The 71,743-nt window shown below is 46.6% G+C and overlaps 2 protein-coding genes across 3 annotated transcripts; both read right to left on the reverse strand.

Moving 5' to 3' along the window:
* Window positions 1-2,300: 2,300 nt before the first annotated feature.
* Window positions 2,301-29,858, reverse strand: LOC133639503 (mucin-2-like). 2 transcript variants are annotated; one of them, XM_062032849.1, is made up of 3 exons: window positions 17,950-29,858; window positions 17,118-17,228; window positions 2,301-3,574 (listed from the first exon to the last, which is right to left on the reverse strand). In XM_062032849.1, exons 1-3 carry the CDS (start codon window positions 29,756-29,758, stop codon window positions 3,546-3,548), a joined length of 11,949 nt encoding a protein of 3,982 aa, XP_061888833.1. In that variant the 5' UTR covers window positions 29,759-29,858; the 3' UTR covers window positions 2,301-3,545. The 2 variants fall into 2 exon arrangements, with proteins under 2 accessions (XP_061888833.1, XP_061888834.1); XM_062032850.1 differs by lacking the exon at window positions 2,301-3,574 and adding an exon at window positions 15,896-16,970.
* Window positions 29,859-29,860: 2 nt separating this feature from the next.
* Window positions 29,861-53,087, reverse strand: LOC133639913 (mucin-2-like; the record flags this gene model as incomplete). Its single annotated transcript, XM_062033601.1, has 5 exons — window positions 52,839-53,087; window positions 44,664-44,933; window positions 44,173-44,427; window positions 42,481-42,783; window positions 29,861-34,839 (listed from the first exon to the last, which is right to left on the reverse strand). Coding segments are annotated over exons 1-5 (5,862 nt in total), but the record flags the coding sequence as incomplete, so codon positions are not given.
* Window positions 53,088-71,743: the final 18,656 nt, after the last annotated feature.

Consider the following 71,743-nt stretch of genomic DNA (forward strand, 5'->3'; position numbering starts at 1 on the left):
TTTTCCCCAATTTCGGCCAGCACGGACATGCCATTAAAACAGTCTGCCCAATGGACTGAACCACACCCCAAGAACAGACAGAGACAGACTGTTTGAGTGGATCTCTTTCTTCACCAAGGCAGCCAAAAGCCCAACGAGGTGTCGGCAGGCCACCAGCCTGAGGCACCACCGAGCCATCCATACGAGCACTAATCGAACATGGACTCATACGAAATTCAGTTGTGTGTACAAAATCAATTGGTAACTACATTCATTGCAAATGCCGGGAAAAATAATAATGCAACAGCTTACAGTCATAAGTCTATATTAATTCTAAACCAGATCTTGTTTGATTCATTATTAATGTGAAAATACATCTTGAATAAGCATATATATATTCATCTAATTATGTTCATGATCAAAGTATTTTGGTATTACGTTACTAACTCAAAGGGTAGGCCACTAATTGTGTTCTGTGAGATGGTTTTACTGCAGGCTGGTAACAGCGATCGCTCTGAAGGAGGGTCATAGACGGAATTTTTGCCTCGTATAAAAACATTGAGGTTTTTGCCTCTATCTGCGGTAGAGATTTAATTTAGTGGTCTATATCAGAAATTGTTTTGGTCCAGGGTCTTAAGACCCTGGAAGGCGGGTATGTAGTAGAATTTCTGACCTTTGACCTATAGTTCATGTCTGTCAAAAATGTATGCTCATTTTGATTTCTCCTCCTCTTCTGTGAGACAAAAGTGAACTTTAAGTCGTGCCAACCTGTCTAACTGAATGTGTTGACTGTCTAAAAGATTCGAGTTGTTATGGAACAGATAGGGAAAACAAAACAAGACATTGACGCACTAACAAGAGAGATAAGAAAGGGATAAAGCCAAACGAAGAGAGTGTTTTGGGCACCATCTTTTTCATGGTGACGGGCGCGCCCGGGGGGGAAACTTTCTGTGTGCTAGACAACTCAACCCAACCATTGTACCATTTGATTATGAGTAAAATAAAACTCTTGTGTTAAATCTACTTTGGTTCTCATTGACAACCTGGACTTTTCACTACAAGTACCTTGAAGGTAGAAAAGCGCTATACAAGTATAACCCATTTATTTATTTATTTTGTAAAGTAAATCTGTACAGTCGATATGGGCATCTACATCAACAATATTAGTTGCCTGAGTAGCCGGACAGGACAAAAAAAAAAAAAAGTAATACATTAAAACATTTTAATTTTCAAATTAGGCTGAACATTTCATTGCAAAATGCAGTGTTCTAAAATTCAGTGTATTAAAATTTGGTGTGAAAAAAAATCAGTGTAAAACCTTTCAGCGTATTAAAATGCAGTGTCAAAAAATTCACTGATTCAAAATGCAAGACTCAATACTGGTAAATTAAGACAGAAGCAATCGATCCTGTCTCAGAACCAGCCAATGAGGTGTCAAGTTTGAAGTCACAGAAGTGCTGATATCCACCAAACCTAACCCCCCGCCCCTCCACATCCCATCCCCCGGATTGCAAATAATGTAAATAATTCAATGTATATACTCTGATGATTAACTCGTGTGATGACTGTATTATGCTGATACTATATATTATATTTGTACCATGAATTGTTTTACGTGGACCCCGACTTAAACAAGTTGAAAAACTTATTCGGGTGTTACCATTCAGTGGTCAATTGTACAGAATATGTACTGTACTGTGCAAGCTACTATTAAAAGTTTCAATCAATCAATCAAAAACGTGACACGGGTCTTGCAAAACAGCATAAAAAAAAGCAGTTAACTGGGCTAACTGGGCATTATACAACATCATTTTTAACATTATCTTTGTTTCTTTTTAATCCGTCGTTTGACTTGTATCTGCTGGAATTAAACAATTTTAAACAGCTGTTATCTATTCCTTAACAGTGGAATTTTGCCTTTCAATTGCGGGTATAAACTTGAAAAAAACTTCACCTTGCGTGACATCTACTGTATTGATTGATTGAAACTTTTATTACTAGATTGCACAGTACAGTACATATTCCATACAATTGACCACTAAATGGTAACACCCCAATACGTTTTTCAACTTGTTTAAGTCGGGGTCCACGTTAATCATACATACATATATACATTTATTTAAACATTCTCCAGTGTGGACACCTCAAGGGTTGCATTTTTCTTCAATCCTCAGTGCCATGCCATGTTTTGTTATTGTCAATAGTGTTGCGTGTGTGTTCCTTCTTTCTTCTTCTTTTTTGTGTAAAGCACTTTGTGTCACAACCAGAACAGGACTCTGAACACAGATGCAGGATTTTCAGAAACATATATTTATTCTGAACAGGGAGGGGTCCAAAACGGGAGAAACAAAACAGGCTATCAAAAACAGCACTAACCTGATCTCTAAACTAACAAAAATATCAATAAACTCAAAACGCTCCAGCTGCGGAGGGAAAAAAGGTGCTATGAATACAATATGCAAAATACAACAAAAAGCGCTCCAATGGAGGAAATGCTAGGAAGCTTAATCTTACCTGACAAAAAGGTCTACAAACAAATGATCCCCATGGGTCAAAAGGTACAAAGACGTGGCAATGGCTGTGAACAGGACTGTGGCAAGGGAACGCTGGAGGTACGCACAAGACGATACGAAACACTCTGGCACAGGACAAGAGGAGGACGAGACATTTCTACACATGAGGGAGGGTGACACAGGTGGGCACAATCAGGCAATCAGGAGAGACATCAGACCAGTGAAACAGGAGGAAGAGCAAGTGACCTGAAATGAGAGGGAGAGTTAACCTTTCAAAATAAAACAGGAAATGCCAAAACAACATAAAACCAGACGACACCCAGACAAGACTTTACCCAGGTCTGAAAGAACCCCCCCTTCTAGGGCCGACTCCTGACGGCCCAGGGACCTCAGGGTGGAGTCTATAGAAGTCCCGGATCAGGAGGGGTCATCAATGTTCCGCTGGGGTATCCACTGTCTTTCTTTGGGACCGTACCCCTCCCAATCCACCAAGAACTGTCTTCCTCGACCTCTGTTGCGTACCGCTAACAGTCTCTTGACCTGGTACAGAAGGCCTCCATCTGCTGCTTCCAGCGGCGGGGTTGGGGGGGTTTGGTGGCTGGGACCATAGGGTTCCCTTTGGCGGGCTTGACTTCGCTGACGTGGAAGGTAGGGTGGACACGGAGTGACCTGGGTAGACGAAGGCGTACTGCTGCCGGACCGATGACCTTGGCGATGGGGAATGGACCCACGAATCTTGGCGCCAATTTCTTGGAGGGGACCTTCAGGTGCAGGTTTTTGGCGGATAGCCATACTTTCTGTCCTGGCTGGTAATTAGGTGCTGGGCGGCGCTTTCGATCTGCTGCGTTCTTGACCCGATCTCCTTGGCGAGCGAGCACTTGTCGGGCCGCGAGCCAGATACGACGGCATCGGTGCACCAGGGCGTGGGCTGAGGGCACGGAAACCTCTGGCTCTGAGTCTGGGAACACTGGCTGGTAGCCGTAGACACACTTGAAGGGGGAGAAGCCAGTGGCAGAGGTGGGCAAGGATCAGTCAATCAGGAGAGACATCAGACTAGTGAAACAGGAGGAAAAGCAAGTAACCTGAAACGAGAGGGAGAGTTAACCTTTCAAAATAAAACAGGAAATGCCAAAACAACATGAAACCAGACGAAACCCAGACAAGACTTTACCCAGGTGTGACACTTTGTTTGCCACTTGCCAGTGTATGAAAAGTGCTAAATAAATAAAGTTTGATTTGATACAGATGGGGGAATTTTTTATATTTTTTTATCATCTAAATGAAAAGATGAAATCCTTCATTATTTAAACATAAACATTTGTTGATAAACCGACATCACCAGTATGTCCATCATGTAGTCTCCACTTTATACATAATTCCTTTTTAACTAAAGGCTAACTTTAAACTTCAAAGGTAAAATTATGACATATGTGAGACATGTGTTATTGACACTGACTTTGTTTGCTGCTGGCCATGTCAGAGAATCCAACTAAGTCTTCTGTGCCGGAAAGGGGACTTTTTTTTCCACTTCCTCCAGGATTTCAAAGGTTTTTGGGGCAATTGGGACTAAGAACCACTGCCCAGGTATTATAAGTGTTAAATCAAAGCTAAATCACAAATAAATACTGTTAAATGTTAGCCGAGGTAGCCTACACATTACATTGCAGTTGGTCTCATAGGAAATATTTACTGGACATATAAACACTGAGACATCAGTTGACTCCAGTGGAAACATGCGATCGTTTGTTTTTACTAACAAAAAAACTGTTGTAAGACATATCAGACCTGCTAATGAGGAAAAGCAAACATCAGAGCATAGTGAAAAAAAAACTTAACAGACACTAAGCTAAGATGTTGATGTTTTGACAGATATCTTATTAGCATATATTGACCTACATTGGATTTATTAAACATTTTTAATGTACAGAATATATCATTAACGTGCTACGTTGGTGTTAGTGGCGTCTTGTAAACAAAACTATGATCATACTTTATGGACAGTTAGGATTAATTTGTTTCAGACATGTTTAACAGTTCACATTAAGGAGCATCACTTGGTTTACATTTGCACAATTCAACTCTGAAAAAGAGTAGGAAAAAGCAAAGCTGAATCAATCCTACTCCTTCCATGTATTGTAGAGATGATTCATTCACACCATAATAACATTAAGTTTAGTTCACGTTCCGTGTAAAAGAAAGTGTTGGAATACATTAAAAAATAAATATAATTAAGCATATAAAGAGCAAGCACATTGGGACTTAATATAAATACTACTTAAAAAATGTAGACTTAAAGGCCTACTGAAATGATTTTTTTTTTATTTAAACGGGGATAGCAGATCCATTCTATGTGTCATACTTGATCATTTCGCGATATTGCCATATTTTTGCTGAAAGGATTTAGTAGAGAACAACGACGATAAAGTTCGCAACTTCTGGTCTCTGATAAAAAAAAAACCTTGCCCCTACCGGAAGTAGCGTGACGTTGTCAGTTGTTCACCTCCTCAAGCTCTGTTTTCAACGCAGCTAGAGCGATTCGGAACGAGAAAGCGACGATTACCCCATTAATTTGAGCGAGGATGAAAGATTTGTGGATGAGGATCGTTAGAGTGACGGACTAGAATGCAGTGAAAGACATATCTTTTTTCGCTCTGACCGTAACTTAGGTACAAGCTGGCTCATTGGATTCCACACTCTCTCCTTTTTCTATTGTGGATCACGGATTTGTATTTTAAACCACCTCGGATACTATATCCTCTTGAAAATGAAGAGTCGAGAACTCGAAATGGACATTCACAGTGACTTTTATCTCCACAACAATACATCGGCGAAGCTCTTTAGCTACTGAGCTAACGTGATAGCATCTGGCTCAAATGCAGATAGAAACAAAATAAATAAATCCCTGACTGGAAGGATAGACAGAAGATCAACAATACTATTAAACCATGTACATGTAACTACACGGTTAATAATTGTCAGCCTGGCAAAGCTTAACAATGCTGTTGCTAACGACGCTGAAGCTAACTTAGCAACTTAGCAACCGGACCTCACAGAGCTATGATAAAAACATTAGCGCTCCACCTACGCCAGCCAGCCCTCATCTGCTCATCAACACCCGTGCTCACCTGCGTTCCAGCGATCGACGGCGCGACGAAGGACTTCACCCGTTCACAGATGCGGTTGGCGGCTAGCATCGGTTGGTGGCTAGCATCGGCTAGCGCGTCTGCTATCCAAGTAAGTCCTCTTGTTGTGTTGCTACAGCCAGCCGCTAATACACCGATCTCACCTACAACTTTCTTCTTTGCAATCTCCATTGTTCATTAAACAAATTGCAAAAGATTCACCAACACAGATGTCCAGAATACTGTGGAATTATGAAATGAAAACAGAGCTTTTTGTATTGGCCTCAATGGGGGAGCCATACCTCTGTTCTACTGGCTACGTCACGCGCATACGTCATATCCAAAGGAGTTTTTCAACCGGAAGTTTAGCGGGAAATTTAAAATTGCACTTTATAAGTTAACCCGGCCGTATTGGCATGTGTTGCAATGTTAAGATTTCATCATTGATATATAATCTATCAGACTGCGTGGTCGGTAGTAGTGGCTTTCAGTAGGCCTTTAATTGTTAACTTCATAACTAATACACAGGTTCAATAAAGTAGTAACTTATTGGTGATTGTCAGTGAATGTATTAAAAATATTGTTATTGTTGACTTACAATGCATTAAGTCTTTGTGAGTCGGGTCTTTTATTTTCTTGTAGTTATGTCGTATTCAGTAAACGTGAAGTTCCTTGATGTCTTTCAAATCAAATCAAACCAAACTTTATATCGCATAGGCAAAATCATAGTGTGCCAGGGGGTTTTGAACAGATACAGGCAAATCTTTTCTTCATGGTTATTTTTTGGTTATTTATGTGCATGCGTATGGGTTCTGTGGTGTGGGTGATAAGAAACAGTTCCTTTCCATGTAGGGCTCTGGCTCTAATGGGTCGGGCTAATGGCTCAGACTTGATACCCAGTTTAGCAGCCAACCCCCAGTCCATTAAACTCTTATCCGCCCCAGAGTCAATAAGTGCCCCAATGTCTGTGACAGTGTGATGTTTTACCTGAACTTTAGTGAGAGTGCGCGTAATGGGGGTAGAAGCTGAGAGTTGACTCACTGCTATGGGTCGCTTAACTGGACAGGTGGCGACGAGGTGACCAGCCTCTCCGCAGTAAAAACACCTTCCTTCGAGTTGTCGTCTCTGTCGTTCCTCCTGCGACAGCCGCGCTCTTCCCAGCTGCATGGGTTCCTTAGCTCCCTCCGTGGGAAGGTGATGACTCGGCTTGGGTGAACCGTGGTGGAAAGCTGGTCCGCGCTGCGTCTGAGAGTGTGCGGCTCCTCCCGTAGTAGTGGTCCGTACGCTCCGATGTCGTCTGAGCTGAGTGAGCCTGTTGTCGGTCCGAATGGCAAGCGCGATAAGCTCGTCCTAACCGGCAGGTAAGTCCAATGGGACGAGAAGATCCTGAATCGGTGCGGCCAGTCCTTTCAAAAATACAAACCCCGTTTCCATATGAGTTGGGAAATTGTGTTAGATGTAAATATAAATGGAATACAATGATTTGCAAATCATTTTCAACCCATATTTAGTTGAATATGCTACAAAGACAACATATTTGATGTTCAAACTGATAAACATTTTTTTTTTGCAAATAATCATTAACTTAAGAATTTGATGGCAGCAACACGTGACAAAGAAGTTGGGAAAGGTGGCAATAAACACATAAAGTTGAGGAATGCTCATCAAACACTTATTTGGAACATCCCACAGGTGAACAGGCAAATTGGGAACAGGTGGGTGCCATGATTGGGTATAAAAGTAGATTCCATGAAATGCTCAGTCATTCACAAACATGGATGGGGCGAGGGTCACCACTTTGTCAACAAATGCGTGAGCAAATTGTTGAACAGTTTAAGAAAAACCTTTCTCAACCAGCTATTGCAAGGAATTTACGGATTTCACCATCTACGGTCCGTAATATCATCAAAGGGTTCAGAGAATCTGGAGAAATCACTGCACGTAAGCAGCTAAGCCCGTGACCTTCGATCCCTCAGGCTGTACTGCATCAACAAGCGACATCAGTGTGTAAAGGATATCACCACATGGGCTCAGGAACACTTCAGAAACCCACTGTCAGTAACTACAGTTGGTCGCTACATCTGTAAGTGCAAGTTAAAACTCTCCTATGCAAGGCGAAAACCGTTTATCAACAACACCCAGAAACGCCGTCGGCTTCGCTGGGCCTGAGCTCATCTAAGATGGACTGATACAAAGTGGAAAAGTGTTCTGTGGTCTGATGTCCACATTTCAAATTGTTTTTGGAAACTGTGGACGTCGTGTCCTCCGGACCAAAGAGGAAAAGAACCATTCGGACTGTTGTAGGCGCAAAGTTGAAAAGCCAGCATCTGTGATAGTATAGGGGTGTATTAGTGCCCAAGACATGGGTAACTTACACATCTGTGAAGGCGCCATTAATGCTGAAAGGTACATACAGGTTTGGGAGCAACATATGTTGCCATCCAAGCAACGTTACCATGGACGCCCCTGCTTATTTCAGCAAGACAATGCCAAGCCACGTGTTACATCAATGTGGCTTCATAGTAAAAAGACTGGCCTGCCTGTAGTCCAGACCTGTCTCTCATTGAAAATGTGTGGCGCATTATGAAGCCTAAAATACCACAACAGAGACCCCCGGACTGTTGAACAACTTAAGTTGTGCATCAAGCAAGAAGGGGAAAGAATTCCACCTGAGAAGCTTAAAAAACGTGTCTCCTCAGTTCCCAAACGTTTACTGAGTATTGTTAAAAGGAAAGGCCATGTAACACAGTGGTGAACATGCCCTTTCCCAACTACTTTGGCACGTGTTGGAGCCATGAAATTCTAAGTTAATTATTATTTGCCAAAAAAAAATAAAGTTTGAGTTTGAACATCAAATATATTGTCTTTGTAGTGCATTCAATTGAATATGGGTTGAAAAGGATTTGCAAATCATTGTATTCCGTTTATATTTACATCCAACACAATTTCCCAACTCATATGGAAACGGGGTTTGTACATCATAGAGGGCTGTGGAGTTCCACCCGCTCTCCGCCGATAACGTGCGGAACCGGATGGCGTAGTCACATACCGAGTTTTGGCCTTGCCTTAGTCTGCTCAGCTCCTGTGCTTTCTCCCGGTCATCGGTGACTGGATCAAAAGTCATTCTTAGGGCCGCTTGGAACTCCTTGAGTGAGCTGCAATAGCTGAGCGCCGGCCCCATTCGGCGGAAGACCAAGCTTTGGCTCTACCCATCAGATGGGAGATCATGAAAGCAATCTTTGCGCGATCAGTAGGGAATGTGTGAGGGTTAAATAGAAAATGAGTAGAACAATCTATGATGAAAGTCTGTTTCACCTGAAGACCTAGCTGCCAATTTACTTCTGGCTCCAGCGTATGACGTAGGCGGAGCAGGTACGGGAGCCGAAGCGGTGGATTGAGGAAGTCGTACGACCATCTCCTGTAGCTGGGAGGTAAGGCGGCCCATATAATCGGCCATTGCCGTCTGAAACTCCTCTTGGCGAGAGAGACGGGCTTCCTGATACTGAAGGATCGCTGAAAACTGTCCTTTCTCTGCTGGGTCCATTCTGGCCAGAATGTACTGTCAGGCTTGGTCAAAAATAGGACTCAGATGCAGAGTTGGGAACAATCCGGCAGGCTTTTATTTTGAATGCTACATTTCACCTCCAGAGACAGGGCAATTCAACAATGGCTATAATCTGACAAACTAGCCGAAAAGGTTCCACAAAAAGGGAACAACCGAAAATCACTCCGAAAGGAGGAAACAAAAAATGTAACTGTATCAGTGTTCAAATAACTTCAATACTAGCTCAAATGTTTCGTCATCTCATCGAATTGAACCCAGGTTGTGACGATTGTTTATTCTATGTGAGAGGGATCACTCGGGGGTTTTTTTTGTTGGCCAAACTGTTGTACTGAAACACTAGGGAGGCGTTGGAGGAGAACAAAGCTTGTTTATTAGACTTCATCTTCATTAGGCATACTGCTTTGTGTTTTATTTTGATATCAAAAAGTAAACACAAGGTTTTTTTTTAACATTGTGTTTTTTTCATGTCACTAAGGTGTTACTTCAAAAATCATTAATGTGACACATAATTTGTTAATGTTTTATTGTGTATAGTTAATTCCTATTAGGGCTGGGAAATATATCGAATATACTCGATATATCGCGGGGTTGTCTCTGTGCGATATAGAAAATGACTATATCGTGATATTCGAGTATACGTTCTCACGCAGTTGCTTTTAGCTGCGGGCATTACACTTCAGGCTTTTCTCACTCTTTCTTGTCTCTCCTTCTCACAGAGAGATAAAACAAACACACCTTCTTACTTACATACGTCACATACTGTCGCGCGTGCAACGTCATTCGCCCTCGGGGAGCAAAGAGGTAGGGGCATGGGTAACGTTAGCAGTGGCAGGTGGTGCTAGCGGAGCCGTGCGAGTGGTAATACGAGAGAGAGAAAGATGTGAATCTGGTAACAAATGGAGGAAGAAGAATTCATTCCCAAGAAAAACAGCATGGGGTCCATCGTCTGGTGGTGGTTTGGCTTCAAGCGGGAAGATGTTGAACATCCATCCATCCATCCATCTTCTTCCGCTTATCCGAGGTCGGGTCGCAGCAGCCTAAGCAGGGAAACCCAGACTTCCCTCTCCCCAGCCACTTCGTCCAGCTCCTCCCGGGGGATCCCGAGGCGTTCCCAGGCCAGCCGGGAGACATAGTCTTCCCAACGTGTCCTGGGTCTTCCCCGTGGCCTCCTACCGGTCGGACGTGCCCTAAACACCTCCCTAGGGAGGCGTTCGGGTGGCATCCTGACCAGATGCCCGAACCACCTCAACTGGCTCCTCTTGATGTGGAGGAGCAGCGGCTTTACTTTGAGCTCCCCCCGGATGACAGAGCTTCTCACCCTATCTCTAAGGGAGAGCCCCGCCACCCGACGGAGGAAACTCATTTCGGCCACTTGTACCCGTGATCTTGTCCTTTCGGTCATAACCCAAAGCTCATGACCACAGGTGAGGATGGGAACGTAGATCGACCGATAAATTGAGAGCTTTGCCTTCCGGCTCAGCTCCTTCTTCACCACAACGGATCGATACAGCGTCCCCATTACTGAAGACGCCTCACCGATCCGCCTGTCGATCTCACGATCCACTCTTCCCTCACTCGTGAACAAGACTCCAAGGTATTTTAACTCCTCCACTTGGGGCAGGGTCTCCTCCGCAACCCGGAGATGGCACTCCACCCTTTTCCGGGCGAGAACCACGGACTCGGACTTGGAGGTGCTGATTCTCATCCCAGTCGCTTCACACTCAGCTGCGAACCGATCCAGTGAGAGCTGAAGATCCTGGCCAGATGAAGCCATCAGGACCTAATCCTGCAGCCACCAAACCAGATCCCCTCAACGCCTTGACTGCGCTTAGAAATTCTGTCCATATAAGTTATGAACAGAATCGGTGACAAAGGGCAGCCTTGGCGGAGTCCAACCCTCACTGGAAACGTGTCCGACTTACTGCCGGCAATGCGGACCAAACTCTGGCACTGATCATACAGGGAGCGGACCGCCACAATCAGACAGTCCGATACCCCATACTCTCTAAGCACTCCCCACAGGACTTCCCGAGGGACACGGTCGAATGCCTTCTCCAAGTCCACAAAACACATGTAGACTGGTTGGGCAAACTCCCATGCACCCTCAAGGACCCTGCCGAGAGTATAGAGCTGGTCCACAGTTCCACGACCAGGACGAAAACCACACTGTTCCTCCTGAATCCGAGGTTCGACTATCCAGCGTAGCTTCCTCTCCAGCACACCTGAATAGACCTTACCGGGAAGGCTGAGGAGTGTGAGCCCACGATAGTTAGAACAGACAACCGTAATATGTCAAGTATGCGGCAAAAGCGTTCCTACAAAAAGTAGCAGCACTACTAATTTGTAGCATCATTTGAAAAGTCCCCCGCTAGAGAGTGAGGAGTGATTGAAACTCCGCATGTCAACATCTCCGGCCCGTCCCATACCCAACAAAATGCCGAAGCAACCAGCACTGACCCAATTGAGCCTGGCGTCTTCCATTTCCACATCAACAAAAAATAGTCAACGACAGAAGGAGATAACGTCCGCAGGAACTTACCACATAGTGAAGGACATACACTATTTTATTTCCTATTATGCAGCTCATTTTTATTTTACAGTTTTTGAAATATCTTGTGTGACATCATGCACAAAAGTGCACTTTATTTGTTTAAAATATCGTAGTGCCTTTCTGTACAAAAAGTGCACTTTAATTTAGTGTTGTTTTGATATGTAATCTTAGTGACATCATGCACAAAAGTGGACTAATGGCTTGTTTTAAAATGTCTGACAATCTTGCACTTTCTGTTTTTGAAATGACATGAATGTTTGTGCCACTGCTTAATAACTGTTCAATAAATACAGTTTTGGTAAATTGACTTAGTTGTGATTTCCCTCTCTGCATGAAAGTTTAAAATGAGCATATATTAATGCAGTATGAACAAGAATGTTTTAATGTAGACACATAGAATCATCCTACTGCTGTGATTATATGCATCAAGTGTTCATTCAAGGCTAATGCAAAATATCGATATATATATAGTGTGTATCGTGACATGTCCTAAAAATATCGAGATATTAATAAAAGGCCATGTCACCCAGCCCTAATTCCTGTACGACATATTTCTGCTCAAAGTCTTAATGGATCTGTCCCGATACAGCATCTACATATAAATGTACATAACTTAAAAAAAAATTAAAACTCTATCAAAATGTAAAACATAGAGATAAAGGCATCATGTAATGACAAAAAGCTGACAAGTTGATGTTATTAAAGAATAAAAAAACCTAATATTTGTCTAATATATGGATAACATTTATAGTCTTTTTTTGTTAGACATTACAAATGACATGATGGTATTACGTTCACACCCCAACACTGCTTTACCTCACAATCAGTAATCATGGTTTCAATATTAATAACAATAATCTTAATTATTACTTTGGCCATAATTGGCTGCCCTAGATCTCATACATGAACACTATTTTTGTATCTACAGTATATTTTTTTATATATTAGTATATTTTTTATATATGTATATATATATATTTATATTATAATCTCCTACCTCGAAAGAAAATAATTTGTGCCTTGGTGCACTTCTAACTTGCCTTGATGCCCTAAAATATGAGCCCTCCTTTAAGGCAACACTTGCCTTGACCTTAAAAAGTAAAAATTTGAGGCCTGTCATGCATGACTAGCAGGTGAGACATCTTTTTAAGTAGCATTTCGTGTAAGATGGCGTCGTCTTTATCCATCGTTGCCGGTAACAGATTCACAAGTCCGATTGTTAAAAGTAATCTACCAAATCAAATCAAAATCAACTTTATTTATAAAGCACATTTAAAATTTACCACAGGGGTAGCCAAAGTGCTGTACAATGGGCAGGTTAAAAGATAATACGAGTACCGAGCAAACAGACCACGATAAAAAATAAATAAATACAATAAATAAAACATAAAAACAGGTTCACAGCAGGTGTATTATGGGGCGCCATTGCAGGATGGATATCACTCAGTGTTAAAAGCCATGGAATAAAAGTATGTTTTTAAGAGAGATTTAAAAACAGGAAGAGAGGAGGCTTGTCTAACACTCAGAGGTAGGTCGTTCCAGAGGTTGGGAGCAGCAGCGGCGAAAGCTCTGTCACCTCTAAGCTTCAGCCTTGTGTCAGGGACCGTCAGTAGCAGCTGATCGGCTGATCTTAGGGATCGGGTGGGGCAGTAAGGCTGAAGGAGGTCGGATTGATATGTTGGCGCGAGGTTGTTTAGACATTTAAAAACAAAAGGAGTTTAAAGTTGATTCTGTAACGCACAGGGAGCCAGTGAAGGGACGCTAATATAGGGGTGATGTGCTCACGTCTGCGGGTCTGTGTTAGCAGACGAGCAGCAGAGTTCTGCACGAGCTGCAGGCGGGCGAGGGAGACGCGTGCAGTTAAACAATAGTTAATCAATTAGCCTGTCGTTAAGAGGGAAAACCTTTCATAAAAATAGATTCACAATGTTAAAAAGTAGATACAAATTAGCGCGCGGGAAGGTGTTCATAGAGCCATGCAAATCTCAGTTTCGCTTCTCAAATATTATGGTGGCAAAAGAGCTTTGACAACAAGAACTTGGACTTGAGTTGGTGAAGACCCAAAAGACAATGTCATTTCTGTTTTATTTTACAGAAAGCTCCTGTCCAACAGTCCAATGATGACTTCTGTGCTGTGGTATTTTCTCACGGGGCTGGCATTTTGCACCACAGCTTGTGCTCTTGAAATCAGCTTCAAAAATACTCCCTACTTCGCGGACAAAGGATCAAGCGTCACACTTGATTGCAAGTACACACATCCCTCTGACAAAGCAACGGTCATAGTGAAGTGGCAATTTACATCGCCAAAAAATCAGAAGAAAATATATAAATTAAACGGTAATTATGAGAATGAAAACAGGATTCACTTTACATCTATCCACCCGACGGTAATTATGAGAATGAAAACAGGATTCACTTTACATCTATCCACTTCAACAATGGAGACGCTTCCATAAGTATCAGAGACCTGCGTATGCCAGATGCTGGGAACTACCAGTCCCACCTGATTGTCGATAATGAAATAATCTTGAAAAACATGAACCTGACAGTTATGGAGAAGCTGAGCACACCGGTGTGTGCTGTGGAAGAAGAGCCCGTGGGGAGTAATGGCGTGACGGTCAAATGCAGATCATCACAAGGCACTCCTCCGCTGTTGAACAGCTGGACAAAGACGAGTGAAAAGCAGACGTTGCCTCCTAACGCCATTGAAGACGCCACAGGAGGGAACTTGTTTGTAAAAAGGATCTCAGAGGACAACTGCGAAAGCTATCTCTGTACGGTCGAAAGTCTGCTTGATACCAAACACTGTGAGATCCTACTTAAGTGTCCATCGTCATCATCGAACAAGAGCGATGCAACCAATTACAGTGAGATCCTACTAACTTGTCCAGAGTCACCGCTGATAACAAGCAATGGAAATAAAGTGATTACAGCAGTGGCTGTGACTGCCGTGCTTTTGCTGGCCATTGTCTTCGTTCTCAGTTTTTGGTCCTTGAGGAAAACAAATCGTGGAAAGCTAGTGATCAATGAAACAGTGACTGAATAGTTTTCCACTGAGAAAACCTTCCGACAAGGTGAAGGACAAGCCTTTTTTTTGTAGTTTTTGTTTCTACAGGTACATTCATTTTATGATGAGGTAGGCCTCTTGGAGGATGACACCCTGTGGCAAAACCATCCATTTTCTATAACATTTGTCATGCAACATAATTTGAGGTTATCTACCCATGAAGCACACATATTAGTCCTAGCTGTCCCTTTAATGGACTCCTAATCTCAACGTGTTACGTAGATAAAACACACCAATAACCGAAACAAACCTCTTCACCACCACAGGCAAAACCAAAGAAAGACCTGTCAAAAGATTATAACTCATGAATGGAATGAATATGAAATAAGTCAGTCGCCCTCAATCTGGAGCCCTATGCTAGATTTCCCCTGGTACGATAAGGATGATTGTGACAAAGGTGAGGGAGCAGCCCCAAGTTTCAAGGGAGGAGCTGGTGCCAATCTTAAGGGAGTTAGGAGCACACATACCAAGAAATACAATAGTTACACACTTTGCTGTAATGGATTAGGATCCTGCAGTGCCCGCACCACAAGGTCCCTGCTCAAGAAGACACATGAACAGACCTGAAGTTTGACAACACACGAATGACTTGGACAGGGCTTGGGAAAAGGCTTTTCTCCACCAAGTACTGAGACATTTTGCATAAAGTATAATTAAATTCCTAACCTTGCAAATACCTCACATCCTTGTGTCAGGGCTATGTTGTGTGATCCTGTTTGTGTGTTACTTTAAAACTAACCATTTGCAGTAATACCTAATGATACACTATACTGGTGGTTAGCATGCAGAAATATGTTGACAAGACCGAGATATCATTTCAGTAGGTGTATATGTATGCTAGCAACATATGTAGTTATATATTAATATTGAAATGCTTTAATGAACATGAATGTATTTTATCTGGTATTCAGTAAGAGAAGATGGATGGATATTGTCATTATAATGGAAAATAGTGTGTAGCTCAATTGTTGTCTGAAATAAAGGTTAGGTGTCCATGAGGGTCAAGTGAAGGTATGATTGTTAATGTCTTGACAGTTTGGATCAAAACCAGCTTTTTTATTGGAAACAACAGAAATCAACAGAAAATAAATTGCAATCAAAAAATCTTTATTAGGGTGCAGGCAATTGACAATGTAATTTAACTTTATTCATACAAGTGCTTAAAAATAATAAAAAGGAAACAATTTTAATTGCGATGATAAATGACACTGGTATAATGCGGACATCTTACTTTTTTTACATTTAAATTGTCACTCAGTTAAAAAAAAAAACACGGTTTTTGGTAAAAGGTAAAACCATGAAATGACTTAACTACCAATCAAGTGAGAGCCCTCGAATGGTACTTCTTTGAATGTGTGCCAACAGAATAACATTTGACTTGAATTTTAACAAATCCAATTTTTGGCATGTCATTGAGCTTATTGAGAGTTATGTAAGGTAACATCTGTTCAAAAATGTAATGTTTTACTTTGATTTCAGGTTTTTCATCTTTGTTGGCTTTCAGTTTGTTCTATGAAGACTTTTAATATCTTTATCTTGTTCTCTTCTTGTGTTCTCCTCTTAACATGACTTGATGACTTTTACTCCTTTTGGAGCCAGAATGAACGAATTGATTTATTGAAAGAAATGTGACACAATGTGAATATCAGTAATAGACAGAGTGATCCCACTATTAGTTTTCGTTTAAAGAAACACACACATACAAATCTTAATTAATCTGAAAGAACATGATATGATCATAACAGGGTTTCTAAGTACCCAAAGAAGACATTGCATAATGTAACATGGTAAAATATGAGTATGATGGTCAAAAGTTAACATACACATGTAAAGAACATCTTGAGTTTCCAAAAATTTCTACAACTCTTATTTTTACTTGTTTGTCACAAGAAAAACATTCATGAAGTTTGGTTCTTTTATGAATTTATTATGGGTCTACTGAAAACTTGACCAAATCTGCTGGGTCAAAAGTATACATACAGCAACATACATGATCAATTTTGGTGATGTAGAAAAGTTACAATCAAATCAAATTAGCTTCATGGCGTGGCCTCTTAACTTCCTGTGAGTGATTATGATTGACGACACCTGTTGACTTCGCTGAGCCATTTAAATAGGGCTCATGTGATGCAGTCATTAGACAATGGGAAAGTCAAAGGAACTCAGCACAGATCTGAAAAAACGAATCATTGACTTGAACAATGTGCTCTAATCACTCTATCACAAAAAAACAAGAGTTCTCAGAGAGGGAAGTGCAGCGAGTGATGAGGCACTGAGGAGGAGGAGAAGTCATAAAGAAGACAGAAGATATGTCACTCACCTTGTCTGTTTCTGTGACGCTTAACAATCAGGGTGATGATGACCGACAGAAGGACCATCACAGCAACGACCCCCACCGTGACAACAGCAAGGACGGTGACGCTCAAGTTGTCTGTTGAGAGGGAAAAGCACAACTCTGTTGACAAAGTATGGCAAGGAAACCTTCATGACTACTTTGCATGTAAACATCAACCATTGTCATCATGACATATAATATAATTTAAATATACAATACAGTTGAACATTAACTACAACAAATGTCAATGTTGTGCTGTACAGATAAACGCATACAGGGAATCATTTGCAAATTGAGTGTAAGAGGATTATTTTGGCTTTCTTGAGCTCACCCATTTACTATTCAATGGATGCTTTCACAGCCTTACAGACAGTCGGACATTCTACAACGCTTTTGAAAACTGCACATTTCTCTCACTCGGTTGTTAAAACAAATCCACAACAAGGAGGCTAAAGAAGATGGTGGATTTTACAACATGAACATTTTAAAAAGTAGAAAGAATCACATTATGGGGAAAAGATTTAAAAAGAGTATTCCATTCTGTCTATTTACATTTGTACTCACTTTACTAAAGATTATGACTCCATTGATCTATTTTTTGTCTAGCAGAAATATCGAAATACATCCAACATTTCTACTGATATGCTTTGGTGAAGCCATGTTTCTATGTTTAAATCCGAAATGATGGTAAGAAATATGAATCAGGTTTCTTTTGAGCTGATGGTCCTTATGTTTAAATGACCACTAAGAATATCTCCAGGACTTGACTTAAAGTCCCATATTTACAGTCTGAAACAGTCCCATTAACTATGTTTACCTTCCGAGTGATCTGTGGGCTTGCTGGGGTCAGGAGTTGGCTGGACTGGGTCAGGTGATGGCACGGCTGCCGTTGTTGCAGGCGTCCAAGTCAGTGAGACCGGGTGGATTGTTGGCTCGGCCGTCGTCGTTGGCGGCGTCCAAGTCGGTGAAATTGGGTGAGGTGTTTGCTCGGCCACTGTTGTTGCCGGCGTCCGAGTCGGTGAGACCGGGTGGGGCGTTGGCTCGGCCGCGGTTGTTGCCGGAGTCCAAGTCGGTGATACTGGGTTGTCCGTTGGCTCGGCCGCCGTTGTTGCCGGTGTCCAAGTCGGTGAGACTGGGTGGAGCGTTGGCTCGCCCGCTGTTATTGCAGGGGTCCAAGTCGGTGTGACTGGGTGAGGTGTTGGCTGCGTCCAAGTTGGTGTGACCGGGTGGGGTGTTGGCTTGGCCATGGTTGTTGCCGGAGTCCAAGTTGGTGACACTCGGTTGGGTGTTGGCTCAGCCGCCATTAATGCAGGCGTCCACGTCGGTGAGACCGGGTGGGGCGTTGGCTCGGCCGCGGTTGTTGCCGGAGTCCAAGTCGGTGATGCTGGGTTGTCCGTTGGCTCGGCCGCCGTTGTTGCCGGTGTCCAAGTCGGTGAGACTGGGTGGAGCGTTGGCTCGCCCGCTGTTATTGCAGGGTTCCAAGTCGGTGTGACTGGGTGAGGTGTTGGCTGCGTCCAAGTCGGTGTGACCGGGTGGGGTGTTGGCTTGGCCATGGTTGTTGCCGGAGTCCAAGTTGGTGACACTCGGTTGGGTGTTGGCTCAGCCGCCATTAATGCAGGCGTCCAAGTCGGTGAGACCGGGTGGGGCATTGGCTCGGCCGCGGTTGTTGCCGGAGTCCAAGTCGGTGATGCTGGGTTGTCCGTTGGCTCGGCCGCCGTTGTTGCCGGAGTCCAAGATGGTGAGACTGGGTTGGGTATTTGCTCGGCCGCCGTTGTTGCAGGCATCCAAGTCGGTGAGAATGGGTGGGGCATTGGCTCGGCCGCCGATGTTGCTGCAGTCCAAGTCGGTGAGACTGGGTGGAGCATTGGCTCGGCCGGCGTTGTTGCCGGTGTCCAAGTCGGTGTGACCGGGTGGGGTGTTGGCTTGGCCATGGTTGTTGCCGGAGTCCAAGTTGGTGAGACTCGGTTGGGTGTTGGCTCAGCCGCCATTGTTTCAGGCGTCCAAGTCGGTAAGACTGGGTGGAGCGTTGGCTCGCCCGCCGTTGTTGTGACCGGATGGGCCGTTGGCTCGGGCGCCGTTGTTGCCGGAGTCCAAGTTGGGGAGACTAGGTTAGATGTTGGTTCGGCCGCCGTTGTTGCAGGTGTCCAAGTCGATGTGACCGGGTGGGGCATTTTCTCGGGGGCGGTTGTTGCCGGAGTCCAAGTTGATGTGACTGGGTGGAGCGTTGGCTCGGCCACCGTTGTTGCCGGTGTCCAAGTCGGTGTGACCGTGTGGGGCATCTGCTCGGCTGCGGTTGTTGCCGGCGTCCAAGTTGGTGGGACCGGGTGGGGAGTTGGCTCAGCTGCGGTTGTTGCCGGAGTCCAAGTCGGTGATACTGGGTTGTCCCCTGGCTCGGCTGCCGTTGTTGCCGGAGTCCAAGTTGGTGGGACTGGGTTGTCCGTTGGTTCAGCCGCTGTTGTTGCCAGAGTCCAAGATGGTGAGACTGGGTTGGGCATTGGCTCGGCCGTCGTTGTTGCAGGCATCCAAGTCGGTGAGAATGGGTGGGGCGTTGGCTCGGCCGCCGATGTTGCTGCAGTTGAAGTCGGTGAGACTGGGTGGAGCGCTGGCTTGGCCATGGTTGTTGCCGTAGTCCAAGTTGGTGATACTGGGTTGTCCGTTGGCTCGGCTGCCGTTGTTGCTGGAGGCCAAGTTGGTGAGACTGGGTTGGGCATTGGCTCGGCCGCCGTTGTTGCCGGAGTCCAAGTTGGTGAGACTAGGTTGTCCGTTGGTTCAGCCGCCGTTGTTGCCGGAGTCCAAGATAGTGAGACTGGGTTGGGCATTGGCTCGGCCGCCGTTGTTGCAGGCATCCAAGTCGGTGAGACCGGGTGGGGCATTTGCTCGGGTGCGGTTGTTGCCGGCGTCCAACTTGGTGGGACCGGGTGGGGCGTTGGCTCAGCTGCGGTTGTTGCCGGGGTCCAAGTCGGTGATACTGGGTTGTCCGTTGGCTCGGCCGCCGTTGTTGCCGGAGTCCGAGTTGGTGAGACTGGGTTGGGCATTGGCTCGGCCGCTGTTGTTGACAGGGTCCAAGTCGGTGACACTGGGTTGTCCTGTGGTTCGGCCGCCGTTGTTGCCGGAGTCCAAGTTGGTGGGACTGGGTTGGGCATTGGCTCGGCCGCCATTGTTGCAGGCATCCAAGTCGGTGAGAAAGGGTGGGGCGTTGGCTCGGCCGCTGATGTTGCAGGCATCCAAGTCGGTGAGAAAGGGTGAGGCGTTGGCTCGGCCATCGTTGTTGCCGGCGTCCAAGTTGGTGAGACCAGGTGGGGCGTTGGCTCGGCCGCGGTTGTTGCCGGAGTCCAAGTCGGTGATACTGGGTTGTCCGTTTGCTTGGCCGCCGTTGTTGCTGGAGTCCAAGTTGGTGAGACTGGGTTGTGCATTGGCTCGGCCGCCGTTGTTGCCGCATTCCAAGTCGGTGTGACTGGGTGGAGCATCGGCTCGGCCGTCGTTGCCAGCGTCCATGTCGGTGAGATTGGGTTGGGCATTGGCTCGGCCACCGTTATTGCAAGCATCCAAGTCGGTGAGAATGGGAGTGGCGTTGGCTCGGCCGCCGTTGTTGCCGGAGTCCAAGTCGGTGATACTGGGTTGTCCGTTTGCTCGGCCGCCGTTGTTTCAGGCGTCCAAGTCGGTAAGACTGGGTGGAGCGTTGGCTCGCCCGCCATTGTTGTGACCGGATGGGCCGTTGGCTCGGGCGCCGTTGTTGCCGGAGTCCAAGTTGGGGAGACTAGGTTAGATGTTGGCTCGGCCGCCGTTGTTGCAGGTGTCCAAGTCGATGTGACCGGGTGGGGCATTTTCTCGGGGGCGGTTGTTGCCAGAGTCCAAGTTGATGTGACTGGGTGGAGCGTTGGCTCTGCCACCGTTGTTGCCGGTGTCCAAGTCGGTGTGACCGTGTGGGGCATCTGCTCGGCTGCGGTTGTTGCCGGCGTCCAAGTTGGTGGGACCGGGTGGGGCGTTGGCTCAGCTGCGGTTGTTGCCGGAGTCCAAGTCGGTGATACTGGGTTGTCCCCTGGCTCGGCTGCCGTTGTTGCCGGAGTCCAAGTTGGTGGGACTGGGTTGTCCGTTGGTTCAGCCGCTGTTGTTGCCAGAGTCCAAGATGGTGAGACTGGGTTGGGCATTGGCTCGGCCGTCATTGTTGCAGGCATCCAAGTCGGTGAGAATGGGTGGGGCGTTGGCTCGGCCGCCGATGTTGCTGCAGTTGAAGTCGGTGAGACTGGGTGGAGCGCTGGCTTGGCCATGGTTGTTGCCGTAGTCCAAGTTGGTGATACTGGGTTGTCCGTTGGCTCGGCTGCCGTTGTTAATGGAGGCCAAGTTGGTGAGACTGGGTTGGGCATTGGCTCGGCCGCCGTTGTTGCCGGAGTCCAAGTTGGTGAGACTAGGTTGTCCGTTGGTTCAGCCGCCGTTGTTGCCGGAGTCCAAGATGGTGAGACTGGGTTGGGCATTGGCTCGGCCGCCGTTGTTGCAGGCATCCAAGTCGGTGAGACCGGGTGGGGCATTTGCTCGGGTGCGGTTGTTGCCGGCGTCCAACTTGGTGGGACCGGGTGGGGCGTTGTTTCAGCTGCGGTTGTTGCCGGGGTCCAAGTCGGTGATACTGGGTTGTCCGTTGGCTCAGCCGCCGTTGTTGCCGGAGTCCGAGTTGGTGAGACTGGGTTAGGCATTGGCTCGGCCGCTGTTGTTGACAGGGTCCAAGTCGGTGACACTGGGTTGTCCTGTGGTTCGGCCGCCGTTGTTGCCGGAGTCCAAGTTGGTGGGACTGGGTTGGGCATTGGCTCGGCCGCCGTTGTTGCAGGCATCCAAGTCGGTGAGAAAGGGTGGGGCGTTGGCTCGGCCGCTGATGTTGCAGGCATCCAAGTCGGTGAGAAAGGGCGAGGCGTTGGCTCGGCCATCGTTGTTGCCGGCGTCCAAGTTGGTGAGACCAGGTGGGGCGTTGGCTCGGCCGCGGTTGTTGCCGGAGTCCAAGTCGGTGATACTGGGTTGTCCGTTTGCTTGGCCGCCGTTGTTGCTGGAGTCCAAGTTGGTGAGACTGGGTTGTGCATTGGCTCGGCCGCCGTTGTTGCCGCATTCCAAGTCGGTGTGACTGGGTGGAGCGTCGGCTCGGCCGTCGTTGTTGCCAGCGTCCATGTCGGTGAGATTGGGTTGGGCATTGGCTCGGCCACCGTTATTGCAGGCATCCAAGTAGGTGAGAATGGGAGTGGCGTTGGCTCGGCCGCCGTTGTTGCCGGAGTCCAAGTCGGTGATACTGGGTTGTCCGTTTGCTCGGCCGCCGTTGTTGCCGGAGTCCAAGTTGGTGAGAGTGGGTTGGGCATTGGCTCGGCCGCTGTTGTTGCCGGAGTCCAAGTCGATGATACTGTGTTGTCCATTTTCTTGGCCGCCGTTGTTACTGGAGTCCAAGTTGGTGAGACTGGGTTGGGCATTGGCTCGGCTGCCGTTGTTGCAGGAATCAAAGTCGGTGAGAATGGGTCGGGCGTTAGCTCGTGTGTCGTTGTTGCCGGAGTCCAAGTCGGTGTGACTGGGTGGTGTGTTTGCTCGGCCGCCCTTGTTGCCGGCGTCCAAGTCGGTGAAATTGGGTGGGGCGTTGGCTCGGCCGCCGTTGTTTCCGGAGTCCAAGTCAAGGAGACTAGGTTGGATGTTGGCTCAGCCGCTGTTGTTGCAGGCGTCCAAGACGGTAACACTGGGTGGGGCGTTGTTTCAGCTGCGGTTGTTGCCGGGGTCCAAGTCGGTGATACTGGGTTGTCCGTTGGCTCGGCCGCCGTTGTTGCCGGAGTCCGAGTTGGTGAGACTGGGTTGGGCATTGGCTCGGCCGCTGTTGTTGACAGGGTCCAAGTCGGTGACACTGGGTTGTCCTGTGGTTCGGCCGCCGTTGTTGCCGGAGTCCAAGTTGGTGGGACTGGGTTGGGCATTGGCTCGGCCGCCGTTGTTGCAGGCATCCAAGTCGGTGAGAAAGGGTGGGGCGTTGTCTCGGCCGCTGATGTTGCAGGCATCCAAGTCGGTGAGAAAGGGCGAGGCGTTGGCTCGGCCATCGTTGTTGCCGGCGTCCAAGTTGGTGAGACCAGGTGGGGAGTTGGCTCGGCCGCGGTTGTTGCCGGAGTCCAAGTCGGTGATACTGGGTTGTCCGTTTGCTTGGCCGCCGTTGTTGCTGGAGTCCAAGTTGGTGAGACTGGGTTGTGCATTGGCTCGGCCGCCGTTGTTGCCGCATTCCAAGTCGGTGTGACTGGGTGGAGTGTCGGCTCGGCCGTCGTTGTTGCCAGCGTCCATGTCGGTGAGATTGGGTTGGGCATTGGCTCGGCCACCGTTATTGCAGGCATCCAAGTCGGTGAGAATGGGAGTGGCGTTGGCTCGGCCGCCGTTGTTGCCGGAGTCCAAGTCGGTGATACTGGGTTGTCCGTTTGCTCGGCCGCCGTTGTTGCCGGAGTCCAAGTTGGTGAGAGTGGGTTGGGCATTGGCTCGGCCGCTGTTGTTGCCGGAGTCCAAGTCGATGATACTGTGTTGTCCATTTTCTTGGCCGCCGTTGTTACTGGAGTCCAAGTTGGTGAGACTGGGTTGGGCATTGGCTCGGCTGCCGTTGTTGCAGGAATCAAAGTCGGTGAGAATGGGTCGGGCGTTAGCTCGTGTGTCGTTGTTGCCGGAGTCCAAGTCGGTGTGACTGGGTGGTGTGTTTGCTCGGCCGCCCTTGTTGCCGGCGTCCAAGTCGGTGAAATTGGGTGGGGCGTTGGCTCGGCCGCCGTTGTTTCCGGAGTCCAAGTCAAGGAGACTAGGTTGGATGTTGGCTCAGCCGCTGTTGTTGCAGGCGTCCAAGACGGTAACACTGGGTGGGGCGTTGTTTCAGCTGCGGTTGTTGCCGGGGTCCAAGTCGGTGATACTGGGTTGTCCGTTGGCTCGGCCGCCGTTGTTGCCGGAGTCCGAGTTGGTGAGACTGGGTTGGGCATTGGCTCGGCCGCTGTTGTTGACAGGGTCCAAGTCGGTGACACTGGGTTGTCCTGTGGTTCGGCCGCCGTTGTTGCCGGAGTCCAAGTTGGTGGGACTGGGTTGGGCATTGGCTCGGCCGCCGTTGTTGCAGGCATCCAAGTCGGTGAGAAAGGGTGGGGCGTTGGCTCGGCCGCTGATGTTGCAGGCATCCAAGTCGGTGAGAAAGGGCGAGGCGTTGGCTCGGCCATCGTTGTTGCCGGCGTCCAAGTTGGTGAGACCAGGTGGGGAGTTGGCTCGGCCGCGGTTGTTGCCGGAGTCCAAGTCGGTGATACTGGGTTGTCCGTTTGCTTGGCCGCCGTTGTTGCTGGAGTCCAAGTTGGTGAGACTGGGTTGTGCATTGGCTCGGCCGCCGTTGTTGCCGCATTCCAAGTCGGTGTGACTGGGTGGAGCGTCGGCTCGGCCGTCGTTGTTGCCAGCGTCCATGTCGGTGAGATTGGGTTGGGCATTGGCTCGGCCACCGTTATTGCAGGCATCCAAGTAGGTGAGAATGGGAGTGGCGTTGGCTCGGCCGCCGTTGTTGCCGGAGTCCAAGTCGGTGATACTGGGTTGTCCGTTTGCTCGGCCGCCGTTGTTGCCGGAGTCCAAGTTGGTGAGAGTGGGTTGGGAATTGGCTCGGCCGCTGTTGTTGCCGGAGTCCAAGTCGATGATACTGTGTTGTCCATTTTCTTGGCCGCCGTTGTTACTGGAGTCCAAGTTGGTGAGACTGGGTTGGGCATTGGCTCGGCTGCCGTTGTTGCAGGAATCCAAGTCGGTGAGAATGGGTCGGGCGTTAGCTCGTGTGTCGTTGTTGCCGGAGTCCAAGTCGGTGTGACTGGGTGGTGTGTTTGCTCGGCCGCCCTTTTTGCCGGCGTCCAAGTCGGTGAATTTGGGTGGGGCGTTGGCTCGGCCGCCGTTGTTTCCGGAGTCCAAGTCAAGGAGACTAGGTTGGATGTTGGCTCAGCCGCTGTTGTTGCAGGCGTCCAAGACGGTAACACTGGGTGGGGCGTTGTTTCAGCTGCGGTTGTTGCCGGGGTCCAAGTCGGTGATACTGGGTTGTCCGTTGGCTCGGCCGCCGTTGTTGCCGGAGTCCGAGTTGGTGAGACTGGGTTGGGCATTGGCTCGGCCGCTGTTGTTGACAGGGTCCAAGTCGGTGACACTGGGTTGTCCTGTGGTTCGGCCGCCGTTGTTGCCGGAGTCCAAGTTGGTGGGACTGGGTTGGGCATTGGCTCGGCCGCCGTTGTTGCAGGCATCCAAGTCGGTGAGAAAGGGTGGGGCGTTGGCTCGGCCGCTGATGTTGCAGGCATCCAAGTCGGTGAGAAAGGGTGAGGCGTTGGCTCGGCCATCGTTGTTGCCGGCGTCCAAGTTGGTGAGACCAGGTGGGGAGTTGGCTCGGCCGCGGTTGTTGCCGGAGTCCAAGTCGGTGATACTGGGTTGTCCGTTTGCTTGGCCGCCGTTGTTGCTGGAGTCCAAGTTGGTGAGACTGGGTTGTGCATTGGCTCGGCCGCCGTTGTTGCCGCATTCCAAGTCGGTGTGACTGGGTGGAGTGTCGGCTCGGCCGTCGTTGTTGCCAGCGTCCATGTCGGTGAGATTGGGTTGGGCATTGGCTCGGCCACCGTTATTGCAGGCATCCAAGTCGGTGAGAATGGGAGTGGCGTTGGCTCGGCCGCCGTTGTTGCCGGAGTCCAAGTCGGTGATACTGGGTTGTCCGTTTGCTCGGCCGCCGTTGTTGCCGGAGTCCAAGTTGGTGAGAGTGGGTTGGGCATTGGCTCGGCCGCTGTTGTTGCCGGAGTCCAAGTCGATGATACTGTGTTGTCCATTTTCTTGGCCGCCGTTGTTACTGGAGTCCAAGTTGGTGAGACTGGGTTGGGCATTGGCTCGGCTGCCGTTGTTGCAGGAATCAAAGTCGGTGAGAATGGGTCGGGCGTTAGCTCGTGTGTCGTTGTTGCCGGAGTCCAAGTCGGTGTGACTGGGTGGTGTGTTTGCTCGGCCGCCCTTGTTGCCGGCGTCCAAGTCGGTGAAATTGGGTGGGGCGTTGGCTCGGCCGCCGTTGTTTCCGGAGTCCAAGTCAAGGAGACTAGGTTGGATGTTGGCTCAGCCGCTGTTGTTGCAGGCGTCCAAGACGGTAACACTGGGTGGGGCGTTGTTTCAGCTGCGGTTGTTGCCGGGGTCCAAGTCGGTGATACTGGGTTGTCCGTTGGCTCGGCCGCCGTTGTTGCCGGAGTCCGAGTTGGTGAGACTGGGTTGGGCATTGGCTCGGCCGCTGTTGTTGACAGGGTCCAAGTCGGTGACACTGGGTTGTCCTGTGGTTCGGCCGCCGTTGTTGCCGGAGTCCAAGTTGGTGGGACTGGGTTGGGCATTGGCTCGGCCGCCGTTGTTGCAGGCATCCAAGTCGGTGAGAAAGGGTGGGGCGTTGGCTCGGCCGCTGATGTTGCAGGCATCCAAGTCGGTGAGAAAGGGCGAGGCGTTGGCTCGGCCATCGTTGTTGCCGGCGTCCAAGTTGGTGAGACCAGGTGGGGAGTTGGCTCGGCCGCGGTTGTTGCCGGAGTCCAAGTCGATGATACTGGGTTGTCCGTTTGCTTGGCCGCCGTTGTTGCTGGAGTCCAAGTTGGTGAGACTGGGTTGTGCATTGGCTCGGCCGCCGTTGTTGCCGCATTCCAAGTCGGTGTGACTGGGTGGAGCGTCGGCTCGGCCGTCGTTGTTGCCAGCGTCCATGTCGGTGAGATTGGGTTGGGCATTGGCTCGGCCACCGTTATTGCAGGCATCCAAGTAGGTGAGAATGGGAGTGGCGTTGGCTCGGCCGCCGTTGTTGCCGGAGTCCAAGTCGGTGATACTGGGTTGTCCGTTTGCTCGGTCGCCGTTGTTGCCGGAGTCCAAGTTGGTGAGAGTGGGTTGGGCATTGGCTCGGCCGCTGTTGTTGCCGGAGTCCAAGTCGATGATACTGTGTTGTCCATTTTCTTGGCCGCCGTTGTTACTGGAGTCCAAGTTGGTGAGACTGGGTTGGGCATTGGCTCGGCTGCCGTTGTTGCAGGAATCAAAGTCGGTGAGAATGGGTCGGGCGTTAGCTCGTGTGTCGTTGTTGCCGGAGTCCAAGTCGGTGTGACTGGGTGGTGTGTTTGCTCGGCCGCCCTTTTTGCCGGCGTCCAAGTCGGTGAATTTGGGTGGGGCGTTGGCTCGGCCGCCGTTGTTTCCGGAGTCCAAGTCAAGGAGACTAGGTTGGATGTTGGCTCAGCCGCTGTTGTTGCAGGCGTCCAAGACGGTAACACTGGGTGGGGCGTTGTTTCAGCTGCGGTTGTTGCCGGGGTCCAAGTCGGTGATACTGGGTTGTCCGTTGGCTCGGCCGCCGTTGTTGCCGGAGTCCGAGTTGGTGAGACTGGGTTGGGCATTGGCTCGGCCGCTGTTGTTGACAGGGTCCAAGTCGGTGACACTGGGTTGTCCTGTGGTTCGGCCGCCGTTGTTGCCGGAGTCCAAGTTGGTGGGACTGGGTTGGGCATTGGCTCGGCCGCCGTTGTTGCAGGCATCCAAGTCGGTGAGAAAGGGTGGGGCGTTGGCTCGGCCGCTGATGTTGCAGGCATCCAAGTCGGTGAGAAAGGGTGAGGCGTTGGCTCGGCCATCGTTGTTGCCGGCGTCCAAGTTGGTGAGACCAGGTGGGGAGTTGGCTCGGCCGCGGTTGTTGCCGGAGTCCAAGTCGGTGATACTGGGTTGTCCGTTTGCTTGGCCGCCGTTGTTGCTGGAGTCCAAGTTGGTGAGACTGGGTTGTGCATTGGCTCGGCCGCCGTTGTTGCCGCATTCCAAGTCGGTGTGACTGGGTGGAGTGTCGGCTCGGCCGTCGTTGTTGCCAGCGTCCATGTCGGTGAGATTGGGTTGGGCATTGGCTCGGCCACCGTTATTGCAGGCATCCAAGTCGGTGAGAATGGGAGTGGCGTTGGCTCGGCCGCCGTTGTTGCCGGTGTCCAAGTCGGTGATACTGGGTTGTCCGTTTGCTCGGTCGCCGTTGTTGCCGGAGTCCAAGTTGGTGAGAGTGGGTTGGGCATTGGCTCGGCCGCTGTTGTTGCCGGAGTCCAAGTCGATGATACTGTGTTGTCCATTTTCTTGGCCGCCGTTGTTACTGGAGTCCAAATTGGTGAGACTGGGTTGGGCATTGGCTCGGCTGCCGTTGTTGCAGGAATCAAAGTCGGTGAGAATGGGTCGGGCGTTAGCTCGTGTGTCGTTGTTGCCGGAGTCCAAGTCGGTGTGACTGGGTGGTGTGTTTGCTCGGCCGCCCTTGTTGCCGGCGTCCAAGTCGGTGAAATTGGGTGGGGCGTTGGCTCGGCCGCCGTTGTTTCCGGAGTCCAAGTCAAGGAGACTAGGTTGGATGTTGGCTCAGCCGCTGTTGTTGCAGGCGTCCAAGACGGTAACACTGGGTGGGGCGTTGTTTCAGCTGCGGTTGTTGCCGGGGTCCAAGTCGGTGATACTGGGTTGTCCGTTGGCTCGGCCGCCGTTGTTGCCGGGGTCCGAGTTGGTGAGACTGGGTTAGGCATTGGCTCGGCCGCTGTTGTTGACAGGGTCCAAGTCGGTGACACTGGGTTGTCCTGTGGTTCGGCCGCCGTTGTTGCCGGAGTCCAAGTTGGTGGGACTGGGTAGGGCATTGGCTCGGCTGCCGTTGTTGCAGGCATCCAAGTTGGTGAGAAAGGGTGGGGCGTTGGCTCGGCCGCTGATGTTGCAGGCATCCAAGTCGGTGAGAAAGGGCGAGGCGTTGGCTCGGCCATCGTTGTTGCCGGCGTCCAAGTTGGTGAGACCAGGTGGGGCGTTGGCTCGGCCGCGGTTGTTGCCGGAGTCCAAGTCGGTGATACTGGGTTGTCCGTTTGCTTGGCCGCCGTTGTTGCTGGAGTCCAAGTTGGTGAGACTGGGTTGTGCATTGGCTCGGCCGCCGTTGTTGCCGCATTCCAAGTCGGTGTGACTGGGTGGAGCGTCGGCTCGGCCGTCGTTGTTGCCAGCGTCCATGTCGGTGAGATTGGGTTGGGCATTGGCTCGGCCACCGTTATTGCAGGCATCCAAGTAGGTGAGAATGGGAGTGGCGTTGGCTCGGCCGCCGTTGTTGCCGGAGTCCAAGTCGGTGATACTGGGTTGTCCGTTTGCTCGGCCGCCGTTGTTGCCGGAGTCCAAGTTGGTGAGAGTGGGTTGGGCATTGGCTCGGCCGCTGTTGTTGCCGGAGTCCAAGTCGATGATACTGTGTTGTCCATTTTCTTGGCCGCCGTTGTTACTGGAGTCCAAGTTGGTGAGACTGGGTTGGGCATTGGCTCGGCTGCCGTTGTTGCAGGAATCCAAGTCGGTGAGAATGGGTCGGGCGTTAGCTCGTGTGTCGTTGTTGCCGGAGTCCAAGTCGGTGTGACTGGGTGGTGTGTTTGCTCGGCCGCCCTTTTTGCCGGCGTCCAAGTCGGTGAATTTGGGTGGGGCGTTGGCTCGGCCGCCGTTGTTTCCGGAGTCCAAGTCAAGGAGACTAGGTCGGATGTTGGCTCAGCCGCTGTTGTTGCAGGCGTCCAAGACGGTAACACTGGGTGGGGCGTTGTTTCAGCTGCGGTTGTTGCCGGGGTCCAAGTCGGTGATACTGGGTTGTCCGTTGGCTCGGCCGCCGTTGTTGCCGGAGTCCGAGTTGGTGAGACTGGGTTGGGCATTGGCTCGGCCGCTGTTGTTGACAGGGTCCAAGTCGGTGACACTGGGTTGTCCTGTGGTTCGGCCGCCGTTGTTGCCGGAGTCCAAGTTGGTGGGACTGGGTTGGGCATTGGCTCGGCCGCCGTTGTTGCAGGCATCGAAGTCGGTGAGAAAGGGTGGGGCGTTGGCTCGGCCGCTGATGTTGCAGGCATCCAAGTCGGTGAGAAAGGGTGAGGCGTTGGCTCGGCCATCGTTGTTGCCGGCGTCCAAGTTGGTGAGACCAGGTGGGGAGTTGGCTCGGCCGCGGTTGTTGCCGGAGTCCAAGTCGGTGATACTGGGTTGTCCGTTTGCTTGGCCGCCGTTGTTGCTGGAGTCCAAGTTGGTGAGACTGGGTTGTGCATTGGCTCGGCCGCCGTTGTTGCCGCATTCCAAGTCGGTGTGACTGGGTGGAGTGTCGGCTCGGCCGTCGTTGTTGCCAGCGTCCATGTCGGTGAGATTGGGTTGGGCATTGGCTCGGCCACCGTTATTGCAGGCATCCAAGTCGGTGAGAATGGGAGTGGCGTTGGCTCGGCCGCCGTTGTTGCCGGAGTCCAAGTCGGTGATACTGGGTTGTCCGTTTGCTCGGCCGCCGTTGTTGCCGGAGTCCAAGTTGGTGAGAGTGGGTTGGGCATTGGCTCGGCCGCTGTTGTTGCCGGAGTCCAAGTCGATGATACTGTGTTGTCCATTTTCTTGGCCGCCGTTGTTACTGGAGTCCAAGTTGGTGAGACTGGGTTGGGCATTGGCTCGGCTGCCGTTGTTGCAGGAATCAAAGTCGGTGAGAATGGGTCGGGCGTTAGCTCGTGTGTCGTTGTTGCCGGAGTCCAAGTCGGTGTGACTGGGTGGTGTGTTTGCTCGGCCGCCCTTGTTGCCGGCGTCCAAGTCGGTGAAATTGGGTGGGGCGTTGGCTCGGCCGCCGTTGTTTCCGGAGTCCAAGTCAAGGAGACTAGGTTGGATGTTGGCTCAGCCGCTGTTGTTGCAGGCATCCAAGACGGTAACACTGGGTGGGGCGTTGTTTCAGCTGCGGTTGTTGCCGGGGTCCAAGTCGGTGATACTGGGTTGTCCGTTGGCTCGGCCGCCGTTGTTGCCGGAGTCCGAGTTGGTGAGACTGGGTTGGGCATTGGCTCGGCCGCTGTTGTTGACAGGGTCCAAGTCGGTGACACTGGGTTGTCCTGTGGTTCGGCCGCCGTTGTTGCCGGAGTCCAAGTTGGTGGGCCTGGGTTGGGCATTGGCTCGGCCGCCGTTGTTGCAGGCATCCAAGTCGGTGAGAAAGGGTGGGGCGTTGGCTCGGCCGCTGATGTTGCAGGCATCCAAGTCGGTGAGAAAGGGTGAGGCGTTGGCTCGGCCATCGTTGTTGCCGGCGTCCAAGTTGGTGAGACCAGGTGGGGCGTTGGCTCGGCCGCGGTTGTTGCCGGAGTCCAAGTCGGTGATACTGGGTTGTCCGTTTGCTTGGCCGCCGTTGTTGCTGGAGTCCAAGTTGGTGAGACTGGGTTGTGCATTGGCTCGGCCGCCGTTGTTGCCGCATTCCAAGTCGGTGTGACTGGGTGGAGCGTCGGCTCGGCCGTCGTTGTTGCCAGCGTCCATGTCGGTGAGATTGGGTTGGGCATTGGCTCGGCCACCGTTATTGCAGGCATCCAAGTAGGTGAGAATGGGAGTGGCGTTGGCTCGGCCGCCGTTGTTGCCGGAGTCCAAGTCGGTGATACTGGGTTGTCCGTTTGCTCGGCCGCCGTTGTTGCCGGAGTCCAAGTTGGTGAGAGTGGGTTGGGCATTGGCTCGGCCGCTGTTGTTGCCGGAGTCCAAGTCGATGATACTGTGTTGTCCATTTTCTTGGCCGCCGTTGTTACTGGAGTCCAAGTTGGTGAGACTGGGTTGGGCATTGGCTCGGCTGCCGTTGTTGCAGGAATCCAAGTCGGTGAGAATGGGTCGGGCGTTAGCTCGTGTGTCGTTGTTGCTGGAGTCCAAGTCGGTGTGACTGGGTGGTGTGTTTGCTCGGCCGCCCTTTTTGCCGGCGTCCAAGTCGGTGAAATTGGGTGGGGCGTTGGCTCGGCCGCCGTTGTTTCCGGAGTCCAAGTCAAGGAGACTAGGTTGGATGTTGGCTCAGCCGCTGTTGTTGCAGGCGTCCAAGACCGTAACACTGGGTGGGGCGTTGTTTCAGCTGCTGTTGTTGCTGGCGTCCAAATCGGTGAGACTGTGTGGGGTGTTGGCTCGGCCGCCGTTGTTGCAGGTGTCCAAGTCGATGTGACCGGGTGGGGCATTTTCTCGGGCGCGGTTGTTGCCGTAGTCCAAGTCGGTGTGACTTTGTGGAGCGTCGGCTCGGCCGCCGTTGTTGCCGTAGTCCAAGCCGGTGATACGGGGTTGAGCATGTGCTCGGCCGCCGTTGTTGCCGGAGTCCAAGTTGGTGGGACTGGATTGGGTATTTGCTTGGCCACCGTTGTTGCAGGCATCCAAGTCGGTGAGAATGGGTGGGGCATTGGCTCGGCCGACGATGTTGCTGCAGTCCAAGTCGGTGAGACTGGGTGGAGCATTGGCTCGGCCGGCGTTGTTGCCGGTGTCCAAGTCGGTGTGACCGGGTGGGGTGTTGGCTTGGCCATGGTTGTTGCCGGAGTCCAAGTTGGTGAGACTCGGTTGGGTGTTGGCTCAACCGCCATTGTTTCAGGCGTCCAAGTTGGTGAGACTCGGTTGGGTGTTGGCTCAGCTGCCATTGTTTCAGGCGTCCAAGTCGGTAAGACTGGGTGGAGCGTTGGCTCGGCCGCCATTGTTGCCGGCGTCCAAGTCGGTGTGACCGGATGGGCCGGCGTCCAAGTTGGTGGGACTGGGTGGGGCGTTGGCTCAGCTGCGGTTGTTGCCGGAGTCCAAGTCGGTGATACTGGGTTGTCCGTTGGCTCGGCTGCCGTTGTTGCCAGAGTCCAAGTTGGTGAGACTGGGTTGGGCATTGGCTCGGCCGCCGTTGTTGCCGGAGTCCAACTTGGAGGGACTGGGTTGTCCGTTGGTTCAGCCGCCGTTGTTGCCGGAGTCCAAGATGGTGAGACTGGGTTGGGCATTGGCTCGGCCGCCGTTGTTGCAGGCATCCAAGTCGGTGAGAATGGGTGGGGCGTTGGCTCGGCCGCCGATGTTGCTGCAGTTGAAGTCGGCCAGACTGGGTGGAGCGCTGGCTTGGCCATGGTTGTTGCCGTAGTCCAAGTTGGTGATACTGGGTTGTCCGTTGGCTCGGCTGCCGTTGTTGCCGGAGTCCAAGTTGGTGAGACTGGGTTGGGCATTGGCTCGGCCGCCGTTGTTGCCGGAGTCCACGTTGGTGAGACTGGGTTGTCCGTTGGTTCAGCCGCCGTTGTTGCCGGAGTCCAAGTTGGTGAGACTGGGTTGGGTATTTGCTCGGCCACCGTTGTTGCAGGCATCCAAGTCGGTGAGAATGGGTCGGGCATTGGCTCGGTCGCTGATGTTTCTGCAGTCCAAGTCGGTGAGACTGGGTGGAGCATTGGCTCGGCCGGCGTTGTTGCCGGTGTCCAAGTCGGTGTGACCGGGTGGGGTGTTGGCTTGGCCATGGTTGTTGCCGGAGTCCAAGTTGGTGATACTGTGTTGTCCATTTTCTTGGCCGCCGTTGTTACTGGAGTCCGAGTTGGTGAGACTGGGTTGGGCATTGGCTCGTGCACTGTTGTTGCCGGAGTACAAGTCGGTGATACTGGGTTGTCCATTTTCTTGACCGCCATTGTTACTGGAGTCCAAGTTGGTGAGACTGGGTTGGGCATTGGCTCGGCTGCCATTGTTGCAGGAATCCAAGTCGGTGAGAATGGGTCGGGCGTTAGCTTGGGTGCCGTTGTTGCCGGAGTCCAAGTCGGTGTGACTGGGTGGTGTGTTTGCTCGGCCGCCCTTGTTGCCGGCGTCCAAGTCGGTGAAATTGGGTGGGGCGTTGGCTCGGCCGCCGTTGTTTCCAGAGTCCAATTTAAGGAGGCTAGGTTGGATGTTGGCTCAGTCGCTGTTGTTGCAGGCGTCCAAGACGGTAACACTGGGTGGGGCGTTGTTTCAGCTGCTGTTGTTGCTGGCGTCCAAATCGGTGAGACTGTGTGGGGTGTTGGCTCGGCTGCCGTTGTTGCAGGTGTCCAAGTCGATGTGACTTGGACACCGGTTGTTGCCGGAGTCCACGTCGGTGTGACTTTGTGGAGCGTCGGCTCGGCCACCATTGTTGCCGTAATCCAAGCCGGTGATACGGGGTTGGGCATTTGCTCGGCCGCCGTTGTTGCCGGAGTCCAAGTTGGTGAGACTGGGTTGGGCATTTGCTCGGCCGCCGTTGTTGCAGGCATCCAAGTCGGTGAGAATGGGTGGGGCGTTGGCTCAGCCGCCGATGCTGCTGCAGTCGAAATCGGTGAGACTGGGTGGAGCGCTGGCTTGGTCATGGTTGTTGCCGGAGTCCAAGTTGGTGAGACTCGGTTGTCCGTTGGTTCGGCCGCCGTTGTTGCCGGAGTCCAAGTTGGTGAGACTGGGTTGGGAATTGGCTCGGCCGCCGTTGTTGCAGGCATATAAGTCGGTGAGAATGGGTGGGGCGTTGGCTCGGCCGCCGATGTTGCTTCAGTCGAAATCGGTGAGACTGGGTGGAGCGCTGGCTTGGTCATGGTTGTTGCCGGAGTCCAAGTTGGTGAGACTCGGTTGTCCGTTGGTTTGGCCGCTGTTGTTGTCGGAGTCCAAGATGGTGAGACTGGGTTGGGCATTGGCTCGGCCGCCGTTGTTGCAGGCATCCACGTTGGTGAGAATGGGTGGGGAGCTGGCTCGGCCGCCGTTGTTGCAGGCGTCCAAGTCGGTAAGACTGTGTGGGTTGTTTGTTCGGCCACTGTTTTTTCCTGCGTCCAAGTCGGTGAGACTGGGTGGGGCATTGGTTCGACCGCCGTTGTTTCTGCCGTCCAATTTGGTGAGACTGGGTTCGGTGGTAGCTGGGCTGCCATAGTTGCAGCCGTCCAATTTTGCAAGATTGGGTCGGTTTGTTTGCCACTGGTAGTGCCACTGGTTGCTGGTCTGATACTGATGGTGGTAGGCCATGAAGTCGCTTGGCTGTTATTACCAGATGTGGTTGTTTTGAGGTCTGAATAGAAAATAGGAATGATCAAGCAAAAACTTAAAATGGATTCACACAATCAATTGATAAATGTGTTTGTTGGGTTGTTTTAGTGTTGATAACTGGACCTAGATTCAGTTGCATATTACCACGTACTAGCAGCTGCAACATCAGTGTGCTATGGATCAATATTGTTGACAGACTCTTGATGGGAAACATCTAAATCAGGGGTGTAATGCTTCGTTGTAACTATGATTTGATTACAGTCATAATTTGATGTTGCTGATGCGATTCAAGGACGACATTGTTTTGTTAGAATGATATAATCCGAAATGGTGCAGTGAAATAAAAATAAATTCTTTAACTTTTCAACAACAAAAAAATCAAGCAGTGTGCCTGTGAAATAAATACTGAATTTACGGACACTGCAGGTCAACTTTCCTATGTTCCTGTTATTTCTTGCAAGGGAATTATATATAAATGAATCATAAATACAAACAAGCAAGTAAACAACATTTAATGGCCAATGCATCAACAACTTATTTGAACAAAGTGAAACCAACACTTAAGGTTGAATTAAGAGGAAACATTTTGTGCTCTCATTTTAAATATTTAAGGATTTTTCAATAAAAGTACAGTAACCAACATTTCGACAGTAAATTTACTGGTTACTTTGCTGTTGTTTTTCAACACAAAATTATAATATAGAAAAATAAAGTGCAACCAGCATCTCTTCAGGTTGAAAAAACAGTAGATTTACCTGAGAAATTTCAGGTTAAATGAGCAGTGGTTTGATCTGCTACCATTCTCATTTCAATAAACAGCTACGGTGGCCGAGAAAAGTCACAAAAAAATGCAAATTCCATAACACAACAACAACAACACAACAACTTTTCAGCTATAGCATGATTGCAAAAGCCACTACAAATACAAATGTCACAACACAACAACAATAAGCCAAAACACAACAACAAAGACGTAAAATAATTGACAGCGAACAAGTTTGACGATGGACCACAATGGCTGAAGCGGAAAGTTGAAAACAGTGTTGTGAACAAAGTTGGAAAAGTCAACAACTGTTCCACCGTTTTCAATCTTCCGCCTCAGCCACTCGGTCCGCTGACGAAAGTTGCTCAGTGGCTTAAAGTTGTGTTATGGCTTTATGTTATTGTGTTGTGGTGTTTGTTTTTGTTGTGGCTTTTGTAATCGTGCTTTTGCTGAGAGTTGTTGCGTTGTGGCTTTAGGCTTTATGTTTTTAAAGCCCGCAAGGCAGTGTTGTTTACACTGTAAAAAAAAATTCTGTAAAAAAACGGTCATCTACTGGCAGCTACGGCTGCCAAACGAAAACCATAAAATTAAAGTAAAACATTGTAAACCAAATAATGATCAAAAACATTATATTTACAGAAATTTTCATGAAACGTTTTGCGGAAAAATATCGTAATTTTACAGATTTTTACTAAATTATCAAGATCAACCACCTTTAATAAAGTGACGATGCAAACAGTTCTGCAGAAAAATACCTTTATTCTACAGAGTTTTTCCAAATTATTACGATCAAACACTTTTCAATCAATCATCAATCAATCAATGTTTATTTATATAGCCCTAAATCACAAGTGTCTCAAAGGGCTGTACAAGCCACAACGACATCCTCGGTACAGAGCCCACATACGGGCAAGGAAAAACTCACCCCAGTGGGACGTCGGTGAATGACTATGAGAAACCTTGGAGAGGACCGCATATGTGGGTAACCCCCCCCCTCTAGGGTAGACCGAAAGCAACGGATGTCGAGTGGGTCTGACATAACATTGTGAAAGTCCAGTCCACAGTGGATCCAACACATCAGCGGGAGTCCAGTCCACAGCGGGGCCAACAGGAAACCATCCCGAGCGGAGACGGGTCAGCAGCGCAGAGATGTCCCCAACCGATGCACAGGCTAGTGGTCCACCCGGGGTCCCGGCTCTGGACAGCCAGCACTTCATCCATGGCCACCGGACCTATGCAACTCCCCCTCGCAAGGGACAGGGGAGAAGAGGAGAGAAGAAAAGAAACGGCAGATCAACTGGTCTAAAAAAGGGGGGGTCTATTTAAAGGCTAGATTATACAAATGAGTTTTAAGATGGGACTTAAATGCTTCTACTGAGGTAGCATCTCTAACTGTTACCGGGAGGGCATTCCAGAGTACTGGAGCCCGAATAGAAAACGCTCTATAGCCCGCAGACTTTTTTTTGGCTCTGGGAATCACTAATAAGCCGGAGTTCTTTGAACGCAGATTTCTTGTCGGGACATATGGTACAATACAATCGGCGAGATAGGCTGGAGCTAAACCGTGTAATATTTTATACGTAAGTAGTAAAACCTTAAAGTCGCATCTTAAGTGCACAGGAAGCCAGTGCAAGTGAGCCAGTATAGGCGTAATATGATCAAACTTTCTTGTTTTTGTCAAAAGCCTTGCAGCCGCATTTTGTACCAACTGTAATCTTTTAATGCTAGACATAGGGAGGCCCGAAAATAATACGTTACAGTAATCGAGACGAGACGTAACGAACGCATGAATAATGATCTCAGCGTCGCTAGTGGACAAGATGGAACGAATTTTAGCGATATTACGGAGATGAAAGAAGGCCGTTTTAGTAACACTCTTAATGTGTGACTCAAACGAGAGAGTTGGGTCGAAGATAATACCCAGATTCTTTACCGAGTCTCCTTGTTTAATTGTTTGGTTGTCAAATGTTAAGGTGGTATTATTAAATAGATGTTGGTGTCTAGCAGGACCGATAATCAGCATTTCCGTTTTCTTAGCGTTGAGTTGCAAAAAGTTAGCGGACATCCATTGTTTAATTTCATTAAGACACGCCTCCAGCTGACTACAGTCCGGCGTGTTGGTCAGCTTTAGGGGCATGTAGAGTTGAGTGTCATCAGCATAACAGTGAAAGCTAACACCGTACTTGCGTATGATGTCACCCAGCGGCAGCATGTAAATACTAAAGGGTGCAGGGCCAAGAACCGAACCCTGGGGAACTCCGCACGTTACCTTGACATAGTCCGAGGTCACATTGTTATGGGAGACGCACTGCATCCTGTCAGTAAGATAAGAGTTAAACCAAGACAAGGCTAAGTCTGACATACCAATACGTGTTTTGATACGCTCTAATAAAATATTATGATCGACGGTATCGAAAGCGGCGCTAAGATCAAGAAGCAGCAACATAGATGACGCATCAGAATCCATCGTTAGCAATAGATCATTAGTCATTTTTGCGAGGGCTGTCTCCGTAGAGTGATTTGCCCTGAAACCGGATTGAAAAGGTTCACAGAGATTGTTAGTCACTAAGTGTTCATTTAGCTGCTGTGCAACAGTTTTTTCGAGAATTTTGGAAATAAACGGAAGGTGGGAGACCGGTCGGTAGTTTACCATGAGGTCAGGATCGAGGTTAGGTCTTTTGAGCAGAGGATGAATAACCGCTTTTTTGAATGCTAGGGGAACAGTGCCGGAGGAAAGTGATAAGTTTATAATATTTAACACTGATGGACCTAATAATACAAACAGTTCCTTGATAAGTTTCCCAGGAAGTGGGTCAAGTAAACATGTTGTTTGTTTTATCCCACTTACACGCTGTAATAATTCCTCTAATGTTATTTCATCAAAAATAGAGAGACTATTTTGGAGGGCAGTGTCCGTCGTATATACAGTCGTATTTGTGTTAATAGAGCCCAGTTGTAGCTGGGATGCGTTGTCTTTAATCTCCTTTCTAATGAGTTCAATTTTCTTATTAAAGAAATTCATAAAATCATCTGCCGAGTGGGTGGAGCTACTGGGAGGAGTCCCTTGTTGGGTTAGCGATGCTACTGTACTAAACAGAAATTTAGGATCGTTTTTGTTGAGGCGGATGAGATTTGAGTAGTATTTAGCTTTAGCTAAGGTAAGCATGCGTTTATAAGTTATTAAACTATCACTCCATGCTTGATGGAAAACCTCAAGTTTAGTCGCGCGCCATTTGCGTTCCAGTTTTCTACATGATAATTTATGAGCTCTAATTTCTTCTGTAAACCATGGGGTGCGCCTTTTAGGGGCCCTTTTTTGCTTTAGCGGTGCTATACTATCAATAATTTCGCGCAAGGCATCGTCAAAGTTGTTAGTGAGTTTATCAATAGAGCCGACATAATTTGGGAATGGTGCTATTACCGAAGGCAGTAGGTCAGCAAGAGTCATCGTTGTGGCAGCATTAATGTTGCGGCCGCTATAGCAGTTATTATTATTATTAGCTTGTTGACAAAGAGTCAAAACTTCAAATTTTATAAGGTAATGATCGGACATTACTTTAGTATATGGAAGTATCATAACTTTGGAGGTGGTGACACCCCTGACAAGCACTAGATCTATTGTATTACCGTTGCGATGCGTGGGTTCATGTATTATTTGTGTAAGACCACAGCTATAAATTATGGTTTGGAGCGCCACGCACTGAGGGTCCGATGGGGTATTCATATGGATATTAAAGTCCCCTATTATGATTATATTGTCGGCGTGCGTCACTAGATCAGCAACGAACTCTGAGAATTCACTGATAAAGTCCGAATAGGGCCCAGGGGGGCGGTAGATAACAGCCAGGTCGAGAGGTAGCGGTGTGACAGACCTCATAGTAAGCACCTCAAACGATTTATATTTATTATTTAGGTTAGGGGTAAGGTTGAAATTTTCATTGTATATTAGTGCGACACCCCCTCCCCTTTTAAGAGGGCGGGCAACATGCGCATTCGTATAGTTAGGAGGAGATGCCTCATTGAGCGCAAAAAATTCGTCCGGTTTGAGCCAGGTTTCGCTAAGACCAATGACGTTAAGATTGTTGTCTCTAATGACCTCATTAACCAATAACGCCTTGGGAGACAATGATCTTATGTTTAAAAAGCCCATATTATAGGTATTGGGCTGTTTTGACGAGTTTTTGTTAAGATTATCCGTAGTGGCAATATTAACAATGTTGCGTTTATTATGCGTAGTGCACTTTAAATAGTTTCGACCATATCTAGGAATTGATATGACGGGAATTTTCCGATTGTTTGCTTGGTGCTGCAATAGACTGGACATATCACAATTTGCCACCTCAGTAGAATGCATGTCCACCCCTGACACAGACACAACAGAAAAAACATTATGTGAATTGTGTATTATTCTAAGAGAATTGCTATGCGTACATGGATTATCCAGCCTGGCGCTGGCTAGTTCTAGCTTAACTGACTCCTCACCCGGACTAACAGACATTGTAATTGCCTGTGACCGGGCTTGCTCTAGTGTAGTCAGTCAAGTGAGACTTAAATAGTAGTCTATGTTTCTAGACAGGATGATGGCGCCTTCCTGGTTAGGGTGAAGGCCGTCTCTCATCAGCAAGCCTGGTTTGCCCCAGAAAGAGGGCCAGTTATCAATAAACGTTAGTCCCTGCTGCCTACAGTAGCTAGCCAACCACTTGTTAAGCGAGACTAATCTGCTATATCTCTCATCATTGCCTCTCGCAGGCAGGGGGCCAGAGACAATTACTCGATGCCTGGACATCTTTCTGGCGAGATCACAAGTCCTGGCTATGTTTCTCTTTGTAATCTCTGACTGTCTCATTCTAGTGTCATTGGAGCCAACGTGTACAACTATATTCGCATAATTAGTGGTGCGATTAGCCTGTCGTACGTGTTTACTAGGCCTGTTGCGAGTTAGCTCCCTAAGATTAGCTTCAATGTCAGGTGCTCTGGCCCCGGGGATACACTTTATTGTGGCTGGTTTGCTAAGCTTTATGTTTCGGGTGATGGAGTCCCCTATAACTAAGGTGTGGTGCCCGGTAGACTGGGGTGTAGGACTAGCTAAAGAGCTAAATCTATTATGCGTCTCAACCGGTACACCGTAGCTTGTAGGCCGCTTAGGACTGCTACAAGCTGGGCTAGTTAGCTCGCTACAGCTAACGCTAGCAGATGTGTCCGCAACATCTAAAGTTACGACATTACTCTGCTCTAACTGGCGGACACGGCCCTCTAGCAGAGCCAACCTCTCCGTGAGTATGGTGCAAGACGCGCAGGAAGCCATTACTCACAGTGTTTTCTGTCACCGAGTGAAGTTCCTGCTGTCCTCAGGGAAGTGGTCGCGGTCTGTAGGAGTAGCTTCTTACTGACCGGCGCTGCCTTTCTCCGCGCTAGCTTAGCAGCTAGCTAGCTGAGGAAAGGGTGGTGGGACAGAGATCGGGTGATTTGCAAGTTAAATAGTACCACTAAAAATGTTTGAGAAGTGATAAAGAAAGCTGTAGAACAATTAAAAGCACACAGATAGAGCGCTACTTAGCTTTTTCGCAACAGCGAACAGACGGCGAGCAGTCACGCACGGTGAACCGGAACCGGTTAATGAATGCTGGCAGTTCCACAGAAAAATACCATTATTTTACAGATTTTTTCTGAATTGTTAAGATCAACCACCTTTAATAAAGTGACGATGCAAACAGTTCCGCAGAAAAATACCTTTATTAGATTGTTAGTATGGACATAGACTTTTATATAACAAGCTACATATTTAATAAAAGATAATTACTGTAATTTTACATGAATTTGAAAGTAATTTAAGAAAACAGAAAATGCTATGTATAATTAATTTGGTATTTTTCTGTAAAAAAAAAAGAAATATATATAGTTTGTCATTACTGGCATATTACTTAAAATAACAGGCGGATTGTTTATTTACAGATAATGTCTTCAATTCTACAGTTTTATAAACTATTTAAAAAAAATAGAAAAATTACAGTAGAAATTTAGAGTAAATTAACCATAAAAATAGGATTTTTTTTTTTACAGTGTAGAATGGAAATGACAGCGCACAACCATGACGTCATCACAATTGTCCGTTTGTGCCATGTACACGCATACGCTCAGCGGGGAGTTTTGGATCTTTACACTTTGGCCAGCGTTTGTAAAAGTCTGCCTTTTTTTTTTGTCCTGTCCAGCTTCTCAGGCAAATCATACAGTTGATGTGAGATGCCCATATCGGCTGTACATATTTACTTTACAAAAGAGAAGTGTAGGATACTTCTCTTGTTGCCTTATTTGTATTTGACTTTATTAAATGTATTTGTATTATTATTTGGTGCAGCCGGGCCGGAGCAGGAGGGGATAGAAAGAGGAAAAAAGGAAGACGGGGGGAAATTGTGGGGACAAAAGGGGGATAAGACAGAGAGACGAAAACAACAACAGCAAACAACAACAACAATAATAGAGCAACATCAGCAAATAGGCATGTACAAATATGATGGTAAAAGTGATAGCAAAGAAGCAGTTAGTGAAATAAAAAATAATACAGAAATGACAATGAGCAATATTACACTACAAATGGAGCAATACAAATACTAATAGAAATAGCACAATTGATAATGAATAATACCAATAATTTACCAATAAAGTCTGCCTTTTTAAAGACAAAAGTATGCGTCTGCGTGTAGACAAGAGGCCGAAACGTGAGCTTTGACTACCAAACGAGGCAAAATGCCGTAAAAAAACAACAAAAACGTAACAACGCCTCGAGTCAGCGAAAATTCCTCAAATATATTTTGTAACCGAATTACTCGAGGAATCGTTGCAGCTCTAGTTACACCCCTAATCTACATTGATGTGCAATTTAACCACATGTGTCTTTCTCACCTTCACCGCTCACGTTGCTCAGGATGCTTCTGCTCTCCAGCTTGGTGACGATGTCCTCCTTGACGCCAGTCAGCTGAAACACACATTCGTACTTGCCCTCCATGTTGGCCGTCACGTCCATGTCCACAGACATCTGGAAGGTTCCGTCTTGGTTTTGGAGCATTTCTCCGTGCTCCACGCCCTCGTGCAGCTTCTCGCCGTCTTTCCTCCAAAACATGACGGCTTTGTCGGGGTAGAAACCTGTTGCGTTGCAGCTGACCAGAGAAGATGGTGTCTTCCAGAGTAGGGACACCTTTGGAAGCTCTGCACAGGAAGTGAGGTCATGTATCAACAGAGGACAATATGGAGAGAAGGTGTGGACGGAAAGGGAGAAAATAGGAAGAGGATAAAGAGAGTGTAGTTTGTAATGCTAATAATGCAGTGACGTGCAGTCAGGGGAGGCAGGTGAGGCGGGGCCTCACGTGCCATCATGGAAAGAAAAAAAAAGTAAAAAGAAAAAAAATTAACTACATTGTTATATGTATCCAGTGATTATACTATAAAGTTATTTTCCATTTAACTTCACCAGTTTTAGATTATTTTTATTCAAAATCGCTGAATTTTCACATTTGCCGTTCAAATACTGAGAAGAGACTTGCGGTGAGTCAGCAGCCAGTTGAGCCTCACCATGGATTGCGCAATGACTCGGCTAACTGCTGGCCTGCTGTGCAGTGAGACCGTATTACTAGATGAATTATATTATGCATTTCCATAGTTTAGTTAGCTGAGGTATATAATGTACAGTGTATTTTGTCAACAACTGTATGTGTGTGACGTATTTCTTGTGCTGAGCAATCATAAAACGGCTGCGAAGACGCACTGGCTGAGGCTCGCAGTAATCCCGCCTCCTGGTGGTAGAGGGCGCTAGTGATCCCAGGGATCATTTTTGCGACTACTCGGCTGCAGAATAAGTGACAACAAGCAGCAACAGTTAGCGATCGTTTATTTTTTCCTCTCGCCTGAACTTTTAACATGGAGGATTACATCTAAAATAAAACAGTTTTCTAAACTGGACTTTCAATCGAAGTAGGAGGTAATAATTAAAGGAAGATCTCCATCGAGACAGAGAGACTTTTAAAACTGAAGAAAGATAAGGAAGACTTCTATAAACAAGTTATCGATGCTTTTGTTCAGAAGGAGCGGCGCATGGACTTCATTTATAAGTAAAGGTAAGACCATAATAACGTTTTTTTTTTATTAAATGTGCTTTTTTGTGTGCTACAGTTTGTATGTGTAAAGTTAAAGTTAAGTTAAAGTACCAATGATTGTCACACACACACTAGGTGTAATGAAATTTGTCCTCTGCATTTGACCCATCCCCTTGTTCACCCCCTGGGAGGTGAGGGGTGCAGTGGGCAACAGCGGCGCCGCGCCCAGGAATCATTTTTGGTGATTTAACCCCCAATTCCAACCCTTGATGCTGAGTGCCAAGCAGGGAAGAATGCTGGTATGAGCTTTTAAACATAACTCGTTAACTGCTGCCAATCAAATGGTGAACAAGATACTCTTTAGGGTTCATATGTTTGTAAATCTGACTGTGATGAAGTCAGTACCTCACCAGCCATGAACCTCACCGCACGTCACTGTAATAATGTTGCTATAGGGAACATGCTCACATGGTTACAAAGGTGAAAGTGAAAGGTGAGGTTCTACCTGTTCTCATTAAGATGCTCACAAACATCTTCAAGTAAGAAGGACACTCCTCAGTGTAGAACTTGAAGGTGTCTGGTGGAGCTTTGTTATCGCCCCAGATCAGGTTGGTGTGATCCACTTGTTCTTTTGCTGCGGTCCACTTCCTCAACTCTGACGGTGTGGTTTGTCCTTCCATGTCTTCATAATACCAACCTCTGACCTCATCAGTCTCATCATTCCATTTACATCCAGAATACCACAGAGCATAGTAGATATCTGAGGGAGTAAGAAGACATAGTTACGTAAAAATGTATTCCTTTTACTGACTCAAGTTCTTATGAGTCACTCACTAAAGTGTCTATTGGGGTACTTCTTTCACTTAAATTACTCGTCACAAAGGCATGTGCACAAAAGTAATGTGTGTGTTTTACAAAGTAATGTGTGCGTATTACAAAGTATTAAAAGAGTACATCAAATATATTTTAAAAGTTGAAAGTTCAACATAAACAAACCGTCTGTTGCTTTGAAACTTTTCAAAAGGGTTTCAAATCTGTTTGTGAAGAACTGCTCATGAGCAGCAGACTTCTCGGTCTCTCTCTGCCAGTACTGAGGATCCTCTGCTGTGATTTTTCTCGTCCAGTTCTGTGCCGGTTCTACTTTTCTGCTGTTGTCGCTGCCGTAGTAGTAAATTTTGGTTCCATCCAGTTTACCATCTTCAAAATACTCTTTGACCTTTGAATTTTGAAAAGTCATCATTAGGATATGCTCCAGTGTGTGATTCACTAAAAGAAAAAGAAAAACATATTCATTTAAATATTATTTCATATTCAACAATATTTTAATATTATCCATCCATCCATTCATTCATCCGTCTTCTTCCACTCATCCAAAATGTTGTCGCGGGGGCAGCAGCCTAAGCAAAGAAGCACAGACTTCCCTCTCCCCAGCTACTTTCTTCCATCTCTTCCCGGGAGATCTTGAGGTGTTCCCAGGCGAGCTGGGAGACATAGTGTCTCCAGCGTGGCCTGGGTTTCCCTTGTGGCCTCCTACTGGTCGGACGCGCCCTAAACAACTCCCCAGGGATGCGGTCGGGGGCATTCTGATCAGATGCCCGAACCACATCATGTGGCTCCTCTCGATGTGGAGGAGAAGCGGCTTTACTGTGAGCTCCTCCTGAATGACAGAGCTTCTCACCCAACGGAGGAAACTAATTTCGCCCAAGTCGACGTGATCTTTGTTCTTTTGGTCATCACCCAAAGCTCATGACCATAGGTGAGGATGGGGACTTAGATCGACCGGTAAATTGAGAGCTTTGCCTTAGCTTAGCTCCTTCTGCACCACGATGGACTGATACAGGGTCCACATCACTGCAGATGCTGCACCGATCCGCCTATCAATCTGACGATCCACTCTTCCCTCACTCATGAACAAGACTATGAGGTACTTGAACTCCTCCACTTGGGACAGGGTCTTCTCCCCAACCTGGAGATGGCACTCCACCCTTTTCCGGGCGAGAACCATAGAATCGGACTTGGAAGTGCTGATTCATCCCAGTCGCTTCACACTCAGCTGTGGACCAATAATTATTATTTCATTTTTAATTGGTCATCTGTGTTTTGTTGAGTTTGTACATGTGGGAAATATTTTTTTACAATGGGGCTTGAATAATTTTACTATTTTCTAGGGATGTCCGATAATGGCTTTTTGCCGATATCCGATATTCCGATATTGTTCAACTCTTAATTACAGATACCGATATCAACCGATGCCGATATACACAGTCGTGGAATTAACACATTATTATGCCTAATTTGGACAACCAGGTATGGTGAAGATAAGGTCAGTTCTGCCTCAGTTATTAAGATTACTTTATTTAGTGTGTGTTTATTTCCGAGTCATTTCAGTTGGTTCTGTTAAGTGAGCTGTACCTTTAAGAAACACGCAGATAGGTCACGTGTTTAAAGATTTCAAACTTGTGCGCACAACTCCGATTCACTCCTCGTGTTTCTCAGCAAACAACTATCACATCTTATGCTGTTCGTGGCATCGTTGGTATGTACCTATATTTAATGTTTATAGTACACCATGAGTCATATTTAGCTGTGAAATGTGTGTGTTTTATGATGTTAGACGATCTCTGATTGCATTACCTGTTCAGGTCGGCTAACTTTCATTTGTTGTCATCTGCCTCCATCTAGTGGACGTTTTGTTGTACTGTTACTTAAGACAATTTAAACTGTAGAAAGCTCAATTGTCACTGGTATTATTAACCATAACAACACATACAGTGGTGTGTGACAAAGTTAAACTTAGATTTAATTCAAATGGAATACTTGATAATCTGTGGTCTGTGATATGACATTATTAAGTTAATTTAATTCATGCATTTACATTTACAATGTTGTGTCCTACAGTTTCACCCTTGCAATTGTCAATAAACCCTGGCCTGGTGTTCAGAGTTTTGATGAGCGGAATGTGTTGAACTTACTGCCTTCGTGTACAAGTGTGCTTAAGGAAGGCAGGATAAGGTCCTTTTTAAAAATAATAATAAAATAAGATAAATTAATTAAAAACATTTTCTTGAATAAAAAAGAAAGTAAAACAAAATAAAAACAGTTACATAGAAACTAGTAATTAATGAAAATGAGTAAAATTAACTGTTAAAGGTTAGTACTATTAGTGGACCAGCAGCACGCACAATCATGTGTGCTTACGGACTGTATCCCTTGCAGACTGTATTGATATATATTGATATATAATGTAGGAACCAGAATATTAATAACAGAAAGAAACAACCCTTTTGTGTGAATGAGTGTGAATGAGTGTAAATGGGGGAGGGAGGTTTTTTGGGTTGGTGCACTAATTGTAAGTGTATCTTGTTGATATATGTTGATTATGTTGATTTAATTAAAAAAACAAAAAAACAAAAAAAACGATACCGATAATAAAAAACAATACCGATAATTTCCGATATTACATTTTAAAGCATTTATCGGCTGATAATATCGGCAGGCCGATATTATCGGACATCTCTACTATTTTCATTTGTCAATAAACATGTTGCATTTATGACACATTTCCATTGAAGGATGAAAAAAATTAAATATACTGAATATATTTTTAAATGTATTTTCATATATTTGAAATTAAAGGCCTACTGAAAGCCACTACTACCAACCACGCAGTCTGATAGTTTATATATCAATGATGACATCTTAACATTGCAACACATGCCAATACGGCCGGGTTAACTTATAAAGTGCAATTTTAAAATTTCCGCCACACTTCCGGTTGAAAAACTCCTTTGGATATGATTTATGCGCGTGACGTCACAAAAGCAACGGAAGTGGTTGGACCCCATCGGACCCGATAGAAAAGCCTCTTGTTTTCTTCGACAAAATTCCACAGTATTCTGGACATCTGTGTTGGTGAATCTTTTGCAATTTGTTTAATGAACAATGGAGACTGCAAAGAAGAACGTTGTAGGTGGGATCGATCGGTGTCTTAGCGGCTAAGTACAATACTGTAATATCTGTGATATTTGCATTAGTGTACTGTGTCTTTAAGGGTTTGGGGAACGCGCATGCGCGAGTGAGTTGGCGGAGAACTTGAGTGTGTGTGAGCGTGACTTTTGGCTAACAGCAGCTCGTGTATGTGTGTGTGTTACTTTTTGAACTACAACCAGTTACTGCTTGTTAATAAAGCGATTGAGCAATTTGTTTAATGGACAATGGAGACTGCAAATAACAAAGTTGTAGGTGCGATCAGTGGAGCGGCGGACTACAGCAACACCAACACCAGGAGGTTGTGTTGTGTTTTGAGCAGGATAGCAGACGCACTACGGTGAGTCTAGCTTTGACTTCCAAACATTTGATCGCTTGCCCGTACGTGCGTGTCGATATGTGCATGTGACGTACGTAACTTTGGGGAAATATATGTTTCTTGCCGACTCTGATGGCGGCCGGGGTGTCGTCAAAAGCGTACAACGCCCGCCGCCGCATCTAAGTTAGCTACGCAGCTAGGTTAGCTTCTGTTTTTTTTTAGCTTCGCCAAGCGGAATATTATTAATCGTGTATTTACATGTTCATGGTTTAATAGTATTATTTATCTTCTGTCTATGCATCCAGTCAGGGTTTTTTTTATTTAGTTTCTATCTGCATTTGAGACTGCTATGCTATCGCGTTGGCTACGCAGCTAGGTTAGCTTCTGTTTTTTTTTAGCTTCGCCAAGCGGAATATTATTAATCGTGTATTTACATGTTCATGGTTTAATAGTATTATTTATCTTCTGTCTATGCATCCAGTCAGGGTTTTTTTTATTTAGTTTCTATCTGCATTTGAGACTGCTATGCTATCACGTTGGCTACGTAGCTAGGTTAGCTTCTGTTTTTTTAGCTTCGCCAAGCGGAATATTATTAATCGTGTATTTACATGTTCATGGTTTAATAGTATTATTGATCTTCTGTCTATCCATCCAGTCAGGGTTTTTTTTTAATTTAGTTTCTATCTGCATTTGAGACTGCTATGCTATCACGTTGGCTACGTAGCTAGGTTAGCTTCTGTTTTTTTAGCTTCGCCAAGCGGAATATTATTAATCGTGTATTTACATGTTCAGTCACTGTGAATGTCCATTTCGCGTTCTCGACTCTCATTTTCAAGAGGATATAGTATCTGAGGTGGTTTAAAATACAAATCTGTGATCCACAATAGAAAAAGGAGAGAGTGTGGAATCCAATGAGCCAGCTTGTACCTAAGTTACGGTCAGAGCGAAAAAAGATACGTCCATCACTGCCTCTCAAGTCCTTCACTGTAACGTTCCTCATCTACGAATCTTTCATCCTCGCTCAAATTAATGGGGTAATCGTCACTTTCTCGGTCCGAGTCTCTCTCGCTCCATTGTAAACAACGGGGAATTGTGAGCAGCACTACCGCTTGTGACGTCACGCTACTTCCGGTACAGGCAAGGCTTTTTTTATCAGCGAGCAAAAGTTGCGAACTTTATCGTCGATTTTCTCTACTAAATCCTTTCAGCAAAAATATGGCAATATCGCGAAATGATCAAGTATGACACATAGAATGGATCTGCTATTCCCGTTTAAATAAAACAATTTCATTTCAGTAGGCCTTTAAGATACTGTGGGTTATGTATTTGTTGATATTTTTTTGTTGTGTTTCTTATATTAAAAATGAAAATGGTATGATATTAATAATAATAATAATGATAATAATAGTTCTAATAATGATGATAATAATACCGGTAATACCATTAAACATGTCCGGAGGAGTAAAAATAAGCTACGCTGATTTAATACTACCACTTGTCAAACTAAATACAAAACATAATCATATGTTTACATAATTACATAATTTAATTATATTTAAAATTAAAACAGCTTGCAGGTAATTCTTCAATAAAGAATTCTACAATAAATGCAATGATCAAATAAGGCCCGGGTCTACTGTCCTGTCACTAGGGGGCGCTGTTTGGCATGCAGCCCCTCCATCCCCCAACGTAATGTAACTGTGATCAAGTTGCAAACACCTCCTTTAAAGGCCTACTGAAATGAATTTTTTTTATTTAAACGGGGATAGCAGATCTATTCTATGTGTCATACTTGATCATTTCGCGATATTGCCATATTTTTGCTGAAAGGATTTAGTATAGAACAACGACGATAAAGATTGCAACTTTTGGTATCTGATAAAAAAAAGGCTTGCACCTACCGGAAGTAGCGTGACGTAGTCAGTTGAACATATACGCAAAGTTCCCTATTGTTTACAATGATGGCCGCATGAAGTGAGAGAGATTCGGACCGAGAAAGCGACAATTTCCCCATTAATTTGAGCGAGGATGAAAGATTTGTGGATGAGTAAAGTGCAAGTGAAGGACTAGTGGGGAGTTGAAGCTATTCAGATAGGGAAGATGCTGTGAGAGCCGGGGGTGACCTGATATTCAGCTGGGAATGACTTCAACAGTAAATAAACACAAGACATATATATACTCTATTAGCCACAACACAACCAGGCTTATATTTAATATGCCACAAATTAATCCTGCATAAAAACACCTGCGTGTTTGTTATGCTAGCTCCTAGCTCCTCTGCTAGCTCCTAGCTCCATAGAACACGCCAATACAATTCAAACACCTGATCAACACACACAATCACTCAGCCCAAAAGACCGTTTACCTAACCCAAGGTTCATAAAGCTTATATATTTTTAAAAAGTTACGTACGTGACGCGCACATACGGTCAAGTTATCGAATGTTTAGCAGCCAAGGCTGCATACTCACGGTACCTGATATTCAGCTGGGAATGACTACAACAGTAAATAAACACAAGACATATATATACTCTATTAGCCACAACACAACCAGGCTTATATTTAATATGCCACAAATTAATCCTGCATAATAACACCTGCGTGTTTGTTATGCTAGCTCCTAGCTCCTCTGCTAGCTCCTAGCTCCATAGAACACGCCAATACAATTCAAACACCTGATCAACACACACAATCACTCAGCCCAAAAGACCGTTCACCTAACCCAAGGTTCATAAAGCTTATATATTTTAAAAAAGTTACGTACATACGCAAAAAAAAGTTGCGCACATACGGTCAAGCGATCAAATGTTTAGAAGCCAAAGCTGCATACTCACAGTAGCACGTCTGCGTCTTTGTCATCCAAATCAAAGTAATCCTGGTAAGAGTCTGTGTTGTCCCAGTTCTCTACAGGCGTCTGTGTATCGAAGTCAAAAGTCCTCCTGGTTAGAGTCTCTGTTATCCGAGTTCTTCCATCTTGACTGCATCTTTCGGGAATGTAAACAAAGAAGCGCCGGCTGTGTACTGTTGTTGCTGACTACGTTCGAAAAATACGTCCATTTCGCACCGACAACTTTCTTCTTTGCTTGCTCAGCTTCCTTCTCCATAATGCAATGAACATGATTGCAACAGATTCACGAACACAGATGTCCAGAATACTGTGGAATTATGAAATGAAAACAGAGCTTTTTCGTATTGGCTTCAATGTGGAAGGCATACCCGTGTTCCCCGGTCTACGTCACGCGCATACGTCATCCTCAGAGGCGTTTCGAACCGGAAGTTTAGCGGCAAATTTAAAATGTCACTTTATAAGTATTGGCATGTGTTATAATGTTAAGATTTCATCATTGATATATAAACTTTCAGACTGCGTGGTCGGTAGTAGTGGCTTTCAGTAGGCCTTTAACTTGCTTGGGACGATCATGCTTTCCTTAAGTCACTAATGTCCCCTCCTCCTTCAAACTGCTGCCTCATCATGTCGCTGTCGTCCCTCCTGACTTGTTTCAACCCCACGACTCTGTGGATGAGGGTAACCCTCATCCACTCACTCCCTCCTCCTCCTCTCTGTCCTTCTCCATCACCCTGATTAGCATTCTCAGCAGCAACAAAATCAAAGGGCTTTTTTTCCAACAAAGTTGCTAATAACTTGTTATTACTCAGCTTAAGAATTTACCTCCCACTTTCTTATCTCCTCTTAGTGCCACCCTATCTAGCTCTGTTTTTGGCGGGGCAGGGGTGAGGGGGGTGTTGACATCCATCAACACAAGTAATACAATAATGTATCAGAACTACATTTGGTTTTGAAAGTTGTTTTTTTCCACTGCGCGCGGCAATGTCCACTCAGTCATTAATACTGAGTTTTGACACACTTCATTTTGAGACACTTGTGATTAAGGGCTATATAAATAAACTGATTGATTGATTGATTGATTTAATCCTGGGGTACGTGCCCCGATTAAAGCGTCTCCCAACCGGTGTGGTGCGGCTGGGACAGTGGCAGTGCCAGCAACCTGAGGGTTCCTGGTTCGATCCCCACCTTCTACCAACCACGTCACATCCATCGTGTCCTTGAGCAAGTGTGTGAATGGGTGAATGTGTAAATACTTGAAGGTAGAAAAGCGCTATTCATCCATATCATCCATTTTCTACCGCTTGTCCCTTTTGGGGTCGCGGGGGGTGGTGCTGGAGCCTATCTCAGCTGCATTCGGGCGGAAGGCAGGGTGCACCCTGGACAAGTCGCCACCTCATCACAAGGCCAACACAGATAGACAGACAACATTCGCACTCACATTCACACACTAGGGACAATTTAGTGTTGCCAATCAACCTATCTCCAGGTGCGTGTTTTTGGGGAGGGAACCCACGCAGTCACGAGAAGAACATGCAAACTCCACACAGAAAGATCCCGAGCCCAGGATTGAACTCAGGACTACTCAGGACCTTCGTATTGTGAGGCACATGCGCCAACCCCTATCCCACCGTGCTGCCTAAGCGCTATACAAGTATAACCCATTTACCATTTAAGGCAAAAAGGAGTATCTTCCTATAGCCAAGCTGAAGCTTTAATATGCTTTATGAAACAATTCCATTAAATGAAAACTCCCTCTATCAAACAATATTATTTATTTATGACATGTCCAAAGATAATGAATAGCAGATTTATGACCATATACAAGACAACCGTTTGGCCCTACAGACAGATGAAGCCATGTACTGACACAGAGCGTTAATAACTTTTACAACTGTTACATTCATCGACACTGAGGGAGTATTTGCGTTTTCTAATGAGATAAAGTAAGATAAGAATAGCAAATGTCAGTTTTGATGTTACAAAGAACTTGACAAAGTGGTAAAGAAAAATAGCTTACCGGACTCCACACTGTGTATTTGCACAGCCAGAAGAAAGAATAAAATCAAATTCATGATGTCATTTCCACTTTAAAAGTGGGTTTTACCATGAATTGATTACGTGGACCCCGACTTAAACAAGTTGAAAAACTTATTCGGGTCTTACCATTTAGTGGTCAATTGTACGGAATATGTACTGAAATGTGCAATCTACTAATAAAAGTTTCAATCAATCAAAAACGGTTGAAGCTGTTGTCCTCTTGCAGGTCATCTGAATGACTCGCAAACCACTCGGTAGATGGAGGTCACACCTGTGAAAGCTCCTCCTCCCGCAGCCTGGTGCCTTCCCCATTCTGGTGTTGTCATCCTTACCCTGACGTCAGATATTTGCCGCCCGGGACTTCAGAAGGAAAGACAATAGAAAAGTGAACATACAAAATGTGACATTAACACTTTTTTTTTTTTTTGTAAACAAAAACATTTTTACATTCAATATAATCCTGCACAGTCTCAACCTGGAGTGAAGGTTAAAAAATGACCCCAGAGATGAGGTGCAGGATAGGGGAAGGTTTGGAGGCCATTCGGGTCCATCACCGTACAGGTCCAGTTCATGACCAGTTGGCACCTGGTGGTAACTGGAACCTCCAGTACCAGCTAGCAGAAGGGAAAAGCTGGGTAGTAACATCTTTACTATTTTTTTTTAGATAAAATGTACTGATCTAGAATAGATGATGTTTCTGCTGGTACAGATTTACTTTATAAAGGATACGTGTGACATGCTTCTCTTGTTACATTATTAGTATTTACTTCATTAAATGTTTGGACAATTTAAATGTTTGGTGCAACAGGAGGAGATAAAAGAAAAAAATAAGACTTGTGGGGGACAATACTGAGAGGACACAACAACCCCGCCCCCGTGGTTGGGGGCGGGATTGGGGGGCGTGGTTAAGAGGGGAGGAGTATATTTGCAGCTAGAATTCACCAAGTCATGTATTTCATATATATATAAAAAATATTTGACTTTCAGTGAATTCTAGTTATATATATATATATATATATATATATATATATATATATATATATATATATATATATATATATATATATATATATATATATATATATATATATATATATATATATATATATATATATATATATATATATAAATAAATAAATACTTGAATTTCAGTGTTCATATTATTTACACATATACACACACATAACACTCATCTACTCATTGTTGAGTTAAGGGTTGAATTGTCCATCCTTGTTCTATTCTCTGTCACTATTTTTCTAACCATGCTGAACACCCTCTCTGATGATGCATTGCTGTGTGGCACGCACAAAAGTGCTTTCATCAAATGCACTAGAGTCTGGAATCTTCCATCTCTCCCTAGCATGGCCCAAAACCGGTCAATCTTTGCTTCCTGAGGAAGATCTTCACTGCCAAGCACTTGGTAGTCCACTACTTCTTCCCAGAGGCTATCCAGGTCCAATCGCAGCTGCGGCTTGGAACTTACAAGCGTATTTCTTCATCTTACTCATCGTCGGCGTCGCCATGGCTGTATCTTCCTCGTTCTTCTGCTTCGTCTCCTTGTTTTTTTAGATATGTACATACTAGCTATAGCTATTTGGCTGTTCTAGTTTTTATTTTTATTTATGTCTTTATTATCTTTTTAATTTTTTTAATTTTTTTAATACACTGTAGGACTTTGAGATTGTTTACTCAATATAAAGTGCTTTTTACAAATAAAATCTATTATTATTATTATTATTATTATTATTATTGTGTGCGCAGTTGTGCACTGCACTCTCTAAAAGCCGTAGATGTTATTGTTACATATGCATGTACAGTAGATGGCAGTATTGTCCTGTTTAAGATTGTCACAACAACATTGACGAACTGCTTTACGGTAGACAAAAACGTGACTGCTTTTGTTGTGTGTTGTTACCACGCTGGCAGGACGTTAATGAAACTGCCTAACAATAAACCCACATAAGAAACCAAGAACTCGCCCTCGATCATTCTACAGTTATAACGTGATCGGGCAGGCACGCTGTTTATATCGTGGGAAAGCGGACGTGGAAAACAGGCTGTTCTCACTCAGGTCCGCCTGAATTTCGGAAGATTTTCGGGAGAAAATTTGTCCCGGGAGGTTTTCGGGAGAGGCGCTGAATTTCGGGAGTCTCCCGGAAAATCCGGGAGGGTTGGCAAGTATGGTTTACTGTGATTAGGTTCCCTGGTCCATTAGTTGAAAAACACCCCCAAAGCATTAGGTTCCCACCACCGTGTTTGACAGTAGGGATGGTGTTCTTAGAGTTGAAGTTTCTCTTTTTTTTTTTTTACACCAAATGAAGCATACGTCATTGTGGCCAAACAATTCCATTTCTGTTCCATCTGACCATTAAACAGAAGACTAGAAATCTTATTCTTTGTCCAGATGAGCATTTGCAAAGTCCAAGGAGGCGCTAGTGTGACTTATCAGGAGAAGGGGTGTCCTCCTTGGTCTGCATCCATGGAACCCAGCATTGTGCAGTGTTCATTGGACTGTCTGCCTTGAGATGTTGCCACCAGTGGAGCCCAGATTTACCAATATAGCCTTAATAGTGATCCTTAGATTCTTTTTCACCTCTCTCACTTTCCTCCTGGCCAGCACAGGTGTCACTTTTGGCTTACGACCTCCACAGTGGATTGTATTTTTTAATAATACTTTGCACTGTAGCCACTGGAACTTGACAACATTTAGACATGGCCTTGTAGCCCTTTCCTGACCTGTGATCAGCCTCAACGTGCAGCCACAGGTCCTCAGTGAGTTCTTTGGTCCGAGCCATGACTGTCCACAAACCAACTGCAGACAACTGCTGTTTTTCCCCTGTTGAGTTAATTAAACAGCTATTTACAATGAATCATGGTAATTAGGATGCTTTAGAACAGTGGTCCCCAAACTACAACCCGCCAGCGTCCAAAATGTGGCCCGCGGGAAGTCCCAAGTTAAAAAACAAACAAATTTACATTTTTTTATTTTTTACTCTGTCCTTTCTAATCCCTTTTCTACCGCGTGTTACTCTCGGTGTCTCCAAACCGCTCAGACAAATCATATTGGCTAAAAATGCATTTTTCGTGACATCATCGCGCGCGCGTAGCACAGGGACGTATTTGAGTGACGGACCGAAAACCATATTGACTGTTGACAGCTACCGATGCATGTGTGTGTGGTGTTTATTACATCAGTAAAAAGACTCAGTGAGTGAGTATAATGCTCGATCGTCCAGTTGGTAGTCAAGAGACAGAAGGAACGGAAACACATTTAAGCAAAATGTCTTTTAATGACACGCAAACGCGGCGCAATGGAGTGACGTCAGACGGCAACCAGAGACCTGTCAGTCACAGTGGATGCTATCTTGCTTCAAAGCAACTTCATGGATTATTATGTCACCTCCATTTTTCACTTTTTTGAGTGGATTAATCTTGTCCTGTGGATTAATGGATCGCTAGAAGGATGGTTGATAAAACTCAGTCATTTCATAAAACGCATTCAATTTAAACTGACTCATTGTGCGTGACTTTAAGAAACTTTTGAGGAGGAATTATCGTTGTGTTATAAACTTTTGTGTGGCGTTGCTTCCTTATTTGTCATTATTCAAAGCTGATGTTAATGTGTAGCAGCGGCAGCTGAACTCAATGTAACAGCGTGTCATTATAACGTCAGTCAGCTGGATCAGAAAATAGCGATAGTCCAGAATCTTCACGGTTCTCATGGACATAATTAGGAACCGGTACCAAAAAATACCGCTACTTCTGTATACATCCCTAGTTATGATAGTGATGATATGATCATATGGATTTGTGTTCGTATGCGTGTTAATGTGTACATTTGTATGTATAGATATGGGCTTGCTATGTATACATGTATGTACTGTTTGTATATGTGTGGTTATGTATGTTATCAGAATCAGAATCAGAATAGTTTTTATTGCCATTGTTTGAGAACGGGTTCACAAACTAGGAATTTTTCTTGGTGCAATCGTGCAACATAAAACACATATAACACAGATTTGGTAATAAAAAGAGCTGTAACTGAGCTATCAGATCTTGTTATTGTTCATGTGCCTGATGGCCGAGGGGAAAAAACTGTTCAGGTGGCGGGAGGTGTGGGTCTGGATGGACCGTAGTCTCCTGTCTGAGGGGAGAGGGGAGAATAGTTTGTGTCCAGGGTGAGTAGAGTCAGCTGTGATCCGACCCACACGCCTCCTGGTCCTGGAGGAGAACAGGTCCTGGAGGGATGGGAGCTTTCAGCCAATCACCTTCTCATCAGCACGTACGATGCGCTGCAGTCGATGCTTATCCTGGACTGTGGCGCCGGGGAACCACACTGTGATGGAGGAGGTCAGGATGGACTCGATGATGGCTGAGTAAAACTGCACCAGCATCTCGGTCGGCACCTTAAGTTTCCTCAGCTGCCGCAGGAAGTACATCCTCTGCTGGGCCTTCTTGAGGTCCTGGGTGAGGGCGGTGCCCAAGAAACGGAAGGAGTCCACAATGGAGACGGGGGTGGGAGAGTCAATCATGGTGAGGGGGGATGGTGGGACTGTGACTTTCCTGAAGTCCATGATCATCTCCACTGTTTTCTGGGCGTTCATCTCCAGGTTGTTGAGGCTGCACCAGGACGCCAGCCGGTCCACCTCTCTCCTGAAGGCAGTCTCATCACCATCCGAGATGAGCCCGATGAGGGTAGTGTCATCCGCAAACTTGAGCAGCTTTACGGACTGGTGACTGAAGGTGCAGCAGTTTGTATACAGGGAGAAGAGCCAGGGGGAAAGTACACATCCCTGAGGAGTACCAGTGTTTGTGGTTCGACTGTCCGAGACAATCTGCCCCAGCCGCACGTGCTGTCTTCGGTCTGTCAGGAAGTCATTGATCCAACTGCAGAGGGAGTCGAGCACGCTCAGCTGGTAGAGCTTGTCTCGTAGCAGTCCAGGGAGGATGGTGTTGAAGGCAGAGCTGAAGTCCACAAACAGAATCCTAACGTAGGTTCCTGGGGAGTCCAGATGCTCCAGGATGAAGTGGAGGGCCAGGTTCACTGCGTCATCCACAGACCTGTTGGCTCTGTAGGCAAACTGCAGTGGGTCCAGGAGGGGGGCGGTGTTGAGGTGGGGCAGGACCAAGCACTCAAAGGACTTCATGACCACAGACGTCAGCGCAACCGGCCTGTAGTCATTAAGTCCTGTGATCTGTGCGTTCTTGGGGACAGGGACAATGGTGGAGGTCTTAAAGCAGGATGGCACATGGCATAGCTCCAGAGAGATGTTAAAAATGTCAGTGAAGACAGGAGCCAGCTGATCCGCGCAGTGTCTGAGAGTGGAGGGGGAGACACCATCCGGCCCGGAGGCCTTCCGCGTATTCAGTTTCAAGAACCTCGTATATGTTCAAGGCGGGGGACAGCCCCCAACCGCCCAGTAAGCCCCACCCCAAACATCAGGTACGGCACCCAGGCAACATGCCGGCGACCAATGTTCGAGTCCCATGTGTAACGGGCAAAAGCAGGGACTGAACCACGCGAGTTCCATCAGTCAAACTAAAATATTATTTGTTAACAGCAGAAGAGAAAGTCAAACACAAATACAAATAGACATTAAAAATGTAAAACAAATTCATAGCAGTTACCTACACAAATGTCTACTTCCTGTTTTCCGCCCGAACGCAGCTGGGATAGGCTCCAGCTCCAGGCTCGCAACCCCAAGAGGGACAAGCGGTAGGAAATTGATGGATGGATGGAGTTCTAAATACAACAATTCTCTTAATAAAAAGTTAAGTCAGTTATTAATCATTTAAAGAGATATCATATTTTCAATATGTATCATAATTCTTCTTCCTTGTACTTTGTAAACACTTGTAGTTTCAACAGCCTCTTAAAGTGGATCATAATAGTACATTGTTGGACTTCTTTACTTAATCCATTCCATAATTTAACTTATGCTAAATGTTTTAAGTGTTGTACGTGCATACACATATTTGAAGTTATGGTTTTCTCTGAGATTATATTTCTCCTCTTTTGTTGAGAAGAATTGTTGTACATTCTAGGGTAGCAGGTTATAGTTTGCTTTGTGCATCATTTTAGATGTTTGGAAATGCACCAACTCATTAAATTTCAATATTCTGGATTCAATAAATAAAGGGTTTGAAGAATAGAATAGAAGAATAGAGTTTTATTGTCATTATTATAGTTGTGATGTACTGTACTCGTGGTTCGATTGAGAGTACTGCATTGTTGTTGTCGTGATTGATTGCTCATGTCTGACTGATCTCCCGGACTCACATTCAGAGTATAAAGTATACACACTGCTGCTACACTGGTGTCCTGTCCAGTTATTATTATACCTCATAGTCCAAGACTTAACATGGTCTCAGAAGTGGCTGACTCTTCACTTGAGGCAAGCTGATCTCACGGAGACTTTAACGGATTTGCAGAGCGAGTGAAGAGGACCTGTTTGATGTGCTAGCAAGCCCCGCAGCTAGCATTAGCATCCCGGAGATGGAACAGCTCAAACCACCGTCATCTCTGCTTCTTTCTGGGAACCTGGCTGAGAATTGGCGCAGGTGGGAGCAACGTTTTCAACTGTATATGACAGCCTCTGGAGCCATTGAGAAGGATGAAAAAATTAAAGTGGCCATACTGTTGCACACTGTTGGAGAAGATGCATTGGAGGTATTCAACACATTCACTTTTGCTGATGGTGATGATAAGAAAATGGATGCTATCCTCAAGGCTTTTGAGACATATTGCAGCCCACAGAAAAATGTTGTCTTTGAGCGCTACCAGTTCTGGTCTCATAATATGGCTGATGGGATCTCAGTTGACAAGTTTGTAACAGAACTGCGCCAGAAAAGTAAGAACTGTGAGTTTGGAGCAAGTGAGACCGAAATGATCAGGGATAAGCTGGTGTTCAGCCTGAACAATGCATCTTTGAAGGAAAGGCTGCTGAGGGAAAAAGACTTAACCCTGGGGAAAGCAGTAGATCTGTGCAGAGCATCCGAAGCAGCAAGGAGCCAGATGCAAGCTATGCAACCTACACAAGCCACTGGTGAGTCACACGTCCAAGCCATGAATAGAGCTACAGCTCACACAGAGAAAAGGAAGTTCTACAAGGACAGAAGGACAGAAAATAAAAACAGAGAGTGGAGTGCACAATGCAACAAGTGTGGGAGGACACATGAACCTCGCCAGTGTCCTGCTTACGGTTCTGTATGCCACAAATGCAATAAGCAAAACCATTTTGCCAGGATGTGCTCTGCACCCACTGACAGGACGGGCACCCTGACACATAGCACAGGCACAACAACAAGACGTGGTGTCCATGACCTGGAGACTGAGCTGGATGAAGAAGTGGATGTCAATTCACTGTTTATAGGTACTGTGTCATGTGTGGATGTGAATGCAGTCACTAAAAGCAAAGACACTGCATGGTACACTATGGCTAGTGTTATGAATGTCCCGGTCAAATTCAAGATTGACACGGGAGCAGATGGGAATGTGCTGCCTATGTCCATTGTAGAGACATTTCCAGGCCGTATAAAGCTACAGCCCACAAGAACAGTGCTGGTAGCTTATGGGGGGAACCGCCTCAGACCTGAAGGGACCGTGTCACTGATGTGTGAAACTGCTAAAGCTAGAGCCAAGCTTGACTTCTTCGTGATCAACCAGTCAGCTGTGCCAATCATGGGCAGAGAGGCAAGTGAGGAACTGCGACTGGTGAAACGGATTGATGCACTTCATGAGAGATGCCCAGCCACGACAGAGAAGCTAAAGAGGACTCCGTCTACAAAAGAGGAGCTGCAGGAGATGTATCCTTCAGTTTTCACCGGGCTGTGTGAGTTCCCTGGTGTACATCACATACACACTGACCCTGCTGTGACACCTGTAGTACATGGGTGCAGAAAGATTCCTTTGGCTATCATGGACAGACTGAAGGTCACGCTGCGACATCTAGTGGACACAGATGTAATAGCCCCTGTGAATGACCCAACAGAATGGGTGAGCAGTTTGATGATCACAGAAAAGAAAAATGGCTCACTTAGGGTGTGCTTGGACCCTCAAGACCTAAACAAGGCCATTAAGAGGCAGCATTACTCCATTCCTACTCCACAAGATGTCTGCTGCAAACTAGCAGGGAAATCCATCTTCACCATTCTGGATGAGAAGGATGGATATTGGCAGGTGAAGCTGGATGAGCCATCGTCTATGCTGTGTACATTCAACACACCATGGGGCCGGTACCGCTTCAAGAGACTGCCATTTGGCATCAAGTCAGCCAGTGAAGTGTTTCAGCAGAAGAACTGTGAGACCTTCGGCGACATTGAGGGTGTACATGTCATAGCAGATGACATGATAATTGCTGCATCATCAGAACAAGAGCACGCGAACATCCTCCAGCAAGTCATGGAGAGGGCACAAGCTGCCAATGTCAAATTCAACAAGGACAAGATCCAATTCAAAATCAACACAGTGAGATACATGGGCCACATCATCACGCCAGAGGGCGTTAAACCAGATGATACCAAGGTGACCGCCATTGCCAACATGCCAGCACCAGAAGACAAGAAAGGTGTACAGAGACTGTTAGGAATGACACGGTACTTGGCCCAGTACATTCCAGGGGAGGCTACAGTGACGGCCCCTCTGAGACAGCTGCTGAGAAAAGACGCAGTATGGCAGTGGGCTCATGAACACAATGCAGCTCTGGAAAGCCTGAAGGCTGCTCTGATTCGTGCCCCAAGTCTCAAGTTTTATGACCAGCACAAACCCTTGACAATCCAGGCAGATGCGTCTAAAGATGGACTGGGGGCGTGTCTTCTACAGGAAGGCTTCCCGCTGAGCTATGCCTCCCGAGCATTGACAGACACAGAGCAGAACTATGCTCAAATTGAGAAGGAGCTGTTGGCCATTGTGTTTGCAGCCAAGCGCTTCCACCAGTACATATATGGGAAAACAGTGACTGTGCAGTCGGATCACAAACCTCTTGAGGTGATCTTCAAGAAACATCTGGGCAAAGCACCAGCAAGGCTACAGCGGATGCTTCTCCAGCTGCAGTGCTATGATCTAGAAATTGCATACACTCCAGGAACTGACATGCATGTCGCGGACACACTCTCTCGCGCTGTGGTGACAGGACGAGTCGATGACCTCACGGAGAACCTGTTCGAGGAGAAGGTTGTGTATGCCATGGAGGCCACAGATGCCTTGAGTGAAAACATGCTCAAGCAACTCCAGGGAGCAACTGCAGCAGACAAGGTGTTGCAGGCAGTGATACAAGCACACCAGACAGGCTGGCCAGGGAGGAGACAACGCTGTGACGGCATGTTACACCAATACTGGCCTATCCGTCACACAGTGAGTGTCAAAGATGGTGTAGTAATGGCGGCTGATAAGATAGTCATTCCCCAGGGCATGAGAGCCGTCATCATGGATAGATTGCACCTTGCACACCAAGGTGTTCAGCGAATGAAAGCCCATGCCAGGAAGGTCCTGTACTGGCCAGGAATGGCACAGGACATAGAGAAGAAAGTAGAAATGTGTGCCACATGTCAGCAACTGCAGCCACAGAACCAAAGGGAACCTCTCCAGTCACACGAGATACCTGAACTGCCATGGTTGAAACTGGGGACTGACATATTTGAGCTGCATGGACAGTCATATCTCCTGATTGTAGACTACTTGACAAAGTACCCAGAAGTGCTAAACCTACCAGATAAGACAGCCCACTCGGTCATACAAAAGATGAAGTCGGTCTTCTCCAGACATGGGATTCCCAAAGAGTTGGTGAGTGATCATGTTCCTTTTGCAAGCTGTGAGATGCAGAAGTTTGCTGCAGAATGGGGCATCAAGCTGACACATTCTAGCCCTGGATACCCACAAGCCAATGGGCTTGCAGAAAATATGGTAAAAACTGTGAAACGCTCACTGAAGAAAGCAGCTGCAACAGGGACTGACCCACATCTGGCTTTGTTGTCATTGAGAAACACACCGGTGACGGGCCTGGATGTCTCCCCAGCGCAGATGTTGATGGGACGCGTCCTGAGAAGCCCTCTCCCGCGCACCAGTGCTGTGCTGCAACCTTCAACTCCTAAAGACGTTCATGACAGACTTCGACATCTGCAGACTCAAAGAGAGAAGTACTATAATGTGGGCACCAGGCCACTGCCTGAACTGACTCCTGGGACCACAGTGCACATGAAGACGAGGCAGGGTTGGAAACCTGCTGTTGTACTAAGCAAGAGAGTAGAGCCACGCTCTTACTGTGTGGAGTCACCGGCAGGCGTGATCTTCAGGAGAAACAGACGACACCTGAGGAGAATTCATCCGAGTCTGCTTGAGAATGCTGATCCTGAGTCCGTCGACCAGCCGGAGACTGTGTACGATGACCCACAGACCCTGCAGGACGAGACACCCGCCACTGAGGCCCTGAACAACCAGAACTCCCAGTCCGGCACGTGCGGCGCTACACGCCACACCAGATCTGGGAGGGCTGTCGTTCCGCCTGCGCGGTACAGAGACTATGACACGAGCCAACGCTGAAGGTTGTGCTCCACCGGTGGGCCATGTTCTGGAACCTCTGACCCCAAAGAAGAAACACATGCTTGGCAATCACACAGTTAAACGTTAAACTTGCATGAAACACATTGACAGGAACCCCGCACTCTTAAAACCTTTTCACACAGCACACGTGGACTTTTCCATGCCATGAGTATTTTTTTTATTTTGTTTCTGTGCTCTACCTAAGTTCATTTTTGCCACTATGTTGCTAAAAAAAAAAAAAAAAAAAAAAAAAAAAAAAAAAAAAAACGACAAAGGAGAGAATAGGTGTGGCATAGCTGTTCGTGATAATGATGTTTGAGTCCATGCTACATTGTTTATTTTTGCACTCTTGTTCAGCAGTTGAAAAGTTAACCTTTTTTCCTTAAGAAAGGAGGATGTGATGTACTGTACTCGTGGTTCGATTGAGAGTACTGCATTGTTGTTGTCGTGATTGATTGCTCATGTCTGACTGATCTCCCGGACTCACATTCAGAGTATAAAGTATACACACTGCTGCTACACTGGTGTCCTGTCCAGTTATTATTATACCTCATAGTCCAAGACTTAACAATAGTGAACAGGTACAAAGAACAACGAAATTGGAGCAGATCCCCTAAGGTGCATACACAATAATATAGTAATATAAGTAGTAAAAAAGATTAAAAAAATAAGTTATACATCTATATATATGTAAATATCCACATACATGCATATGCATATATATACATATACACATACATATACATATATACATACATATACATATATATATTATTGCACATTGAAACAGTGTGATGCCTGAGTATTTATGGACTTAACAAAATCCTTTTAAATAACAAATTAAATTAGAAAAGTCTGGAATCAAGGGGGTCTTGATTTTCATTAAAAGCTACCTAACCTTCAAAGAGGATGCAATATTTGAAACTTAGAGAATACAAGCTTAAGCATAACTTGTGGTGTACCTCAGTGGTCAATACAAGGACCAAAATTGTTCCACCTTTATATAAAGTCACAAAGGACTTGTACTTAGTATTATTTTCAGATGATATTACCTTGGTTGGTTCAGGAGAGAACTCAGTGGAGATAACAAGAGGGATGAATAACTGAAAACAATTGGTTTGATGAAAATAGACTAAACTGAAGTAAAACTAAAATAATTATATTCTGAAATGATACACAAGATATTCAAACACAAATACAAATAGATGCTATAGACCAGGGGTCTCAAACACGCGGCTCGCGGGCCAATTGCGGCCCGCGAGACGTTATTTTGCGGCCCCCACCTTAATATGACAGTTTAATGTTAGTGCGGCCCGCAAGTTTTAAATGAATGGCGCTGGACAGCGTTGTGTGCGGAGCTGAAGGAATCTACCAATCACAGTGTGCTATAAGGCTATCAATAATTGTCGAGGGTGTGCCGTGATGGCACTGCCTTTAGTGTCGTCTAGAAACTGTCACCGCATCATCTTTTTCTCCATAATAACAGCGTGCCGGCCTAGACATATGGGTGAGGCTTCTGCAGACACACACAAGTTATTGCAAGACATACTTGAGGAACAGCCATACATGTCACACTGAGGGTGGTCATATTTTATTTTATTTATTTTTCAACACTGTTACAAATATGCGCCACACTGTGAACCCACATCAAACAAACCCCCTCTCGTTGTCTCCAGACAGAGATGATTTTTTATGCAATATTTCTTTGTTGAGCACAGGGGCACCCCAACGTGTCTTATTTCATTTCATTTCATTTCATTTTTATTTATCTCCTTTATTGATGTGCATCTTTGATCGATAGACAATTATACCTCCATCCATCCATGCATCCATCTTCTTCCGCTTATCCGAGGTCGGGTCGCGGGGGCAGCAGCCTAAGCAGGGAAACCCAGACTTCCCTCTACCCAGCCACTTCGTCCAGCTCCTCCCGGGGGATCCCGAGGCGTTCCCAGGCCAGCCGGGAGACATAGTCTTCCCAACGTGTCCTGGGTCTTCCCCGTGGCCTCCTACCGGTCGGACGTGCCCTAAACACCTCCCTAGGGAGGCGTTCGGGTGGCATCCTGACCAGATGCCCGAACCACCTCATCTGGCTTCTCTCGATGTGGAGGAGCAGCGGCTTTACTTTGAGCTCCCCCCGGATGACAGAGCTTCTCACCCTATCTCTAAGGGAGAGCCCCGCCACCCGGCGGAGGAAACTCATTTCGGCCGCTTGTACCCGTGATCTTGTCCTTTCGGTCATAACCCAAAGCTCATGACCATAGGTGAAGATGGGAACGTAGATCGACCGGTAAATTGAGAGCTTTGCCTTCCGGCTCAGCTCCTTCTTCACCACAACGGATCGATACAGCGTCCGCATTACTGAAGACGCCGCACCGATCTGCCTGTCGATCTCACGATCCACTCTTCCCTCACTCGTGAACAAGACTCCGAGGTACTTGAACTCCTCCACTTGGGGCAGGGTCTCCTCCCCAACTCGGAGATGGCACTCCACCCTTTTCCGGGCAAGAACCATGGACTCGGACTTGGAGGTGCTGATTCTCATCCCAGTCGCTTCACACTCAGCTGCGAACCGATCCAGTGAGAGCTGAAGATCCTGGCCAGATGAAGCCATCAGGACCACATCATCTGCAAAAAGCAGAGACCTAATCCTGCAGCCACCAAACCAGATCCCCTGAACGCCTTGACTGCGCCTAGAAATTCTGTCCATAAAAGTTATGAACAGAATCGGTGACAAAGGGCAGCCTTGGCGGAGTCCAACCCTCACTGGAAACGTGTCCGACTTACTGCCGGCAATGCGGACCAAACTCTGGCACTGATCATACAGGGAGCGGACCGCCACAATCAGACGGTCCGATACCCCATACTCTCTGAGCACTCCCCACAGGACTTCCCGAGGCACACGGTCGAATGCCTTCTCCAAGTCCACAAAACACATGTAGACTGGTTGGGCAAACTCCCATGCACCCTCAAGGACCCTGCCGAGAGTATAGAGCTGGTCCACAGTTCCACGACCAGGACGAAAACCACACTGTTCCTCCTGAATCCGAGGTTCGACTATCCGGCGTAGCCTCCTCTCCAGCACACCTGAATAGACCTTACCGGGAATGCTGAGGAGTGTGATCCCACGATAGTTAGAACACACCCTCCGGTTCCCCTTCTTAAAGAGAGGAACCACCACCCCGGTCTGCCAATCCAGCGGTACCGACCCCGATGTCCACGCGATGCTGCAGAGTCTTGTCAACCAAGACAGCCCCACAGCATCCAGAGCCTTAAGGAACTCTGGGCGGATCTCATCCACCCCCAGGACCTTGCCACCAAGGAGCTTTTTAACTACCTCAGCAACCTCAGCCCCAGAAATAGGAGAGCCCAGCACAGATTCCCCAGGCACTGCTTCCTCATAGGAAGACGTGTTGGTGGGATTGAGGAGGTCTTCGAAGTATTCCCTCCACCGATCCACAACATCCGCAGTCGAGGTCAGCAGAACACCATCCTCACCATACACGGTGTTGATAGACTGCTTCCCCTTCCTGAGGCAGCGGATGGTGGTCCAGAATCGCTTCGAAGCCGTCCGGAAGTCGTTTTCCATGGCTTCCCCGAACTCCTCCCATGTCCGAGTTTTTGCCTCCGCGACCGCCGAAGCCGCACACCGCTTGGCCTATCGGTACCTGTCCGCTGCCTCAGGAGTCCTATGAGCCAAAAGAACCCGATAGGACTCCTTCTTCAGCTTGACGGCATCCCTCACCGCCGGTGTCAACCAACGGGTTCTAGGATTACCGCCACGACAGGCACCAACTACCTTGCGGCCACAGCTCCAATCAGCCTCCTCGACAATAGAGGCGCGGAACAAGGTCCATTCGGACTCAATGTCCAGCACCTCCCTCGTGACATGTTCAAAGTTCTTCCGGAGGTGGGAATTGAAACTCTCTCTGACAGGAGACTCTGCCAGACGTTCCCAGCAAACCCTCACAATGCGTTTGGGCCTACCAGGTCTGTCCGGCATCCTCCCCCACCATCGCAGCCAACTCACCACCAAGTGGTGATCGGTAGAAAGCTCCGCCCCTCTCTTCACCCGAGTGTCCAAAACATGAGGCCGCAAATCCGACGACGCAACTACAAAGTCGATCATGGAACTGCGGCCCAGGGTGTCCTGGTGCCAAGTGCACATATGGACACCCTTATGTTTGAACATGGTGTTCGTTATGGACAATCTGTGACGGGCACAAAAGTCCAATAACAAAACACCGCTCGGGTTCAGATCCGGGCAGCCATTCTTTCCAATCATGCCTCTCCAGGTTTTACTGTCGCTGCCAACATGAGCGTTGAAGTCCCCCAGTAGAACGAGGGAATCACCCGGGGGAGCACTCTCAAGTACTCCCTCGAGTGAATCCAAAAAGGCTGGGTACTCTGAGCTGCGGTTTGGCGCGTAAGCGCAAACCACAGTCAGGACCCGTTCCCCCACCCGAAGGCGGAGGGAAGCTACCCTCTCGTCCACCGGGTTGAACTCCAACATGCAGGCTCTGAGCCGGGGGGCAACAAGAATTGCCACCCCAGCCCTTCGCCTCTCACTGCCGGCAACGCCAGAGTGGAAGAGAGTCCAGCCCCTCTCGAGAGAACTGGTTCCAGAGCCCTTGCTGTGTGTCGAAGTGAGTCCGACTATGTCTAGCCGGAACTTCTCCACCTCGCGCACTAGTTCAGGCTCCTTCCCCCCCCAGCGAGGTGACGTTCCACGTCCCAAGAGCTAGCTTCTGTAGCCGAGGATCGGACCGCCAAGTGCCCTGCCTTCAGCTGCCGCCCAGTTCACATAGCACCCGACCTCTATGACCCCTGCTATGGGTCATAATTATACCTCAATTATTCAATTATACATTTACACACCAATGCCTGAGAAGGAGCAGGATGAAGAAAAATCTTATATTTTTCTGCCCCCTTCAACATAATACGTTGTCTTACTTAATGATATCATATAAACCAACAATTACATCCAAATATAACGAAAACAAACAAAAAAACACACAAAAAAACACAAGAAGTGCAAAACTTCATGAAGTACAAACCGAAAAAAAAAAAAAAAAAAAGAAGTAATATACACCTCACGGGATGATACAAAACAAATACAAAACCAGGCAAAAAATAGGTAAAATAATAAATATAAAGCAAAATGTAAACCCTTATGGCTGTCCATATGATCTTATTGTTCTGTCTTTATATATTTTTTCAATTGGAATATATTTTTACAATCTTTTATCTCATTGTAAAGAGAATTCCATAGTTTAACCCCCACCACTGATATGCACATTTGTTTTAAAGTTGTCCTAGAATACTGATGTTGGAAATGACCTTTTCTTCTATGCTCTTCATTCTCAGAAGTGATGACAAACATTTTTTGTAAATTTGCTGGTAATGTTTTACTTTTAGCCTTAAACATGACACATAATGTCTGTAACTTTACTAGCTCCTGTAATTTCAATAAACCCGAATTAATAAATACTATGTTAGTGTGTTCTAAGTAATCTACTTTATGAATAATCCTTATAGCTCTTTTCTGTAGTTGATACAGAGAAAGTTGCGGTGCACAAGGAATACAATTTGAAACGTCATTATGCAACTAGACATGCTGAGGAGTATGCAAAATACCAGGAAGATGAGAGAATGAACCGGGTTGCAAATTTTAAAACCAGTCTACTGAGGCAACAAGATTTCGTCAAGAAAGCAAGCGAAAAGAGCGATGCAGCAGTCAAAGCTAGCTACATGGTGAGTGAGATGGTTGCTAGGGCGGGAAAGCCATTCAAAGAAGGTGAATTCATTAAAAAGTGCATGTTAGATTTTTTTTAAGAAATCTTTTCTTGCGGCCCAGCCTCACCCAGTTTATGCATCCAGTGGCCCCCAGGTAAATTGAGTTTGAGACCCCTGCTATAAACCTTGATATAATGAAAGAAAACATAAATCTTGGTATAATAATAAATGACAAAAATGAGTTGGAAATCTTGCATTAGAAAAGTACAACATAACGTAGGGAGCAATATATAAATAAACATTAATGGTATATTAGTACTGGACCAGAAATCGATCCATATTCTTTACTGTTTGCCAGAGCTACCATATCGGAGTTATTGTGTAGACATATGGCGAAAAAAAGTAAAAGTACATCCACAAACTGTCTTACAAAAAGGTCAGTTAGGGTACAATATAATGTTGGTTATAGAGAACATTTAAACCTTTTCTTTATTAAATCACAAATACTGAAGTTTACTGATCTGGTACAACTAAAACAGCTAAAATCATGTATGGAGAAAGATAACTTTATGGAAAAATTCAATTCAAAATATTGGTATGCTCGTACAACACTTAAAACCTTTAGAATATCAGTATGTGGGATTACATCATAGAAGGGAGTAAACAAGGAACTCGAACAATGTACTAAATTGAAGTGTTTTAAGAAACAGTTAAAATTCCAATTATTTTCAATGTACAAGGAAGAATCTTCAACCTAAATAATAAATCAGGTATACATGCACCTTCTATACTTCTACCACACTTTTGTCAAACTGACCTGGAAATAATGTACATCAATAAAGCACTATGTTTTTCTTACTAAATATATTTGTTATTTCAATAAATTGCATGTACTGTATACAACTGCATTTTTTATTATGTTGCCTCAAAAAAAAGAAAAGAAAGAAATATAATGTGTTTTCCGACCAGGCAAAAAACATCATATTAACATATAATCCAAAAATATTTTGTTGAATTGTATTTAATAACCGAATGCATAGGCAATTGTGTAATTATATCATGAGTTGATTATATATTAAATACATATACTCTAAATCCCTACTCATGTTTGGACGTGCTGAAGTGTGAAACTTAAAATATGTAATGTATCACCGTGCATTCTTATTTATATGTTCGAAATAAACAAAAACAAAAAATAAAATAGAGCACAAGCACATTGAGACTAAAAAATACATACTGGTCTAAAAAAAAAAGCAGTTAAATGTACATGGGTTGAATGCAGAGATTCATTTCACAGTATGTGGTAAATGTGATAAATACAATTCAGTTCTTCCTAATTGTGTCCTGGTGGATTAGAATACACAAACAGTATTTTTGCCTTGAGGGTGCTTTGGAACTATGTAGCAATGAATATTTTCAAGTTAAGGTCATACAAACTATTCGGCCAGTGAAATACATGAAACTGTTACAAAGCTGTACTGTGAAAATCATCTGGTCCTAGTAGTGTTATCATGTTCTCTCACCACACATCACGTCATCTTCTCTTTCCACAAGGTCAATGAACACTCTTGACTGTGAAAGTTGCCCTCTTGTCACTTTGTTCCACTTTCTCAGGCATTGTTCATGCTTTCTGTGCATTTGAATATATAGCAGGGGTCTCTAACATTTAGTTTGTTAGCTGACACCATCACCTCATTTTAAGTATCTAATCAACATTCAGACAGTGTGCATCTATGACAAGTTACCAGAAAACATCAAAGACATTGACCGCACTGTTTGAGTGGAGATCTGCTTCGTAAATGAGATACAATTTAACACTTTATTCTTTGTTTGTTTTTGTCAAAGTAGCTCTGATAGCGATGAATTGATTGTAAATCATGTAAATAATTCAATGTGATTATCTTGCGTGATGACTGTATTATGATGATAGTATATATGATAGTATATATCTGTATCACGAATCAATTTAAGTGGACCCCGACTTAAACAAGTTGAAAAACTTATTCGGGTGTTACCATTTAGTGGTCAATTGTACGGAATATGTACTTCACTGTGCAACTTACTAATAAAAGTCTCAATCAATCAATCAATGCAGGGATTATCCAGCCTGGCGCTGCCTAGTTCTAGTTTAACAGACTCCTCACCTGGACTAGCAGACTCTGTAATTGCCTGTGACCGGGCTTGCTCTAGTGTAGTTAGTCAAGTGTGACTCAAACAGAAATCTATGTACTAGGCAGGATAATGGCGCTTTCCTGGTTAGGGTGAATGTCATCTCTCATCAGCAAGCCTGGTTTGCCCCAGAAAGAGGACCAATTATCAATAAACGTTAGTCCCTGTTGTCTACAGAGGCTAGAAAGCCACTTGTTAAGCGAGACTAATCTGCTATATCTCTCATCATTGTCTCTCGCAGGCAGGGGGCCAGAGACAATTACTCGATGCCTGGACATCTTTCTAGCGAGATCACAAGTCCTGGCTTTCTCTTTGTAATCTCTGACTGTCTCATCCTAGTGTCATTGGAGCCAACGTGTACAACTATGTTCGCATAACTAGTGGTGCGATTAGCCTGTCGTACGTGTTTACTAGGCCTGTTGCGAGTTAGCTCCCTAAGATTATAT

This window comes from Entelurus aequoreus, linkage group LG22 (genome assembly GCF_033978785.1).
Source record: "Entelurus aequoreus isolate RoL-2023_Sb linkage group LG22, RoL_Eaeq_v1.1, whole genome shotgun sequence".
Lineage (NCBI taxonomy): Eukaryota > Metazoa > Chordata > Actinopteri > Syngnathiformes > Syngnathidae > Entelurus > Entelurus aequoreus.

What these genes read in the sequence shown, in the direction of transcription:
- LOC133639503 (XM_062032849.1), bottom strand. Translation starts at nt 29,758, where the DNA reads ATGCCCAACCCAGTCTCACCAACTCGGACTCCGGCAACAACGGCGGCC. An exon ending in GCCCACAGATCACTCGGAAG is followed by an intron (nt 17,229 to 17,949) that starts GTAAACATAGTT and finishes CCCTCTCAACAG; the next exon opens with ACAACTTGAGCGTCACCGTC. An exon ending in GCGTCACAGAAACAGACAAG is followed by an intron (nt 3,575 to 17,117) that starts GTGAGTGACATA and finishes CTCTCGTTTCAG; the next exon opens with GTTACTTGCTTTTCCTCCTG.